We start from the raw sequence: 72089 nt of genomic DNA on the forward strand, positions 1-72089 counted from the left end.
TTAACAATGTTGTGACTGTAGATGATTGCTAGTTTTAGAATCGATAAAAAGAATAAAAAAGAAATTAATGTATAAAACAAAAATTCCAGAGAAAGAACGCTGGCGGTGGTGATTCTGGAACCTACGATCCCCCGCTTAGAAGCCGAGTGTCTTACCCACTGCGCTAAACGTCCACTTTTTTCCGTAACGAATGCAAGTATGAGTAATGTCATAGGAAAGTTAGTTACATTTATACGCACTTCAAAAACAAATGCGCACATGCTAATCAGTCCAATGAAAGTTTAAAAATCTGGCAAGCTGACACAAGCGTCCAGAAGCGAAATCCACAGAGGAACGGGATCGAAGGTTCCAACCACACTACGCACTTTGAGCAGCCTCTTGTCGATAGACGGACTGGTCGAGCGAGGTGGCTCGGCATGTCTGTCGATCATGCGACTTTTTCATAACGAATAGAGCTCTAATAACACAAACAAATCATATGGTGTATTACTGATTGTATTTTTAACCCACGCTTGCAGAATATATCTGAGCAATAAGAACGTGTTGTACCTGGGGTACAAAAACAAATGTGAAAAGAGAACAGTTTCTATGAACGTTTTGTTGAAAGATTTGATGATGGCGGATAAAAGCCATTTCTAGGAACAGATGTAGAGCCGTCTTGAAACATTGTAGAAATCAGGAACATTAAAATTTTGCGAAAATTTATTGTCCCACAAACACCACATCCCCGATGCGTTTCGGTGGTGGAGGCACCCGCCTTCTGTTGCGGCGTTCCTTCACCGACCGAAATGCAACCGACCTCTGTGAGTTCATGCAACACAGACATACAAGCAATCATGGGTCTCATCACGGTAAGGATGATAAGGAGGGATGAGGGGCTATATGGGTCTCATCACGGTTGATAATGGTTTGACGCGGATTAATGAGGTGCTAAAGACCGATAAGAGCTTATAATAGTTCGAGGAATTCTGATAAGGATATAAGCTCATATTAGGCTTGATAAGGGTCGTATCAAGTTCGATAAGGTGGATAAGGAGAGATAAGGGTTCATAAGAATGGTACCAATTGTGATAAAGTGAAAGCTTACCGATAAAGTTTGATAAGGGTCGGACCGAGTCTAAGGAGGTTGATAACAACCGATAACGGTTGATAAGGGTCGTATCTAGACCGATAAGGTTGATAACGACCGATAACGGTCGAGTAGGTTTTATTCTGGTCGGATAAAGTTTGATAAGATTGATAATGAGACCGGGATGCGTCTAGATGAGCAAGTAGCACAATGCTCACGCATACTTAGACAACGCCCAGAGGAGTTTCCGCATGAATTTATTATAGCTGTCGCCTTGCGGCCTACGCTAACTATTCAACTGTTCCACCGCGCTATTGCACATTCCTACCTACTTCTCGGTCCCACTACTAATTTATGAATACACGCACATATTTATGATGCGTAGTATTGCCGCGAACGCCAACCTACGCCCCGAGAGCATTCATTCCAACGTCCTCCCCCACAACTGCCTAAGGCAGCCAAAGGAAGCCAAAACGAAATTGCGTCAGACTTTCTATAGCAGAGGTTTAGTGCTCAGAAATATTATTTTGGGGTCTCCATTTATAGATCGGCTAGAAAGCTATTGCGGCTTGTTAGAAGTACGTGTCCCTTCTAAACAAACCCGTTTTAAATGTTAAAGAAAATAATTTCCAGGTGTACTGTAAAACACAGCAAAATGGTTTCAATTGTTTGGCGAGTATTGTCCACATGATTACACTTTCCCGTTGCAAGGTTTGTGTAGAAACACATGGCGCTGTGTAAATTTAGACCTTCAAGAGAACCGAAATTCGCCTAATGCGCCAGGGTCGGTATTTCGTGGCTCACTGCAGGTCCTACAACTATTACGCCATGCTTGGTGAATCAGACAATTTTCAAACACTGGGATCAACTCACACACTTACGCGAGGATAGTTTTCACGTATGAGATGAAACATGTGAGACAAGCCGCTATTGCAGTGCACGATAATAAGTTTGCCTATACATAAACTCACACAAAGAACAAGACCAAGCAGGGCAATCAAGGGACCCGATTTTTGTTAGTCACTACCATGTGAAGCCAACAGGTAATGAAGGCAAAGAAAGCATAGGGGCTATTACTTTTAGTTTTATTTCAAGTGAAGAAATGATGAGCTAATTGAAAATGAAAGTGGATGAAAAAAAAAAACTTGTCTCAGATGGGAGCCGAACCCGCAACCTCCGCTTACGCGTGAGTTGCACTGCCAGTCTATGGTGGCGGCTGCTTGCATGTCCCCGTTCTTAAATATTTATGTATCTGTGCGACATCTAACCCCAAGAGTGTCAGCCAGTGCCACTCATGGCCTCGGCGCCGGACGTAAAAAATTCTTTTGCGCGATCTCACGACGTTGCCCGTTAGCTTTAGAAGCACTCAGGCAGCTGACCAATAAACCCTCGTATGCCACCTAAAGTTAACAAGCCTACCGGAATCGATACCCTCGCTATGTAATGAACTAGGAGAAAAGGAACAGAAGGGTCCGATAATGAAGATAATGAAGATAATGAAGCGAAGGCAATGATAGGGGAAATTATTTGCGGTTTTAATTTATGTGTAGAAATGATAAGCCAAATGTAAATGAAAGTGGAGTGTGCCACCGGCTGCAGCCGAAGCCAAGTTTTATGAGTATACCTAATTTAAAGCGTTATTATGCATTGTTTGTTTCTGTAATAGTAATGTTTTGTTGTTGCTTTAGTTTTGTTATGGTCATAATGATTTTTTCCCGTGCACGTTTTCTTTCTTGCTCTTTTTCTTCTATGTCGTTATGATACTGTCACGCGTGTCATGTCTCGCAAGGCCCGTTTCTTTCTTTTTTTTTATCTTTTATTTTTCTTGGTTTCGTCACTCAGGAACATGAGCTTCGTGATTATGAGAGCCATTGAATAGGCAGCTTTAGGCGCTGTCGGTATTTTCAGACTCTGACTGAACATAAAAAAGAAGATTCTTGCAATAAGCCGCCTCCTTGGACAGCGAAGACGACACGAGAGCTACTTTTCGCGCAGCGCCTTAAAAGCTGGTTAGGAAATTGCTAGATCATTATGCAAATTTTCCTGATAGAATGAAACACTTTCAGTTGCAAGTGAACCGCTTGTCGTGTATTATTTACATTTTCTACCGTCATGTCCCTATCTGTGTGCCTCAAAAGCCCAGTGTGCGCTGAAGATGTCCTTAAGCTCCTCGATAAACGAGTCGTAATGATGTGGCAGCATTACGCATAATGCTTTCCATCCTTTCAAGTGATCCGTTTTACGGATACTAGAGGTGTCATCATTACATGCAAACGCTATACATGTAATTCAATGCAAGATATATACATAATTTTCAGTTCAACCGTATCTATGGCTTTAAGATGCTCACATTGTTTCTCGCTTCGTTTTTCTAGTGGCATTGTACCCGGCTGTCTCCAATTTATTTGTTTCATTTTCTTCACAAGCCTTCTGCCACCATACGGCACTTGTGTAGATTTAAGAAAAGCACAAATGCATTATAACGCGTATCCGCCTACTAACAAGTTAACTATACAATTTAGGATTGCGACCTCTTTATTTAGTTCTTAATAAAGACGTTTCATCCCACATTAAGTAGCCAAACTTCCCATTTTATCGCAGTTGACAAACTACTACTACTTACAGCGCAGAAGTGACCGAGTGTCCGTGTCTGTCCTTTAACAGACACAGTTGTTCGCAGGCGCGGACACGCTTTCGTGCGACGTCTGAAGAAACAAACACACGCGAACAAACACATTCCTGCTAAGGTCTTGTAAAAGATCACAGTATCAATAATTAAAATATACATACACACATACGTTCCTGCTAAGGTCTTGGAAGAGATCACAGTATCAATAATTAAAAAATACATACATACATACATACATACATACATACATACATACATACATACATACATACATACATACATACATACATACATACATACATACATTTGTTTTCTAAAAGATCACAGTATCAATAATTACAAAAATACATACACACATAATTTGATACTAGTGTGTCTACAGCAGCTGTACATAAGCTCCAATCCGTTCAGACAGGCTGTGACGCAGTTCTGAGAATAAGAGGTGGCGCACAGAGAAACCGAAGCTAGAAGATTCGTATATGAAGCCAAAAGGGCGAGCCAAAAGGCCTGACCCAACGCACAGCCTGGAACGGAAATGAGATCCGAGAAGAAAGCGATGCCGACCCGGCAAGCTCGTACAAAGCAGGTAACGACAAACAGAGTTGGAGTATGTTCCGTTACAATAATCGGATTGGAAGGCTGCCGCCCCAATGGACCCGCGTGAGTTGAGGAATGCCTAGCGGCGGCCGCGTTGGATTCAGCGTTTCCTCCTTTGCGTATAGTTCCCTTCTCAAAGATTCGCTGCCGAAAGCAGAATGTAGGTCGACGGGAAAACGTGGCCGTGATCACTGGGCGCGCTCTAAGGCTGTTGCGAATGTTTTCAGTTGTTTGATCCAGGGGATATTTGCGTGCAGCAACGGGACGACTGTTGAGGAGCTTTAGGCGCAAAACGAACGGGCCTGTTAGCGACGTAAGACTACAGCAAAAATAGGCTTGTCAAAGAATTAGACACCTGCGTGTACTTATCATTATACAATTGTTGTTCATGCCCTCAAGACGTGTATTTCCTTCTTAAACATTTCACGTATAAGTTAAAGAAAGAGAGCAGCTTCTTGTACTTATGCGCTGCGGAACGAAAGCGAGAGAATAAGTATTCACAACCACCTGAACATTGGCACATGTCATAATGAACTTCGAAATGACACGATGAAAGAATTACTCGCAGTAAAGATACATCTTTAAATGGCCCAAGCAGTTCAAACGGCAGTGAGCACCTTTTGTACTGCTTCCGTAGCGGGACGGTTTGATTACAGGGCAATCTTAATGAAAACAAGGAGCTCGCGGGAATTGGCCTTCACTAAAGCATATTACTGTGTGCGGAAGTCTCCGTGTATTGCTTTCTTTTTGTCAAAAATGTTTAGCCTAACTGCAACTGACCTCTGAGTCGGTGACGCTACGATTCCTTAATGATAGTAACAGATAAGCACCTGGTTGAGTCAGATGAGACTGAATAGCAGCAAATGGTTTAAAAAACGCGCACCAACTTGAGCACTGCTGTTTAGCCGTAGTCACATGAACCTTCGATGTGCATTGGCAAATGTCATTGGCAGTTGAATTTCATGGGCAATAGTACTATCAATTCCTTATCGGAATTTCGATACTTGAGTACATGTATAGTAAACAAAGAGAGCAATAGCGTCTATTTTCAGGATTCACCCGCATCAGCTTAACTCAACCTCCCGGTGATAAATCAGCTGCTTATCAAAAGATCACCCCCAGTGCACTCATGGAGTTTGGGTCACTGTCATGTTCTCCGTGGATATCACCATCGGTGTAGCGAATATCTGCACGCCATTTTTTTTTTGGGGGGGGGGGGTCGTATCTGTAAAAGTAATGAAAATGTGCTTAGGTTTAAAATAGTCCTTGCACTCATCATATGATGTTGTCCACTGAAAATTTAATTTCAACAGATTATCTGCCTCTCCAGCACCAATTAACAGCGCACATAAATAAAACAAATAAAGGATTTCGAATTTTTAGTTTTGTGGAGCTCCAAATGGATGCTCCACGCTAACTTTTCTCTAAGAAGCGTCGAAAATGGGACCAAAACCAATCTGTTGACGAGCAGTACAGTTTGAAGACACTGCACAATTTCTTCAATTTGAGAACGTAAATTATCACAGCCAATATTAACTAAATATGGTAACCTTGAACATGAACGCGAATGGCGCCGACAGCGATCTACGAGATGCCCATTGTCCAACTTATTTTTTGAGGAATTCTAAGTAGCATTGCCGAAATAGAAGAGTAAATTATCAATAATGTATTCCAAAATAAATGTAATCAATTACGGGGTTTTACGTGCCAGAACCACGATCTGATTATGAGGCACGCAGGAGCTCTGGAATAACTGGCGTTCTTTAACGTACGCATAAATATAAGTACTGGGTGTTCTTACATTTCGCCCCCATCGAAATGCGGCCGTCATGGCCGGGATTCGATACCAAAATATATGGATGTGCGACAAGCATCTAAAATAATTGTTATCATCAACGCTTTCTCTTGAGGGTGTTACCAAGGCATATTTAATTTCATATGCATGCATATGAAGGGAATTTACAAGACGTTGAACGTGAAAGACACACATTGGCTTGACAGAGCTGGTTTTATTGAGACGCGGCTGACAAGCTCAATGCCATGATTACTAGGATAAAGTCAGCCGCCACCGCAAAAATCGGGCGCAATTAAGTTTAAGCCAGGAGACCCGACAAAAACATGCAATCACGAAACCATCACATACCTATATAAACGAGAAACAACCGTACTTTTGAGAGCAATTGAGCATGCGGTTTTGTATGCAAAGTATTACCTTGTTGCCATGTTCATCTAGAAGGACAGAGTTATGATGTTATAAATAGGGGGTGTTTCTACTAACACTAAAAATATTCTAAAATAGCCGTCTTGAAATAAAGGGATGGTTGCTTCAGGGACATGCCGTCAACAGTGGTGGCGACCATGGAGTGACGGCTGATGTGTGTTGATCTATTGCTAATTAACAATTAACGCGTCTAACACACGCATACACGCAAACACCCCCCCCACACACACGCACACACACATACACACGCACGCACGCACAGACGCACGCACGCACGCACACACATACATGGAAACAGGGAAACCTCTTGAAGTAGCTTGTTTAATCAGGAGTGAATACGGATTGACAGACATAGCTGATGGTCTTGTTTACTACCGTGGTGTCGTAAAGACTCAATGAACTATGTAGATCATGTTTCATAATCACAACAAATACTTGTTTATGCCTACAAGAAATATAGCATTAAAGGGCTATTGTTCTGCACGTCAATACTGTGTCAAATATATTTAAAAAAGAGGTGGGCAAGAGATTTAATCTGATTATGTGATACTGTTATTTAAAAGAACTGAGCTTGATATCAAAATTGGACCAGACATTGCAGCAGCCAAGAGCGTGGTCTAGTGATGCTGAAAACAAGACTCCTAAATATGCAATCAGATCAACACCTACGTTCAGCGCAAATAAAATGGTCGAGCGAAGATTGCAGAAAAAGAATGAAAAAATGACGCTGTGGTTAAGGTAGGCCACATCTCCTTTTTTTTTTTTTCATTTGAGTGCTAATTATATAGGGGCTCTAGGGATGCAGATTAAAATATGGTGGATCATTCTCAATCAAACGTTTGTAGAGTTTGTGGTGTCAAGTCCGAAAGGGTAATCCAAACTAGACACCTAGCATTAACGATGTTTTGGTCCGTCCGTCCGTCCGTTACTTTTTGCATGTTGAGCTAGCGCGCGCGCCTGTCTGCGTGTTGTGTGCATGTTTGCGTGCATGTGTAGTATGTCAAATGTGCTTTGTAATCTCGAAGGATTCGTCTCCTTGATATTCTAGAAAAACTGCTTCCAGTCTTCAGCGAGCGCCTAACCTGACATATCAATTTCCAGTGAGAATAAAAGACAAAGATGGCACTTTCTGAGTTTTTTACGTAACTTCCAAAAGCTTAATGTAAATAAAGAAAAGCAGCTGATTGCATATGCCGATACAACCGCGGTTCATAAGTATTTAACACTGACTAACCTATCGTGGTGGTTTATTAAATTGTGGCAATTACTGCACGGAATTATAGCTGCTCAGTCGCGATTTCATGAAGGCAAAGGGCATTAACAAAGCTAGTTACCTTTACGCAGAAATTCCTTCAGTTGATCACTCGTACTTCGACTTAATTAGTAACAACGTGGCTAACACGTCCACAGCACTCCACGGGAAATAATTTTAGCTGGCTCTTTTTTATTCACTCGGCCCCAATGAAGGAAGCACTCCTACAAACACTTTCGCTAGCCACACAAAATACTGAAATGCTGTACCCCTTGATTTTCATGGTTACAAACCAAAAGAATGCTGCAGTGTTAAGGAAAACGGTGTCCAAGGCTATAGCACCAATGTGTACATGTAAAATACGGACGCGCCTTGCGAATGACTGCGTTCGAGAGACTCACAGCAAAGAGAACGCCAGTGGAAAGCAAAGCCGGAGCTCATGGAGTCTCAAGTCTCACCTCAAACATCGCCGATGCCCGATTTTCGAACCTTTAAGGCCTCCCGGTGGAGGCAACACACCGCTTCGGCCTCTGCTTTACATAGACGGCACCTCTAGACTCAGCCGCCTGGAGGAAATCGGCAGTCGCCTGTGCCTGTCCTCCTCTTGAATCTTTGCTTTCTTTCACTGTTTTTTTTCTTTCTTGTCTTCTCACTTCTTTTCTCTTCCGAATTTCCGGGCGGCATGGGTTAACCTGATGTAGATATCCAACTTGGGTATTTTATATTAGGTCATAGCGGTGATGCATGGCTAGCGTCTGCAGGCATTCTTTCAAGCTTGTAGCGTCGCCTTGTTGGGCTTAGTGGCGGGGGGCACCAATGCCGCTGTACTCCCCAAGGATTCGATGGAAAGCCCCCCCCCCCCCCCCCCCTTCCAGACCGCCCTCTGAAAAGAGGGCGCAATGAAGTAACATTGCAACATTCCAGTTCTTTTTGAAGAAAAATGACGAGACCTTCCCAAAGCACCCAATCCTTCGCAGTGAAGACAACACAACTGTCAAAAAACTCTCACCTTTGCTATTATTCAAGTGCCTAGCAAATACGATTGGGCCTAACTAGAAAGCCTCAAAGGTGGGAAGCGGGGACCTCCTCTTCCAACTGAGAAAGAAAGATCAACTTGAAAAGCTCGCTGAACTCACCAGTATCGGTGACATTAACGTGACAATCTCTGCACATTACTCGTTCAAAAGAAGCATGGGGGTAATATCAGAAGAAGATTTCCTGAGCCTTAGTGATGAAGGGCTCCTTGAAGGATTCCAAGAGCATAACGTAACAAGGCACAAAGGACAGGATTCCGGCGAAATGACCAACAGATCCCCAAGAAACACGTGATACTCACTTTTGGTACGAGTACTGTGTCCAGTTCACTTGACGCAGGATATCTGAAAATCAACGTGAGGCCATACATGCTGAACCCGAGGCGGTGCTTCAAGTGCCAGAGGTTCGGACATGCATGACAATCTTGTAGAGGCAAATAAACATTAGCGAAGTGTAGTGCCAACGACCATCCTTCTGACAATTGCAATGCTCCTGCACCATGTGTCAATTGCAAGGGAGACCATCCAGCCTACTCATGGAGCTGTCCTTGCTTGAAGAGAGAAAAAGAAACAATTGCAGTCACTGTAAAAAAAGAATCTCATTCTATGAAGCAAGGAACAGGTTCGGGCTTTTACCTCAAATTAGCTATGCCAGTGCCACGCGTCAGGTGTCAGCGCCACACTGATTTCAATGGTGTACAGGGCCTACGAAAGTCCTGTAGAAACTCCCTTTCCCTTTCCCCAGTGTAGGGTAGCCAAGCGGGCTGAGTCCTGGTTAACCTCCCTACCTTTCATGTATCATTTTCTCTCTCTCTCTCTCCGCACACGTACTCAGTGCTTACTCTCTGCCTTTCTTCCTCTTTCTATTCCCCTTTCCCCAACCCCATGTGTAGGGTAGCAAACCGGATGCTGTTCTGGTTGACCTCCCTGCCTTTGCTATCCTTGTTCTCTCTCTCTCTCTCTCCATCTACCCCCTTGGTGGCAGCAACCAGTGCTGCCCCATCATAATCGAGACGGGTCTCAGACCACAGTGTAACAAGATCCGAAGCTGAACCGTACTCCAAGGCCCGAGGCGCGCGTCTCGGCCTCTCGATCATCCGGTGGCTCGGATAAACCGATTGAGTTCGACTCGAAATCCCCGGCGTCATCGACGCCAAAAGATCCGCGCTCCTTGGAGCGCGCCAAGAACAAACTTCTTGTAACTGTGCCTAAAAAGGGACCGGTAACCTGAAAGATCACCGCCCCTCGTGAGAACAGTACATTTTTTTAATACATGTCACCTACAACTTCTAAGGTGGTACCCATAAGTTTACAGTTTTAATTCCTTTACAAGGGCTTTCATCATCCATTGCAATTGCAGAAGCCTGACCCATAATCTAAGTGACATTAAAGACATAATAAGTAAATTCTCGCCAACAGCTTTATATCTCCACGAGACAAATTTAGGTCCTCAGCGCAAAAACAACTTAAAGTAAAGTCTTTCGATGCGACCGAGGGCCAACAGGCAGACTCTCTGGAGGTGTCACGATTATAGTGGACAGTGGTGTTCCAATTGAGGAAGTGAAGCTTAAAACCAAATATAAAGCTCTCGCAGTCACTGTGCTCTGTTTCAAAACAGTCAGGTTTTTTAACAAAATATGAACAACACGAGAACTAGCGGAAGCACGGAAAAAGACCATAATGGTACCATTCCTGAAACCCGGAAAGCCACCAACCTCCCCAGGTAGCTATACACCCATTGCTCTCACAAGCTGTCTCACCAAATATTTCGAAAGAATTCTGAATTTTATGTTAATGTTTATACGCTAATCGCATCAACTTATCGATGTCCACCAGCGGGGTATTAAAGAAAGTATGCTCAACAGCTGAACATCTCGTTCACCTTAAAAGCACAGTCCGAGAAGCTTTCTTACAAAAACAACATTGTCTGGCAGTTTTCTTTAATGTGGAGAAGGCCAACGACACTACATGGAGGTTTGGGATTCTTCGCGACCTTGCAGACTTAGGCATCCACGGCAGGATGCTGAAATGCCTGAAAGACTTCCCCTCCGATCGTTCATTTAAGGTACTCCTTGGTTCAACTTTTTCGGGGAACTTCGCTCAGGACTAATGAGTGCCGAAGGGCTGTATTTTAAGAGCTATACTTTTCAAACTAAAGATTAACTCAAGCAAACAAATAATCCCATAGCCTATTATGTATTCGGCCTATGTGCATGACCTCCAAAGTGCATGCTTGTCCTCGAGCTTGCCAACATGTGAGATACAGATAGAACTTACAGGGAACAAACACTTGATCTGGGCAGAAAGAAAGTGTTCCCCACAAAAAATAGCTCCTGTTCTCACGAAAAAGAGGCCTACAGGTTGATCCGTCCCTGCACCTAAATGAAATAATACTACCAGTAAACAAAGAACACAATTTTTTAGGCATTACATTTAATAACAATTCCCATTTCTACCACATATAAACAGTCTGAATGTCAGAGCTTCCTGAGCTCTGAACATCCATGAAGTACTCTAAAAGAAGAGCTGGTGGTCTGATAGAACATGCCTTCTACATATTTATCGTTATCTGCTACGTCTGTATTACGGGAGCATAGACTATGGTTCAGCAAGACCCTCATATTTAAACGCATTAGATCCAGTTCATAATCTCGATTTGCGCTTTTCGTGTGGAGCATACAGAATGTCACATGTAGCAAGTATGTGTGTAGAAATAAATGAGCCCTCACTAGACCATAGAAAAATAGCACTCACATGCGCACATGTTCTTAGAATCAGAGCGCTAGCACAACATTTGTGTTATCAGAGTGTCACAACTTGTCCTTCTCGAATGCTGTTCAACAACAGACCACAAGCAACAAAGTGATTGCCGTTGCGCTTTGTAGAGATATGCACCGAACTGCATTTATTGGACACATTACCTCACACTGCACGAAACCATGTCACGCGGCCCTGATGGCACAGTTTTCCGTCAGTGCTAGATCTGACTCTTACATAATTCTACAAAAGACAACCTCCAAGAGAACATATCATACAAGAATATCACGCACTTAAAGAAAGGTGCGGAGCTAGACGCAATTTTCCACAGATGGTTCCAAAGCCGCAGCTTACGTCGGAAGTGCAACAGTGGAGGGGAACTGGACAACAAATGGCAAGACTTCCTCGGTGTGCATAAATATTTACTGCTGAGTGTTACACTGTGTAGTTAGCTGTAAATAAATAATGCGCCAGAACATAGAGAACATCCTGATCTACACTGATTCCCTAAGTGTAATCAGAGCACTACACTCCAGAAATGCAACGATGTCGTTACTTGGGGAAGTAATACATAATGTAACGAGGATTGCAACAAAAGGACATAACATAAAACTCTGTAGGGTTCCGAGTCACGTAGGAATTGCTGGCAATAAGAGAGCAGATGAATGCTCTGCACAAACTCGCAACAATGATATAGAGAAAGTAAGCATTCCCCATAAAGGCTGCGTGAAGTTGGTACACAAGAATCTCAGGGATAAATAGCAATCTACATGGAGTAATAAACTAATTAACAAGCTACAAATGCTGAAATCCATCTTAGGAGAAGGGCAGTCATGTACACATCAGGAACGATTTTTTGAAGTTACATTATGTCGTTTGCGCATTGGGCACACCAACCTCACATACAACTTCATTCTGATAAAAAAACAAGAACAAGCCTAGTTGGGGAAAATGTGGACATAAACCGACAATAAATCACATCTTATTTTCATGCACATAACTCGAAACATTGAGGAAAAACCAGTTTACCCCCTTTTACAACGGACATTTTTCATCCAGCATTGATTTTAGGAGAAAATGCACTTGTTCATATCACACATATTTTTACCTTTCTAAAGACAGCCGGCGTTCTTGAAAAACTAAATGTTGGCCGCATGCTTCATTACCATTAGGAGCGCTGTCTTTGTGTCGCTCTCATGTGTCCTTATCTATATATTGCGCTGTGTCCTTTTTCCAATGAATCACCAACAAGCCAAGCTTCAACGCTAGGTTGCTTTATTACCTACTACGCAAAACCTCATCCACCTTCTCATGTCTGAGACGAAGGCTCAGACATCTATTTTCATAGATTACTCAGTACCCTTACCTAGAGAAAGACCTGCTGAGGGGACCCAACCCCGTTAAAGAAACTACACCTTGTGTTTGGCGCATGATATCTTTAATTGCTTATGCACCGCTAAACCCAACAAAACACAACACATTTCACAAAGCTTTCCGTGTTCAGTTTCCATTACAATAGCGATTTCAGATTTTCTAAAGTTACGTAATTCTGATGTGTTAAAGCCATTTAGGAAGGTAGATAAGTAATACTACAACCCAATTAGGATACAAAGTGGGCTTTACAAAAGGACAAGAAATTTTGAAGCATAAGATAATTTTCATTACACAGAAGAACTTCAAGAAGGATTCAGTTTCCGCCATAGTGTTATTTTTTAATCTGTCTCATTGACCTGATGGTCGCGCGATCTTGGGCGAAGGCTAACCATTAGGCCTGCTCTTCAGTGTTTATTTTTATCCTGAGCACATTTCAGGCATATCGTAAATGAAGAAGCGTATTTGTGTTTTATTCACAGCTTTAGTTAAATGTCAGTATTTGTTCTGGCAAGGTGCCTGGTGCAGACGATGCCCTCTCGGTGAGCGCATATTTCCCCCTCATCTTTTAAGAGGTTCAATACTTACAAGCATTTGTCTCGCAAACCATATTTATTTCAAGGAAATTTTCCACGTCTCAATAATTTCTCTCGTCGTATTCGAGTGCTGATTGCCGTGTTATAGTTTGTTAACGAAGCTTTCCCTCAAGTCTAAATATTTTAAGGCAGTTTTCCTAGTCTCTAAAGCCGCTCGAGTTCGCTCTTCTCCCCGGGCAGCCATTTTTCCAAGAAAGTATGCCTTCCAACCACTATCCGGACAACATCAGTCCGTTTCCACGTAAATATGAGGCTCGGAGCAGGAGCCATGGCGCTTGAAAGTAAACTGGGGCCTGACGAGCCAACCGACTGAGCTATCTTTCCGGGCAACATCCAACGGTCACGAGTTCAAATCGCCTGTTATGTTGCTTTTTCTTTCCCCTTTTTCTTTCTTTTTTTCTCTTTCTTTCTTTTTGATGTCTTTTCCTTTATTTTACCACTGTACGGGAACCCTCCTAAAAAAAAAAAAACCATATATATCTCTTCAATTATGGATGGCCGCACATGTGCAGGTCATAAATACCAGGTTCTCTAGCCGAGTGCCATCCGTGCGGTATAACTGAGCTCAGATTGGTCCACCTTGACTGATCAAATAGGGCACCACTGTAGGTTAAATGAGGCGTACAACTCCTGCGGGAGCCGCCGTGGGTACTCAGCGGCTATGGTGTTAGACTGCTGAGCACGAGGTCGCGGGATCGGATCCCGGCCACGGCGGCCGCATTTCGATGGGGGCGAAATGCGAAAACACCCGTGTACTTAGATTTAGGCGCACGTTAAAGAACCCCAGGTGGTCGAAATTTCCGGAGTCCTCCACTACGGCGTGCCTCATAATCAGAAAGTGGTTTTGTCACGTAAAACCCCTTAATTTAATTTTTAATTTAACTCCTGCGGGGACGGTAGAGTATCCGCCTCACGTGCAAGAGGCCCGTGTTTCTCCACCGGAATAACAATTCTCCACCGGAAAATAACAAAAAAACCGTGTGTTGAGAAAATTGCACAAGCAGGCCTGGAGTGCGGCCTGATCCCGGTGACCAGAACCGGTAACGCACTCTCTCACCAGAGCAGGATTGGCCACCCTGGTGCAGTACTTGGCCACAACCTCCTATATGAACCCAACAATCAAACCCCGGCCCTCAGTCCCCAGCAGCTGCGAAGCAACTGACCACGGCGGCGGTCAGACCTGCGACGCTGCAGAGGGTGCTAAGAATCCCTGGCTCCGGACAGGCTGCCATTGGAATATGAACCTGGCGACGTTTAACGCTAGAACGTTATCTAGTGAGGCGAGTCTAGCAGTGCTGTTGGAGGAATTAGAGGGCAGTAAATGGGATATAATAGGGCTCAGTGAAGTTAGGAGGCCAAAAGAAGCATATACAGTGCTAAAAAGCGGGCACGTCCTGTGCTACCGGGGCTTAGCTGAGAGACGAGAACTAGGAGTCGGATTCCTGATTAATAAGAACATAGCTGGTAACATACAGGAATTCTATAGCATTAACGAGAGAGTGGCATGTCTTGTGAAACTTAATCAGAGGTACAAAGTGAAGGTTGTACAGGTCTACGCCCCTACATCTAGTCATGATGACCAGGAAGTAGAAAGCTTCTATGAAGACGTGGAATCGGCGATGGGTAAAGTCAAAACAAAATACAGTATACTTATGGGCGATTTCAATGCCAGGGTAGGCAAGAAGCAGGCCGGAGACAAGTCAGGGGGTAATATGGCATAGGCTCTAGGAATAGCAGAGGAGAGTTATTAGTAGAGTTTGCAGAACAGAATCATATGCGGATAATGAATACCTTTTTCCGCAAGCGGGTTAGCCGAAAGTCGACGTGGAGAAGCCCGAATGGTGAGACTAGAAATGAAATCGACTTCATACTCTGCGCGAACCCTGGCATCATACAAGATGTAGACGTGCTCGGCAAGGTGCGCTGCAGTGACCATAGGATGGTAAGAACTCGAATTAGCCTTGACTTGAGGAGGGAACGGAAGAAACTGGTACATAAGAAGCCAATCAATGAGTTAGCGGTAAGAGGGAAACTAGAGGAATTCCGGATCAAGCTAGAGAACAGGTATTCGGCTTTAACCCAGGAAGAGGACCATAGTGTTGAAGCAATGAACGACAATCTTATGGACATCATTAAGGAGTGCGCAATAGAAGTCGGTGGTAACGCCGTTAAACAGGAAACCAGTAAGCTATCACAGGAGACGAAAAGTCTGATCAAGAAACGCCAATGTATGAAAGCCTCTAACGCTACAGATAGAATAGAGCTAGCAGAACTTCCTAAGTTAATCAACAAGCGTAAGACAGCGGACATAAGGAACTATAATATGGATAGAATTGAACAGGCTCTCAGGAACGGAGGAAGCCTAAAAGCAATGAAGAAGAAACTAGGAATAGGCAAGAATCAGATGTGTGCGTTAAGAGACAAAGCCGGCAATATCGTTACTAATATGGATGAGATAGTTCAAGTGGCTGAAGAGTTTTATAGAGATTTATACAGTACCAGTAACACCCACGACGATAAGGTGAGAGAGAACAGGCTAGAGGAACTTGAAATCCCACAAGTAACACCGGAAGAGGTAAAGAACGCCTTGGGAGCTATGCAAAGGGGGAAGGCAGCTGGGGAGGATCTGGTAACAGCAGATTTGTTGAAGGATGGTGGGAACACTGTCCTAGAAAGACTGGCCGCCCTATATACACAATGCCTCATGACCTCAAACGTACCGGAATCTTGGAAGAACGCTAACATAATGCTAATCCATAAGAAAGGGGACACCAAAGACTTGAAAAATTATAGACCGATCAGCTTACTGTCCGTTGCCTACAAAGTATTTACTAAGGTAATCGCAAATAGAATCAGGAATACCTTAGACTTCTTTCAACCAAAGGACCAGGCAGGATTCCGTAAAGGCTACTCAACAATAGACCATATTCATACTATCAATCAGGTGATAGAGAAATGTGCGGAATATAACCAACCCTTATATATAGCCTTCATTGATTACGAAAAAGCATTTGATTCAGTCGAAACCTCAGCAGTCATGAAGGCACTACGGAATCAGGGTGTAGATGAGCCATATGTGATGATACTGGAAGATATCTATAGCGGTTCCACAGCCACCGTAATCCTCCACAATGAAAGCAACAAAATCCCAATAAAGAAAGGCGTCAGACAGGGAGATACGATATCTCCAATGCTATTCACACCATGTTTACAGGAGGTATTCAGAGACCTGGAGTGGGAAGAATTGGGGATAAAAGTTGATGGAGAATACCTTAGCAACTTGCGTTTCGCTGATGATATTGCCTTGCTTAGTAACTCAGGAGACCAATTGCAATGCATGCTCACTGACCTGGAGAGGCAAAGCAGAAGGGTGGGTCTGAAAATAAATCTACAGAAAACTAAAGTAATGTTTAACAGTCTCGGAAGAGAACAGCAGTTTACGATAGGTAGCGAGGCACTGGAAGTGGTAAGGGAATACATCTACTTAGGGCAGGTAGTGACGACGGATCCGGATCATGAGACTGAAATAACCAGAAGAATAAGAATGGGCTGGGGTACGTTTGGCAGGCATTCTCAAATCATGAACAGCAAGTTGCCACTATCCCTCAAGAGGAAAGTGTATAACAGCTGTGTCTTACCAGTACTCACCTACGGGGCAGAAACCTGGAGGCTTACGAAAAGGGTTCTGCTGAAATTGAGGACGACGCAACGAGCTATGGAAAGAAGAATGATAGGTGTAACGTTAACGGATAAGAAAAGAGCAGATTGGGTGAGGGAACAAACGCGGGTAAATGACATCTTAGTTGAAATCAAGAAAAAGAAATGGGCATGGGCCGGACATGTAATGAGGAGGGAAGATAACCGATGGTCATTGAGGGTTACGGACTGGATTCCAAGGGAAGGGAAGCGTAGTAGGGGGAGGCAGAAAGTTAGGTGGGCGGATGAGATTAAGAAGTTTGCAGGGACAACATGGCCACAATTAGTACATGACCGGGGTAGCTGGAGAAGTATGGGAGAGGCCTTTGCCCTGCAGTGGGCGTAACTAGGCTGATGATGATGATGATGATGATGATGATGATGATGATGATGATGATGATTTGTTCTTTTAACATTTTTCAGGCAGGAGTAATTTTATAAAAGAATTTTCTTTCTTTTTGAGATTGGGAAGACGATGACGAGAAGTTCATTGGTCGGCTTACCCTCGGGAAAATCTAATGAATAATTTCAGCTACAAAAGAAGGCATTTTATATTTCGAGACGGCTATCTTTTTATTTTCTTTAAATTCGGGAGTGCCTGTAAGGAAATTTAAAGCGATATATTTCTTTCTCTATTACGCGGAGGTTCGTATCCATCGGTTTAACTGATCAGCAGCTGAGAAGATGCGGAAGAGAGCAACGGGTTGTGGAGAGGGCGAAGGCGCCGCGAGAAGTGAAGTGCAAGTGCATCGCCGAGTTCAGATGGGTATTGCGTATCACGTGACGCAACGGAGAGTACATGCGCGGAGCCATGGCGAGCGACAGCGGCCTCGGCCTGGTGTTGCGCAAGGATGTGCGTCGCTGACGTTCACGTCGCTATAATCTTCGTGTGGTTCCTCCGCGCACAGCGCGATGAAACCCCACCAGCTGGATATGAATTTTCCTATTTGACTCTGCGTTTTCGCGGCGCAGTGCGTTTAAGCACTTATGGTCACAAAGGCTAGCCCTGGGATTGGACAATTTTGTTCTGAATATTTCTGGGCAATCTCTTTTTCTCCTCCCAACTACAGCATGGTCGTGCAGTATTCGCAGAGCACCTGGTCCAGAGCCTCATATTTCTTGGTTTAAACCCACATAAATTTGTGAACTTCTTGACTACTTTATTTTAGTTTGTTTCTACGAGAGTAGAGCTGCCGATATATCCAGATGCGTATCTTTAAGCTGTATAGCGCTGTAAAACACACAGGAGATGTGACTTTGAACACTGCTCCTATCTGACGTTGACTGAAGGCCGTTCAACGAACCTAAGAAACACAGACGCTATGAAATACGCAGTTATGCAGGGCTGCACTGAACAGCGTACCTATATATTTTAGCTTTCTTAAACTCCGCTAAAAGCCCTCGCCGGGACGGAGCAGCTGCTCGCAATTAAAGTAAAACTAGATCCACTTGCAGCCAACAATATGCTCCCCTTCCCGACATTCACTTCAAGCATCTGGGCTTCATTTATATTTACACTAATACTCCCTCAACAGTAACGCATGGGCATTCTGCCGCCGCCAAAATGTGACCGCGTAATTATAAGCCCAGTACCATAAACACTAAGACACAGCTGCAGGTTTTGTCACTATCCATGAGCAACCTATAACAGTGCAATCGAATGTGGGAATGCACTGCGACAAGAGATGTCGCGCTCAATATTCTGGCCCACAGCAAAGCCCAGTAAAGTGCATTCTCCGCCACGGCTGTCGGACGCTACCGAGGTCAGGACGACGCCCACTAAGCCATCACGTTTCAGGGGCAAAAGAAAATGTCAGTAAGGGTAGAAAAAAAAGCAAAAAATATTCACGTGACAACGCAGGTCCTACAAGATACATAGAAACGAGAACGTGCGTGACAGTGGTCGCAGAAGACCGCCGTGCCAGGAGGCCGGCCGGAGACGCGGTCCAATAAAGTGTCCGTCCGGGCTGTGTCAATAAAGGAGGCACGTAGGTCGTGTTTCGTTATGAAAGTCTGTGTCGTCAAAGACCGTAGCACATGTCTACGCCCACTCGGGTTGTGGTGGGTGGTTTCTCTTGCGCCCTTGTTATTTTATAAGTCTCTGGTCAGACAACTGCCGAATAGCGAGGCCATGAATAAGAATGGCTGATTTCTTCACACTGCTGAATGTCTGACTAGGGGAAGACAGCAATTCTTGCGCGGCCAACTCCTTATATTAAGCGGTGACTGTCGATATTGGCTTGCCTGTGCTATACAGAAATATTTAGGTCATAAAAAACACGTAGACCCTTGTGAACTGCACTTTACGAATGCCTACGAAAACATTGAGCTGGGCTTTGCGTATTCTCGGTGTAATTAATCGCAGTGCATACCACCACAATTAACATCACAGTGATATTGGTTCTCTGCGACAGCGCTGCGAAGGACTACTGCAGTGGAACGGTAACAAAAAAATAGTGTTTGTAAAAAAAAGCAAGACAATACAAAGAAAGAAAATTGGGCTTAATACGAAAAAACACAATGCAAATATAAAATAACACTTTGTAAGAAGGATAGTTTAGGTTCCACAAAGCTCAAGGTAACTTCACGAGAAAAAGGAGGAGAGAAAGACTTGAACAATGGGGAAGTGTTACTGAGATAAAACAATGCAAAGATCGGAACGAAATAATGACAGCGAATTGTGATAAATTATCAAGATCTATAAGTAAACTGTTTTAAAACTTTGTATATTATGGATAGTTCATTATTATTTTTTGTATGCACAGATGAATGTATGCTATGGCAAGCAGCAGTGCGGAATTAAAGGTCTGTGCTCTCCGATAACATTACACACGATTTGAAGCATGGTACAACTGAGGAATTGGGGACAGCAGATGATACCGTGAAAGATTTTGAACACAAACAGAAGGCCAGCGCCATTACGTCGGCAATAAAGTGATGTTAGTGACGATAATATAAGAGGGCTTGGACAGGATTCATTATAAGTGTTAGTAAAGCTATGATGTTTTATGCTAAAAAACATTTTCTTGACCCTTTCTCTGGTGTCACTGTTTTATTTAGAGGTTCCATTATAGACCATGGACGCGTAATCAAGTTGAGAAAAACAGATTGCTGTGTGCAACTTAAGAGTATTGAAGATTTGAATTCTATTTATAGTCTTCAAACAGAACCGATACAGCGCAGACCTGGCATTGCGAGACGCTTTGTAGGAGCTAGAAAGTTTCAGGCTGAACCAAAGAGTACAACAAGATTATTGATGTGTAGGATCTTTACAAAGCGAAATAAGATCTACAGAATAAGAAAACAGAATATTTACTGGTTTGAAAGTAACAGCCATAACTTTTTTCTTAACAGCATTCAAGATGAGGTGTTCCTCTTCGCAACATTCAGAAAAACAAACGGGTCAAACTGCAGGACACCACAGTCAACATTCTGAATTTACTTAAAGTTGTTGGTGTTAGTGGGATACAGAAGGAAAGATAAATGCGGAATAGTGGAAGAAACGTTATTAACAAAACTTTAAAAAGACGAATGGTCCTAATACTGACACTTGTAGGACGGTGCAAGTTGCCTTGTGCAACGGTTACGGTTTGGTCATGACGTTAACATAACATGATATATCAAGATAGTTCTTCAAGGAACTTACAACTAAAGAGCCAATACCGAAGTGGAGATGCCTAACCAGAAGCAGTAAGTGGGTGAACTCGTTAAAAACTTTTGCTGAGGTAACAGTACATGCTGTGAATTTTCCCACTCTGAAGTACCGGACGGAGACCTGCATCATTAAAGTTGCAAGGTTTGCCGCAGTTTAGCGAGAGAGAAAACTCAAAAAATTCAAGTGAGGAAAAGGGAAGAGAAATAGGCGACCATTCGAGAAAGCTCTTTTACAGTTTATAAATATGGATCTCAATACCGGGGCAAGTACACCGCCGAAATATTTTAAAATGGCGGAAGAGATCCCATCTGGGCCGCAGTATATGGACTGTTTTAAACGTTTAAGGTATTCGCTATTGAGCTTTTCCTCTATAACAACACAGCAGTAGAGGCAACAATATAATTAACTGCAATTGCTTGGACTTCCACTCCGCTAGAGTCTAGCAGACGAACGTCCACTCCGCTTGTGCTGGAGCGCTTGCGGATATGCTTCGAAAAGTCCACCGGCTGGTCAGAGGCGCTCTTTTCCAGATATAGAGTATGTGAATCGTAATCTCGCTTTTAGAGTAATTTTCAGAGAACCCGAGAAAAGCCAAATTGTTTGCTCCACTCATTAGGCACAGAACTTCTAGGGACCGGTACGCATTATCTTTATACCCTAAACTAGTTATACGCTCTAATGACAACAAATTATACAGGGTGTTTAGGTCGATACTGGGGAATAAATCTGCGCGTACTGCTCCAAACAAGTTCCGTGAACTGGTCTCCTTGGCCAGCAATATCATCTTGAGATCAGTGATCATTCGATGGTGGACAGAAAATCGTATAAGCCAACGTTGTCGTCATGCCACTGGGAGAGCTCTGCCTCAGAGTTGACACAGATGCAGTTACATTATGTGAAGGATGAAACTTGTCGACGCGCAGAAAAATGTTAGAACGTGAGACGTCGAAAACTGACACATTTGACACGCAGATTTCTATGACGCTATTACACCAGTTGGCGACCAAGTTATGCTCTTGGAGGAATTTAAAGACAAGAAAGTTCAACTGCAGGCTGCACTTGCTCTCTCTGTAGTGACTGTAATGTGAAGACCACATCGTATTTTCGCCGTCAAAAGGTGCATTAAAATTGCCAATAACAACTACACTATGCTTACTATGGGGAAATATTACAATTTCAATACAAGGAATGATTTCATAAAGCATGATAGGGAAAAGGTGAGGCGGTACATAGAAAGATCTAATTGCCAATTTTTCTCAGAGTGCTAGGCTGGATTCTTGCCAAATGCTCTTCTGTCTAGTTTCAATGTGACTCCTTCGAACACACTTCTATAAACTTTAGAGCAACCACTACACCATCAGGTTTTTAGGTCAAATGCTGCAACACCTTTTTAGGTGTTTAGGTCAAATGCAGCCGGCGATTTGTGTTGTGGGAAAAAATTCTGAGGAGTGACTTTCACAACACAGCGAAATTTCGGAATTAAAAATAAGAGGGAGAGAACAGCAAAGAATATTGGTCTAAAAGTCAGGCGTTGTGGGTACGAATCCCACGCACGTTTGTGTAAAAATTCTATAAACTACACACTATTTTCAACTTCGGGCGTTAAATCAGAAGCATGCAGCATGCCATCGTGTAGTACCCCGAGATGTGGCTTTAACTGGCAGCCAATTAGCAATAATTACGGGCCATTGTGGCGCTGGAGGGCCTCATTCTCAATGGCTATATAAAATAAGAATACTACTCATCATTCGTTTGTAGTCACTGGGCTAGAAAGGGGAGAAATGTGTTAGGGCTGTAAATGCTTTGTGAGGCGAACGGCGGTAGTTCGAAGGCTCAATTTTGAAATAATTGTCCTTTGGTGATTGTGTCGAGTCACTGTAAAGCCTAAAGCGTCAAAGCTCCAATTGATGCCAGGCTTTTGCTTTACTTTTCCGCGTCAGAGACCATTACAGTGAAGGAAGCGAAAGCGGTCACATAAACCACGAGTTGTTCAGGTGTGCGTTGATCAACTCTAGTTGGCGGTGACATAGAAGTTGATGACGTTGCGAAGAGGACAAGCGGCTTCTCCGGCATGGAAACCACACGCCGCTTCAGCTTGTCGCCCAGGCAATGAAATCCTGCTCGAAGGGAGGCACTACATAACCAAAGGAGTTCCACACCCCGGGAACTGTCCTTACGAAGGCGTTCGTTCTCCTCTGACAGTTGGGAAACTTTGTCGTTCAAGAATGGAATTCCTTCAAGCGGTTCGAGGCGTCGACGTTGTTGACGGCCACGTCGCCGATGACATAGCCAACACCAATTATTATTATTATTATTATTATTATTATTATTATTATTATTATTATTATTATTATTATTATTAAAAACGGCGCTCGAGGCTTCGCTCGTCAGAGGGCAAAGTGACAGTGGCACCAACACGATATCAAAGCGCTGTTTCTTCATTGTGCAGATACTTGGATGCGTCGTCGAGCCTGTTTCATTGGACTATACACCATGTGACGTCACCTTGGCAAGTTTTCCGGCTGATTCATAGTTCTACGAGCAACACGCAAACGCCTTCATCATTGCATCACCCGGCTGCCCCATCGCCCCAGTGTGAGATAGTTGTGGCGTGCTCGGCAAATCAACCACCGGCCTGCGTATTTCATGGAACTCTGGTACTTTTGCTCACACCACCGATATCTGCAGCACGTCGACATCACCATTCACGGGTTTAAAAGCGCCGCTCAAGGCTTTGCTCGTCAGTGGGCAAAGCGACAGCGGCACCGACACGATGTTAAAGCGCTGTTTCTTCTTTGTGCAGGTATGTTCTTTCGAAAATTCTCAATGCTTAAATTTCGACAATCGATCACTGCTGCGGTTTACTTGCCGATAAGACACGGCTGACTTATATTTGAATGCCTTGTACTGCATCAGTTGTCTTTTGTTGAGTGGAGACGTGGAGCTAAATTCTGGTCCCCCCAAACTTGGTCGTTCACAAAAGCTTGGCACTTCATCAAAAAGTAATGATTCCAATATGAGTCTTTTTGATCGCTCTACACGCTCCGCAGTGGCCACTCAACATCCGGGTACTGCGGCAGGGTCGACCGAGAAATGCTGGTATTGTCACTATGCTTATAGAGGTTCTTGAACGACAAACATAGATGGCTGAGGACCTTTACAACATTAAGTCATTCCAAGCTTCCATGAACTCGCGTTTTGACGCTCTAGAAGTCTGTGGAGCAGTACTTGAATCGCCTACAACAAGACAGAAGGTTAATTCCAATCTTTCCCATCTTCTCTTCGAGACTAAAACACTAGCTGCAACTGTGGCTCAGTTAGTTGTCAAGAATGATGACTTTGATAGCAAAGTCGTCATTATAGACATGATCGCAACAGCATTATTATACACGGCTTGGGAAAAAAAAAAAAACAGGTGAAAATACGAATATTTTGCTAGACAGGATTGCCTAGATATTTCCTGGTACGCTGCAAATTACGCACGTTGCCATATGATCGTCGGAAAGCTTGGAAAGCATCCACGCCCAGATATTCTCAAGTTTCTGGATTTTCGGGAGAAGTCTGCGATGATGAAAAGCGTCTCGAAGCTAAAAGGCTCGCAATATTACATCCCTCAAGATTTTTGAGCCAGCGCTCGTGCAATCAGGAAAAAAAAAATGGGATGCCCCCGCACCTTCTCGAACCGAATACTTTGCAGTCATGCTATGCGATGATCATGCTTTTATCGGCAAATTGCGCTACAACTGGGATGGTGCGTTCAATGCCTTTATCAGAGACGCAAAAGCTTTCGTCAACAGAACATCTCGGTCACCACCACCACCTGATTCAACCCTTACAGCTAAGCCTGAGTTATCGCGTTCCACTTCATGAGACTGACTGCCTCATAATTCCAATTGTAGCCTTTCAATCTTAAACCTCAACGCCAGGGGCACAAGTTTGGACACTTTTTGTCTTTAATTTCCGCACATTCGCCTCATGTGGTTAGTATCACAGAGACTTGGTTGCGGGATGATATATTTGACTCAGAGTTCACTCCTCCTTTCTATGTTGCGGTTCGTGCAGATCAGCGTCACTCTAAAAGTCGGCAGCGTTGCGTTTCGTTTACGGTCGGACCTCAAGTTTTCAAGATTGCCACCATCAGGTGATATCTGGTGCAAACTTTATCTAGACAAAGCACATGTCGTGATAGGCATCGTCTACCGTCCACCAAGTGCTTCCGTAGACCACGTTGAAACTCTCAGTAAATATATTAACGAGCACCAACTGAATACGGGTAAACTAATTTGCACGGGTCATTTTAATGCCCGGCATTCATTGGCCGAGTTAAACACTTGCTAAAGAGACTCATATATATAGAGAACTAATTGCCGTTTCCCTTTTATTCGACTTTATCCAGATTACCAATAAACCTAAACGATTTGGCACTATGCACGATTTGGCTTTCGTTAGTTCTAAGATTGTTACAAAGGGCTACAGATGTGACGTTATTGAGGGAATTTCTGACCACCAGACTTTTCTTATCTCATTACATTTCTCTATTACTAAACAGAATTTTTGTTTTCCCTGCCTTTCCTCATTTCAAGCGTGCTGATGATGTTTCAATGACAGGTAACTGCACGTAGTAGTAGTAATGTCGCAAGTTAAAGAAAGCGGTGACCAAAGCCTGACGCAGGCTATTCGCTGCTTTGTGTACAGAGCGATTTGGGTGATTCGCTAGTCGTAGCGCAAAACTTCGGCTGCATCTTTAGACGCGCATCACAAAGAGCCAGCCACTCCTTCATTTAACCTTGACCGCAGACGCTTTTTCATGAGAATTTTCTCCAGTGCCAGAAATAGCTCCGAATGAAAGGAGAGGAGAAAACAGCGAGCCACGTCCGACTCACCGCTCACCGGCGTTGAAGGCCTTAAACATTGTGTCGACAGCAATGCAGGAATTTGTTCGGACAGAAACGACGACGCGAGGTGCGGCAAAGTAAAACAGGCAAAAGAAGGAAATTGTAGAAGCGCCTGTCGGGGTGTAACGGCATTCACAGTCAAACAAGAGCCGTCCTACTGGGACGGCTGTCCTATACGATTTATCACTGCCGCTTCCGCAAAGCGGCACATGGAGATGTGTGTTCAGTGCGCTGTGACAGCCTGCGTACTTATTGTACAGTCATGCTTTCTCAGCTCCCTTTTTTTTCGCCGTGATGTGTTTGACCTAGACTCCTCTTTCCATAGCAGCTCTTCACGTCATTGTAGGGCTTAAAGGTTTCGTACAATTTCGCAGCACCGAAAGTTTTTTTTTTTTTTTTGTATGTCGATCTTCATCTATCCTTCTCTCTAGTGCTCGGCACATTTAGTATGCGTGCCGAATAGGTACTTGTTTCTATCTGCTACTTTCGGCGTGAATCACAACCAACGAGTCCACGATGAAACGGATAAGTTTCCCAGGACATTCTGTTGTACTTTATGGACCTCCTCACTATACGTTCTTTCTGGAATCGAAAAAGTAGACAACCGTGTTCAACACAGCCCATTGAAGCATGTTGCGAAGAATGAAGAAGCACCAAACAGTAATAAAGCTCGGCGGCATTTCACGGGAGCCAATCGTGGGTTTGAAGCAGTCGTGCCGATTCTCGACGTACCCAGAAGCCTTGTCGCAGTGGCACTGTCAGTCAGCTACCAAAGTGTTGGCTGCTTTCTCGCTTGGTGCAGAAACGGGGAAAAAGGCAATGTTACTGAAATATAATCGGTGTTGCTTTCGGTCCCACTTCTTGTTCGAGATAACGTGCGATCTAGGGCGAACGCACATGTTCTGTATGTCGTGTCATCTTTGTAAGACGTTACACGGGGCATGGAATTAGTGCAAAGATTCTTACATGATGTTTTGAGGAACATGGTGCAACGTTATTATTGCCTTGGCGAGCTAGTTTTGCTGCCACTTTTGTGTACAGACAGAACTGCTCCTTTTCGTGGAAGGTCAGTCGTGTTATTTGAAACTACAATGTGGAAAGTGAGGGAAAACACGGGAAAGGTGGGAGATGGAAATTCAAGAATATGAGCAAAACGAGAACAAGGTGAAAGCAGGAGCCAACGTTTAGACAAGTAGACTTGTCTTCTGCTTGTCGCCTTGAAAAAGACAAATCCACTTGTCAAAACGTTCGCTCCTGCTTTCACCTTGTTCTCGTTTTGCTCATAGTGTAGAAAGTGGTAGCATAACAACTACATTAAAGAGTATCACATTCGGGATGCCATTGCGATGCAGCTTTTGATTTTACGGTCTTCGTGTGTCCCCGTCAATCTATGGCCTGGTATTTTGAACGCCTTCCTTTTCGCATTTCATCATGTTACTTCTTTTGTAACGTGCAATCTTCTACCACGATAGAAGTGTGGAAATTCAGAGAAAAGTTGCCAATGAGCCTGCTTCTTCTATTACACCTAAACTAGTATTAGGTTAAATGATACCTTACACAACAATCATACGGCTTTTCAGGGCAACTGATAAATTTAGATGCACTGGCTTATGGATCTCTCGAAGTTTTTTATATCAGGTTTGATCAAAGAAATGCAGTGACTTGTTCGTGAAGAATATTGCGGCTGATTTCTTACGCCGTGTACGCGGCTGTAATGCAGTCGACGTGACAGCTCAATTTTTGTGTTTTCATTGTGAATTTCACCTTTCTTCAGCGAGCAGTTTCGGCTTCTCTTTCCACAGAACTCAATACGTATATAAACCAATCCAGCCATTGCCAAAAAGTGGGCATGCAGGGCTGCTGCAACATCTTATGATAAAATTGAACCATTTTCCGTATAAAAGTTGCATTTACACAAATTTATATTTATAGGTAATGTCTTTTAAACAAGAGGGCATACAAAAACTGAATCAATATAGGCAGAACTGTGAGGCAAAGAAACTGATCGCCATGCCAATATGCATAAACGGATATATATATATATATATATATATTATATAGATATATATTATAATACCGAGACCGATCAAATTTTCCAGCGCTGTTTATTCCAAAAAAGGCGACGCCCAAGCTCACGCGCGATGAAGTAGAAGAACAGGGAAGATGATGATGGCTATGTACAAATGAAATCGACGAAGTACGTTAACAGTGCTTACAATACATATATATATATATATATATATATATATATATATATATATATACATTCTTGTAATATATCTCTTTTCACTTGGCTCATGGTTGCTGTTGAGACAAATTTTGCCCGAATATGAGAAAAGAGTCATGATGGTATTATGCCAAGTCCAAAAGTAAAAGCAAGAAAAGCATTGCAAATAACACTTTTTTGCAGATTTGTAGCTCTCCATGCAGAATATTGAATGGCTATGTCTCGAAACAGAAGTGAACAGTCACAGCGGGGATGATTTTAATATTGAAATTTATGACAAGGCACTTACTTATGGTGTCATTATCTCCTAAATTCCCACTACTTTAAATCAGCATCGCCCAATAATAAAGGTGCAACTAAAACAAGACATCCACTCGCCAACCCGATCTCACATCCCTATTTTCAAAGTTGTGCAATCAAAATTTCATTGGAGATTCTCTGTCTAGAAGTGAGCTTCGCACGGACAAGGGATATTCGTTATGTATCTTCGACGAAATGTTCTTTGAACGTCCCAGGCCAAGGCCGCCTTCGCCATACGGTCATTCTATTAATTTCTATTTCTAATACTTGTCTTGCTGTGGACCTACAACAACATCAGTGACTGAGCAGGCCGCTGTGCGGTCAAGATTGCAATCGTGTGACTTCTCATTTCTGTGTGCAGCTCACCAGCTGCGTTATTGTAGAGCACAGATGAGTGTGCGCCATCGGCTAGTTTCCAGCCATTTGCATAACACCGACGGGCTCAACCCCATAATATGTCCCGCTTTAATTCCGTCATCTGCTTGCTACTTTCTCTCTCTCTCTCTCTCTCATTTTCCTTTTACCCTCATTCGGCATATTTGGCTACACTGGCAAGACACGCTCCTCGGAAACACTTCTACAAACAAAGCTTCCAGAGTGTCGCCATTGAAAAGCATGGAGGAAGGACGAATAATTCGGCAGAGACGCTTAAGACTGCTTACGTGTGGGAATGCGAATGCATTATAGTTGCTTTGGTGAAATGTTCTTTCTTTTTTTTTTGCGCGTTCCGTGTCCGCGCAAGCTCTCGCCTACGTTTAAACTGCGTCTCGGTAAGGCCAAACGAAAACGCACCAAGCGTCCGAAAGCTCTCGCTTGCCCGCGAGTAGTTCATACATCGAATGACCGCTCAGAGGCCTTCAATTGGACAATAATGCTTTTTATATTATACGCTCATTCCATACACTCATGACGTGGTGCCATCTCCTACTCATTGGCAGCGCCCTCACGTGTCCGACGGCGCACGCACTAGACCGCACGTTTAGTCAGCCAGATGGCTGCGACGTGACGTGAGCAGTGACGCAGGCACTAGACACGCATTCAGTCAACCAGAACCGTGGAGCCGTCGTGTTCTCGGGGTAGTGCGCTCGACTCGCACACCGGAGGGTCGGGTTTGATTCCTGCCCAGACCGAACTCTACCTAACATTCTTTTGAAAGGCATTAATTGCATCGTTTGCGGTACCTCGCTCACAAAATTGACGTCAGTTCGAGTATCTTTTGATGTGGTTTTACTCTTTGCCGTCGGCCATATTTGGTGACATCATTCGGTCACGCCGCCGACAACGGCGCCGGATTTTCGCGTAATAGGTCATATAATGCTATCGCATTAAAGCACTGGGAGAGAAGGTGACGTCAAGCTGCTAACCTAGGTTAGGCAACCTCCTCTAACAATGCCCGCTCTTCTCTGCCGGAGCCTATCCGCGTGTTGACCTCGAAGGAGGCCCTTCAAGGTTGTCGAAGCTTCCAGTGCTATTCACACGCTTCCGTATAATAATTTCGCATTTAATTTTATGTACTTGTCCTTTGCGACAGTAAATTACAGTAAACTATGTCATCGTAGCGTCACAAATGTGTCAGTTTGCGCTATTTCTCAAGGCAAGTTCAAGCAAATATGCAAAAACAATGTGAGGACAACTACAATCCCTACATCAGATTAAATATATGAGAAGCAAGAAAAGACTCCCGGGTTCTGTAGTTCATAGATGCAAGTTCAAAATAGTTTGATATTTTGCGCTAATAACGTGCTTTGTATGCGGCATAATTCATTTTACGTAAATGTACAAAACTTATCGCACATGCTAGTTTTAGTACTGGCACATCAATACCGCTACACAGGAGTGTTGTGCAAGTGCTTTTTACCGATAACCTTCATCAAAATTTTTTTTTGTTCTTGCATAGTTTCTGCTTCCTTCAGTTGCAGCTATAAGCATTTGGAGGACGCTTAAGCTCCGCCTCCAAGAGTGGAACGCGATAGCATTAAAAGACCCTTGGCTGCTTTTCACGTTTGCCGGCAAGTGCAGCTCATTTAGCCGTAACGTTTACCGGGAAACCCTGCCGGCGAACGCTGTGCACGAAGCAAGCTTTCTGGTAGAAACGCGGCCTCTTGCGTGGATCGATCTCCTCTTATTGTTTCGCACTTTTATTATTTCAGTCTGAGAAGAGCTAACATAAAAGATATGCGCTGTCGGTGTTTATTTTTCATTACAGGGCTGCCGTTCTAAAAATTCCGAGGAATAACATTCTAAAGAAAGAAAGACAAGGTGTGAGCCACTTTGGTGGTTTAAGAGTGGTTGGGTATGCAGGGTTTGGAATTTGGTTCGAAATTCTTCTGACGCCGGACGCGCGATGCCGGACGCCGTCGCTGAATTTTCTGCGACACGGAGCCCTTAAAGCTATCACATTAAAGGTTGGAGGATAATTAAGCTTCGCCTTTAACAGCGGAACGCGATAGCATTCAAAGGTCCCTGACTGGTAGTCACGCTTCCTGGAAACCACCGATTTCTTCCGGATGCGCAGAGGCGAGAGCGATGGTGTTGATTCGAGGAACCGAGTGGGCTGCGTCGCTCTATGAATGATATAGACAGGCTGGAAAAGGGCTTTTTGTTTGAGTTACCGCGTAACAGAATTATGTTTTGTGATATATCCAAATTAAATTTTGGCGCTATCATGTATGTAGGTTGGGTTTAGGTCATACTTCACGATATTTTTATGCATTTTACATTGAGGAATTCTATTAGTTCAGTAACGCCTCTACGCCACGCGGAGAGCCCGTGTTGTTGCAGTTCGGGATGTTCTTTCCCGAAACGACGTCCGATGCCGACAACAGATTTTTTTTTTTTTTTTTGCGTAATGGGGCGATTAACGCTCTCGCGTTAATACTGACGTGCATTTTCCTTCGGATTTTTTGCCTTCCCGGGCCAACCTTTCATCTGCTCTCCTAGGTCACCCATCTTCTCCCCGGGGCATTCTTTAAAACGGTTTTGCAAATTTTTTGACCTTGTTTAGGCCGCTAATGTAGCCGCCATTCAATTACGACGCGCTACAACAGTAAATGCGGAAGAACAATTGCTCATTGAACCCTACAGCCTATGGAGCAGGACCCCTTTTCTGTCTTCACGGGTGCCCGGTGAACTCAGTCCCCACTGACGACATCTGAGCAACCTTAAGAACACTGTAAGGAGAAGTAACTATAGCTATAGACATCCGCTACATCAATGGAGATCCGGATTATATATCGATATGTGCTCGCTCATCAGACGTCCACCGGCCTTATAAGCATCTGCAAGGTACCCTAGAGATTTCGCCATGGCCACTATAGTTGGACTTATGAAACACGTGCTCCTTCTTATATGGCAACGCACCTATTCATCACTTATTCTGGAAAAGGGTCCTCTTGTGGCATGGCAAATCGATTAACGTTCTCTAGCGGTTTATCCCGTGCATTAGAAGCGTCGGGGTTTTGAAGACTGAAGCGATGGCCATATGCCTAGGAAAGAAAGAAAGAGAAACTTTACTCACGCTATGGACCCAAGTCCGAGTTGGCAGATAGACAGCGCCGTCCGAGATTAGGCACGTAGAAAAAGCCCAAAAATATCCAGGACGCTCACATGAAATCCACCCTAGTTCTCACCGACAACCTGATATATCGCGAGAGAACGTGCATTGCCGGCCGCGAAAACTAGACCATCTCATGCATCTTTCTCACACAGTACGCTGTGAACTCATATGGTTGTACCATTGTCATGCGTGTGCTATCTCTCCTGAGAAAATATACACATACATATCTGTCTTGTACCTTTGCAAGCCACTTCCAATTTTGTGGTCTCATAAATCCTCTCTTCGCATTCTCCCTTAGGCTTGTGCAACGTTCTTGAAAAAAAAAAAAAAACTTGTGCGGCACTTGAAATATGAGAGTTGAAAACAGCACGAGGAAGTAGCACCTGTAAGCCTTGAAAAATGTGTCTCTGACCGTTCAGCACACTGACCTCTGATATTTCCCAACACTCTTTACAGAATGGCACCACCTAATGGATCAATGTTGACCTTCTACTGTTTGCTCCAAGATTTCGCTTTGTCTTCATTTCTGTGGCGCAGTGCTGCAACATAGACCTATATTTCGATGTCAGTCTGCGCTTTCGGATTGCAAGCTAAGGGGGGTTCTTCATAATACGTACAAAAGCACCGCATCGTGTTATCATACCGGTGTAGCTGCAGATCATAAACGTCGTTCGAACAAACTACAAAATTCTAAAAACAACTCATTTACCTCGTTTATATTAAGATCGGTGAATGTATTCCATCAACCGTACAAAATGTGGGTTGTAATCAATGTGATCTGGTTGTAATCTTCAATGAGCTTGGTAATGGTAAAATTATATGAAACATGCATATGCCAAAAGATTAAACGTTCCTCATATTCAAGCTTACAGTTACGCTTGTTATAGCCAGCGGCATACATAGGAGGGACCAAACAAGAAAACCGGGCTGGCTCGCACGAAACTCACTGTAATTGTATTGTTGTGTTCTTTTGCTCTAGCTAGGTGTAGGTGGACGTTCTGCAAGTCACTACCCAAGACGACGTCACCGTGAAATATCCTATGAATCTCTGGTGAAATGTTTTACAACTGCTTTCACGCCACCCTTGTGAATTTGTGGCAATTGATGGTCACAGCCACTAAATTGCCTTGAGCGCTTGATTACTGCTTACAAAAACAACAATATAAACTCTAAAAATGTTTCAAACAACGTTTAGCAAGGAGACATTTAGTAGTGCACGCATTTTCGAATGGTTTTGGGTGATGCACAAGGATAGAAATGAATGTACAAAAGAAAATACATACTCATGTTGGACGATATTGAACAAGTCGTACCTACGAGACTGTCGAAAAGGTTTTTCAATATTCCAACAAGAGAGTTTGGCTACCTAATTGACAAGATTTGAGAAGCTGCTGGCATGTGCCGGAGCTCTTGTGAGTGGATTTCTTAATGTGGAATTAGGTTAGAGACGCATTTCATGTTTGCTCATCCCATGCTCGCAAAAGAATAAGAATTCATTCCAGCAGAACCCATCTCACGATGGACGTCGACGTTAACGCCATTAGCTGTGATGCAATGTAACGAGACATTGTAGTGCCATCCCCGAAGCGGCACGCTGGTGATATGGAAAAGTTGGTTATGCATTGCGAAATAGTTTTTGCTTTAGAAAACGTGGACAAAGAAAGGGAGGTACAGGACGCACGAAGCGATAATTACACCTCATTTATTTCGAAACAGAGCATGCGCTAATACACAACACACAGTAACACATGCGCAGTTTCAGTGCGCGTTGTTCTCTATATATAGGTACGCAATTTCTTTCTTGCAAAGCGAGAGGGAAGGCATGTTTGCACAATCGCCACCTAACTACATTATCGCCCTGGCTTTGATGATTTCCCTAGCGCCTTTGTCCTCGCTCTTTTCTTTCCATTCCCTTTCCGTTTCCTTTCCAGAACATGTGCTTGTTTCCGTAGCCGAAGGGTTGCTGAAACGTTACAGGAACAGCCGTGCTCGTGTTGCTAATGATAGGCAATCATTGAAGAGAAAAACTCAGAAGGTGGTTGTTTTGCCCTATTGTCATCGGCTGTCACACAATTCTAGGGCGGGCGGGCAACAAGCCGGAGTAAAAGTGCTGTTTTAGGCGCCCATAAAGCTTCCACGCCTGTGCAAGATGACAGATTCCTGAAAAGAGAAGCCATCAGGAAGCACCACAAAAGATAAAGATAAGTACGCCCAATAGAAACAGGCTGTGATATACGCGATCACACTCCCTTGTGGGAGAAGTTACGTTGATCAAGCACTGCGGTGCCTTAATGAACGTCTGAAACAGCACAACTATAACGTTCAAAGGAAAAAAAGAACAATGGTCATCTTGCCATTCACTGCAGGGATTCAGTCGCATGTTCAGTACTAGGCCGGAGCGACGACAAATGCACCAGGGAAATCATCGAAGCCATGACCATAAGACAGTTAGGTGACGATTGCATAAACATGCCTTCCCTCTCGCTTTCTAACAAGGACATCTCTTATCGGGAGACTAGTGCATACTGAAATTACGCTTAACATACCATGCCTTGCATATTAGCGCATGCTCTGTTTCGAAACAAATGAGTTGTAAGTAACACATGGTGTGTCCTGTACCCCTCTTTCTTCGTCCGCGTCTTCCAGCGCCAAAAGCATTTCGCCGAAACGTGTCCTTTATGATGCGTGTATGTAGCATGACTCCTGCGTCACCCTTCTTCACTTGATGATCTGTGCCATCTGTCGGCACCACCAGGAACTCCTTGGGTGGCGTGTGTATGAATATACAGGGTGTCCCAGCTAACTTGGACCAAGATTTTAAAAATACCCACGAGCTCTAGAGAAATCGTACCGACTGCATGGTAAGAGTAGTCGTATGTACTTACGGCCAGTATTTCTTTCATGGCGAAGTATTAATTAATTACTTTTAATTAGTGAAAATTTTAAATTATTGCTTGAATGGCAAACATCAATCACAAAGTTGTAAGGCACCTCAAATAACCTCCGAATCAAGCGTTTGTTTAGTGCTCGGATTTGCCTCGTTGGTTTTTCCGAGGAAAAACAAAAGCGCGCGAAGCATAAAAAATACGAAATATATTGGCGCTCGCGCGCCGCTACTCGAGCGCCGCTACTCGAGCGCTCCCAAACGAAAAGCCATGGATACACGGCTTTACTAGCGGCAGCAGCTTGATAAAGGGCTTCACACTATGTGATGGTCGCGACATCAAGAGAAGACGCCACTGACGCATTGATAAGTGTAGCTGAGCATTGTACGATGCGGCGATAAGAGAATGCAGCCGTATATCCTTCAATGGTTGCTTGTAGGCGCTTGAGTAGCGGCGTGCGAGTGCGCATCTCGTAGTTCGCGTATTTCGCGGGCTTTTCTTTTTTCTTGGAAAAAAGAACTAGGACCACTTCAGCACTAAATAAATGCTTCATTCGGAGGGTATTTAAGGTGCCCTACAACATTGTAATTGATATGTTTGCGATTCAACCAATAATTAAAATGTTCTTTATTTAAACGTAATTAATTAATACTACGGGATGAAAAAAATACTGGCCGTAAGTACATACCACTACGGCTACTATGCAGTCGGTACGATTTCTCTAAAGTTCTTGGGTAATTTTAAAATCTTGGTCCAACTTAGCTGGGACACCCTGTATATTCAGAAGAGGGTGGAGGAGAATGAAAATGAAGGAAAGGTAGGGCGATAAAGCAGACGCACGTCTGGTTTGCTACCCTACAAATGGGGAAGTGGTTTAAGAGAAGAAAAGAAAGGAGAGGGAGGGAAGAAGGTACTATCAGTGTGAGTACGTTTGGATGTCCATAACATTACGCCTATAATCGGTCGCTGAGGCCAGTCACTTTCATGAAACGTAGCAGTTCCCGCATCGCTTTGTAAGCCTGTGACGCGTGGGGCCATGGTCCGAGAATCTTAGTCTCAGAAAATAGTCTATTAAGTAATCGGTTTAACACCCTCTGAAGAACCTTGCGTTCGTTGTCATAGAGGTTGCAAAAACACAACACGTGCTCGATCGTCGCTTCACAGTTGCACGAGTCACAGATTGGTGTGTCGGGCATTCCAATAAAGAATGAGTAGGCTTTCGTAAAAGTCATCCCTAACCAGAGGTGGCAGAGTAAAGTTGCATCACAGCGGGAGAAGTTCGACAGAATCTGCAGCTTCAGTATAGGATCCAGTCGGTGGAGACGGCAGTTGGAGAAAATCGGGGTGTCAAACAAAGTTTCAGTCTTGGTTTGAGCAAGTAAACGAAGACCCCTCGCAGCATCTGTCCTTGATAAGGTTATAGGAAGTGTCAGGGTTTCTTTATGGACTGCCCGGGCGACATCATAAGCAATGTCATTTCCGACGATGTTCCCCGGAAGCCATTGGAAGATGACGTCATGTCCGTTTATGAGGGCTTGATGGAGGACCGCTCTGGTCTCAAACACTAGTTGTTCTGGGTCTTGCGTCGTAAGGCTGACTGCAGACTCTGAAGGGCTGCCTTGGAGTCACAAAAAACGGCGCACTTTCGAGGTTTGGCGTGGGCGATGTAAGTAACAGCGGCACGTACAGCGGCGAGTTCTGTCGCCGTGGAGGTCGTTATATGGGACACTTTGAAAGTAATTGTAACTTTAAGGCCGGGATGATAACAGCGCCTGTGGAGCTGGTGGCTGAGATAGATCCATTGGTGGGAATGTGCGTTCTTTGTTCATATGCCTCGTTGAGTAATGACAGTGTGAACTGACGTAGAGCCACTGTTGAATGACGGGTCTTCTTCGTTATTGCCGGAATCGTGAGGCGTACTTGTGTTTGTCGTAGGGAACCACAGGGGTAGCAGTGGTCTTGGTGCTGGTGCAAAGCCCGACTGAAGGTAGTCTTGATGCGTCACAATAAGTTTGTCAAATGTGGCTTGAGGTCTTTGTGCTGACAAAAGAGCAATATATTAATGGGTGCGCAACACAGATGTCGAAAGTGTGCTCTAAGGCTGTGAATGGTTAGGTATGTTGGAGCCAAGTAGTCTTTAGCAATCATTGTTGTTGCTTGAGTCGAAGCGCATCGTGGTAGTCCAATACATGTCCGTAGAGCATGGTCTTGGAAACTTTCGAGGGTACAAATGCTTGTTTTGCATGTGTTCACCAAAACCCGCAAGCTGTACCGTAAAAAGCGCAGAAACAATGCTCTGTACAGCTGCAACATGGACTGTACCAATGTGCCCCAGGTATTTCCGCACAGGAACCTCCTTACATGTACAATCGAAATTAGTCTCCACTTCAGGTAGATGCAGTGGGGGCTCCATGAAAGGTCCCTGTCAATAATCACACCTAAACAGCCGTGAGACACTTGATATTTGATAGAGTGGCAATTGAGAGAAACAGGGTACGCTGACATGGGTTATGCGTAAACGCGATTAACGTATATTTTTCGATGGACACTCTAAGGCCTTGTTTGCGGAGATACGAATAGGTTAGGATAGCTGCCCGATAAATTCTTGCGCGCACTTGAAGACGAGTCACCATAGAAGACCAAACAGAAATGTCATCAGCGTGCATTGAAAGGTGAATTGTCTCAGGTAATATTTCAGCAAGGCCAACCACAGTTAGGTTAAAGAGAATAGGGCTCAAGCCCCGCCCTGTGGGACGCCACCATGTGTAAAATAGTTGGCAGTCGAGCCATCCTCTGCGAGCACAAAGAAGGACCTGCTGGTCAAATAGCCACGGATCTACAGAAAAATTCGGCCACCGATTGCAACAGCCTCTAATGACTCGAGGATCGCTTCATGTGTAACATTGTGGCATGCCTGTTTCACATAAAGAAAGAGCGCCACTGATATGCGCTTGAATCATTTTTGTTGTTGTATGAATGTTGTGAGGTCAATAACATTGTCTGTTGATGAGTTGCCTCGCCGAAAATCTGTCGTGGAGTCAGGGTACACATTGTGGCGTTCAAGATACCATTTTAGGCGTGTAAGAACAATCTTTTCCATTATTTCCCTATGCAGCTTACCATAGCAATAGGGCGATATGACGTCAGGGCGCAAGACGATTTTCTTTGAGTGGTGGTATGAGCCTACTAATCTTCTATTGCTGAGGAATGATGCCTTCATGCCATGAGCGCTTGTAGTAATTCAACAGCTCTTGCCTGGCCTCTTGTCCAAGATGGGCAAGAGCTGCATAGGTGTTGCCGTTGGGCCCTCGTGAAGAGGAACGTCGAGAAGCAGCCAAAGAGGCGTCCAGTTCTTCCGTAGTAAATGGAATTTCCATTTCTAGGATGCGAGACACAGGGACAACATTCGTGTCTTCGGCGTTCGGGGTGACGTACACGCCAGCGATCCGCGCACAAAATTCATTCGCCCCCTGAAGTTGCGTCTGGCACTGATGTAGGGCTAAGGCCGCGAAAGAATGTCGCTGTTGCGGAGACGAGCGCAGGCCACGAACAGTCCTCCAAATGTACGAAAGTGGTTTGCGAGGGTCTAATGATTCACAAAAGGACTTCCAGCCTTAAAAAATGTAATTATGAGGGTTAACGTACCAAAACCACTTTCTGAATTTAACGGACGCCGTAGTGGAGGACTCGGGAAATTTAGACTACCTGTGGTTCTATAACGTGCACGTAAACCTAAGTACATGGGTGTTTTCACATTTCGTCCCCTTCGAAATGCGGCTGCCGCGGCCGGGATTTGATCCCGCGATCTCGTGCTCAACAACCCAACACTGAGTCACTGAACAACCAAGGCGGGTGTCTTCCAGCGTTGTTTCTACAATTTGTCCAGACGGCGCAGGCTTTTCTTCTGTGTTCTCCGTGCCATTCTCAGGTCACAAACTGCCTTCGTGCAACTGTATCTCCTTTCAGCTCCTCGTCGAAGCGCGGTTAGCTTCTCCAGTTCTACGTCAAATTGGGAACGCTTTGCTGTCAAAGTTAGGAGGCATGAAGCTTCCCTCATTGCCTCTGTGATGGTATCCTCCAGGCCGCGGCCAAAGTCTTCTCGGCATGCATTTTCGATGTGCATCTTAAATTTAGTCGAGTCACTTCGTACTGCATTCAACGAGTTAGAACTGTTTAGCCCACTGATTCGCAAATATGTAGGGATATGGTCTCTGCCATGTGTTTCTATGTCTGAAAACCACTGAACTTGTGAACTGAAACGTCGTGATACCAAAGTCAAATCCAGGCAACTGCTGTACTTAAGACCTCGTAGGTATGTAGTACTGCCATCATTCATGACACAAAGGTCGCGATCAGAGGCGAACGAGACCAGATTCCTGCCTCTGGAATTGATTGTCTAGCTACCCCATAGTAAGTTATGGGCGTTGACATCTCCCGCTAGAATCCAAGAACCACTAGTCTGCAACATTATGTCTCGAAGTCTGTCGCGTTAAAATAGACCTGACGCGGATATGTACACACCAATGAGTCTCAATGACACTTGCTTCTTTTTTATAGGTAGGCAGACATATTGATTGTTATCATTTAGTTGTACTACATGGTGGGCATATGTAAAATCCATGCGGATGTACACGACAACTTTGCTTCGCTCTTCGCACGTCGACGAAAGAAATGGTTCGTACCCTTACAATTTGAGGGGAGTAAGTACGTCGGGTTCGCAAATAACGATTATGGGAATTCAATTTGTGAAAACATATTGACGGAAGGATCACATGCAGTACCTCAGTCCTCTGGCGTTCCATTGTAATATCGAAGCTTTTCTGACCTCAGTGCGAAATGACTTTATTGGATGAGCCATACTATCTTCTCAAAGCTTGCAGTACTGGACTTAGAGCATCCAATACCTGAAGGGAACTCTGAGCTGACGGCGTTTTTAGGTGACTGAGGAGCTCGCGAATGGAATTCCTCAGTGATCGAAGCATTACGACCACTTGTTTGTCCTCTTCCAGTAGTTTATCAGCGGGAAGTTCAGAATTCAAGGTTGCCGGTGTGCACTGTGAATTTGCAGGTGGCTGTGGATTTGACAACCTTGGCCAAGTTGCATCAGCAGCAGCCTCGCCTTTTTCATCATTCTGGTTCCTATCTGCCGCGACCAGTCCGGGCGTGCGATGGTCAGTGCAGTGCATGTGACGGACGCGGTACAGGTACCGATTTTCTTTAAGGAACGCCGGTGACGATGGCGCCATTTTCTGATGTCTTTGTCAGGCTCCCGATGAGAGGAATGGTCTCTCACCATTTGTTTGAATGGTCTCTCGCCAGCCAACTCCATTTTAATGTCTGGGCAATCCTTTGACGAAGCTTGATGCGACTCATGACAATTCGAACATTTGAGAACATTTGCTCTGCAATCATCCGCGGAGTGAGTCTCAGCAGAGCGATAACACACATATATTCGGAGAATATCATCTGAATCTACGGGCTAATAATCTTTAAGTTTTACAAAATGTTTAGATATTGCCTGTTGCAGCTAGCATAATTCTAGTCCTTGAGCTGGGTTATTGAGAGAGCCTGAAATTACTTGCAAAAGAAATCGACGCGCATATTGAACTAATTGACAAAAATTCGCTAACTTCTTCATTCATAAATTTGTGGCGAATATTGCAATTTATTAATGGTAGCCGGCCATGTTGCTAGTTATCTTGCGGTGATTTTCTGTAATCTTAAAATTTCTCATTAGGTAAATATCTGAAATATTTTATTTTTCTAAGATCCCGCTTTAAACTAATACATTAGAGAGTTTTAAAATTTTTCGGCTCCGAACGTTTGGGGCCTCAAAGAAATAGCGCCCAAGCCGCTGCGCATGCGCTAGATGCAAACTACGTTTGGGTTTTGTGTCGGGCACGCTATCTTACTAATTTAGTTAGAGGCCCAAAAGCTGCCCCAAAATATTTGCGTCAACAAGATGGCGGCACCCATCGAAGCGACAGCTGTAACCTGGCACCAAACTGGGTTTCATTCGTGCTAACGCGTGAAGTTCGAAACCTAGAAGTCACTACGGTTATCGCTTACTCTCAACGAGCGTGTGTTATGAAGACTTATTCCTGACACGCCGTTGATTCCGAATGCGATTGTCGATTTCATGGCTCGTAGGCCTAACACGACTCAGCATAGCTCGTGAAGGCACGTAAAGTTGGTTGCTCAAGACTAAGCGCAACAAATTGCTTGCTGCTAATAGAATTACCTCTAAATTGTAATTCAACGTGTAGCACTTTTCTTATCATGAAATGGTATATTTTATGTAGTTATTTCTAATAGCTTTTATTTGACGCCGTTGTGGCGCTGGAAGCACAAGACGCTATCCGCAAACTCAACGCCCTATTTTAGAACTCTTCACTGCTGCGTGTCCCAACGCTAACGCCCGCAAAGCTCTTTGGGGCGCCAAACTTTTGGGAGTCCTATTCTAAAACTATCTATCATTCTAGACCACACCCCTCCCTGAGACCAGCCCAAAACCGTATAACGGCTAATTTCTTGCAATTTCTCCCGCAGTTAGTGAGCACATTTCTTTGAGGAAAACGCCGGCGGCAAGCATAAATAATATCGAATCCTTCGCTGTGGCAAAAGGCTGCTTTCGCAGTAAATAATAAGTTCATATCCGAAGAAATTGCTGATGTCTCCAGCCTTTGCTTTCTCCCTCTTTCTGTTTCCTGTCTCTCGATCTATATATATATATATATATATATATATATATATATATATATATATATATATTGTACTGTAAAATAAGGAGCAGTGGGGCTGTGGCTAGGAGAGAGACAGCGACGACGAGAAAGAACAACCTTGTTTCGGTGCTCGGTCGGCTACACTACCTCTCGCTGCTTCAGCGTTCTAGTCGCGAACGTTTTCTGCTCAAAGTGCTTCGCGACATTTGGTGGAAGGTGCGGGACTTATTGCAAACCTGGAACTCCGAAGCCGGCCGATCCCTCTCACATCTCCCATGCCTGAGGAGACTAGTACTACCGCGCCACCCATGGCACCGCCTCCAGTCGTCTGTCCTGGTGCGCCACGCCAACGGGATCCTCCCATATTCAATGGCACTGACGATCAAGACGTAGAGGACTGGCTCTCATCATAAAACCGAGTGAGTGCACACAACAAATGGTCTGAAGCTGACAAGCTTGGCTACGTACCATTCTATCTTTCCGGGGTCGCTCATCTTTGGTTCCGCAACCATGAGGCTGACTTTTCCACCTGGTCAGCATTCCGAACGGCACTTCAGGAAGTATTCGGTCGCCCTGCTGTGCGCAAACTTCGGGCTGAACAACAGCTTCGCTGTCGTGCCCAACAAAAGGGCGAAACCTTTACGAGCTACATTGAAGATGTAGTTGACATCTGCCGGCGTATAGACCCAGATATGACCGAAGATGCCAAGGTCAAGAACATCTTGAAAGGCATAGAAGATGACGCCTTCCAAATGCTCTTGGCAAGGAATCCTCAGACGGTCAACGACATCATAACGCTTTGCCAGAGCTATGAGGAGCTGCGCAAACAACGGCTTTCTACGCGCCAAGCACTCGCTCCGGACGTCGCGCTTTCAGCTCTGAGAGATGGTGTCACCTCTACTCCTTGCAGTCCAGAAATTTTTGACAGAATCAAGCAATTTGTACGAGAAGAAGTGGCGCGCCAACTCTCTCTTCTGCCAGTCGCTCCAGCCTCAGAGCCGCGCTTGTCTCCAGATCTCCGTCACATTATACAAGAACAAGTCGCTAACGCTGTACCACTTGCTCATCAACCGCCTCCTACGCCTGTGCCACTTACGTACGCTGCCGTTGTCGCTAATCCAAGGCCTCCTTCTGCAGGTAGTCAATCCAGACTTACCAGCGCCTTTCCCTCACCTCCGCAAGCAGCTGCAACATATTCTCCTGCCCCCCCAAGCAGCTCCTGGTCGCCACAGCAGCCCGTGAGCCCACCTCGCCAATATTTCCAACAGTCTCCGCCCGCTGTTCTCAATCCATGGCGCACACATGACAATCGGCCTATCTGTTATTCGTGCGGCCTACCTGGGCATGTAGCACGGCTTTGCCGTCGGCGTGGATGGTATCCTTCGGATTCTCCGAGGGCACAAAGTAACGGTTTCGACTCTCCGTCCCGTTCTGCTACTGCCGCTCAGCCCTTCGAAGCCTCGTCTCCTCTTTCCCGACCCTCCAATACCCGTTGGTCTCCGTCTCCCCGTCGGCGTTCTCTGTCGCCGCTTATCCGTCGTCCTGAAGCTCTCCGAGAGGAAAACTAAGGACCGCAGTTCCGGAGGCAAGAACTGCGATCTTAGCGAACTCCTCAAGACCTCATTTATTTCCTGCGAATGTCCTTGAAGTTTCTGCAGAAGACATTGCCGTCCATGCGCTTGTAGACACGGGAGCAGCAATATCAGTGATTTCGGACCAGCTTCGTCTTACCCTTAGAAAAGTAGCGACGACTTATTCAGCCATTTCATTACGTACAGCAAGCGCTGCGCCGATCGAACCCTTAGGGAAGTGTACCGTGCGTGTTGTTATAAGCGGCGCTTTATACCATATTGAGTTCGTTGTTCTGCCTCGCTGCTCCCATGCCATGATTTTAGGATGGGACTTTCTGTCCTCTCATCATGCCGTTATAGATTGCGCCCGTGCTGAACTCGCGCTGTCGCCATTCGGCACCAACGTTTTTGAAGATACTGATGACACTTCCGGTCGTGTGTTCGTCACCGCCGACACCGAGATTCCTCCATACCCTGCCGCACTTGTACCCGTTTCCTGCGTTGGGTTTTCCGACTCCACAGTTTTTTTCACGCCGTCTAAGCTTGTTACTCGCCGCCATCCTTTCTTGCTTCCTTTTGCCCTTCTTGCCATTCGACAAGGTTCGAGCGCACTTTATGTATCAAACCTGTTTCCTTGCCCTGCTAGGCTGCTCCACAATGAGTGTCTTGGTTATGCCGACGGAATCGAAGCAAGTTTCCTTTACGATGTGCCTGACGACCCGGCTTCTCCTCCGGTTGACACTCTGGGCCTTCAAGTTTCTCCTCCCACGCCGCCGTGTGACCCAACATTTTACCAGAGTATTGGTCCCAACCTCACTCCAGCGCAGCACGCCCAGATCGTCCATCTTCTAGACCGCTTTCGCACGTCATTCGACCTACAACAATCTCGCTTAGGCCGCACTTCTACTGTTGTCCATCACATCGACACCGGCAACCATGCGCCTTTACGCCACAGGCCGTATCGTGTATCCGCCACGGAGCGTAGCGTGATCGCTGAGCAAGTTGCAGACATGCTCGAACGCGGTGTCATACAACCTTCGCACAGTCCCTGGGCTTCTCCTGTAGTGCTGGTAAAAAAGAAAAATGGCACAATTCGCTTTTGCGTGGACTACCGGCGACTTAATAAGATCACACGCAAGGACGTTTATCCGCTACCCCGTATTGACGACGCGCTAGACTGCCTCCAAGGCGCTGAATTCTACTCATCCTTAGACTTACGATCCGGGTACTGGCAAGTGCCAGTGGCTGAGTCAGACCGTCCGAAAACGGCCTTCATCACACCTGACGGTTTATTTGAATTCACCGTGATGCCATTTGGCCTGTGTAATGCGCCTGCCACATTTGAAAGAATGATGGACAACATCTTGCGCGGCCTCAAATGGCAGATATGCCTATGCTATCTGGACGACATCGTTATCTTTTCACCGGACTTTCCTTCCCACTTACTTCGACTTGAACGCGTCCTAAAGTGCATCGCCGATGCTGGCCTCCAGCTTAACTTGAAGAAGTGTCACTTCGCTGCCCGCCAGCTGGTCATCCTCGGCCTTGTCGTGTCGAAAGAAGGTGTACTCCCTGATCCGGCGAAACTACAAGCTGTTGCCCAGTTTCCCCGACCAACGACTTTGAAACAACTGCGCAGCTTCATTGGATTAGCGTTATACTTTCGACGTTTCATCCGCAATTTTGCCTCTATAATAGCACCTTTAACGCAGCTTCTTCATGGTGGCCACAACCTTTCAACCTGGTCACCGGATTGCGATGCCGCCTTCACGAAGCTGCGTCGTCTCTTGACGTCACCACCCATCCTGCGCCATTTCGACCCAAGTGCTCCAACTGAAATACACACGGATGCCAGTGGCGTTGGCCTTGGGGCCGTTCTCGCTCAGAGAAAGGCTGGCTTCGATGAGTACGTCGTTGCCTTCGCCAGTCGTGCACTCACTAAACCTGAATCGAACTATTCTGTCACAGAAAAGGAATGCCTGGCTATAATTTGGGCCATAACCAAATTCCGTCCGTATCTTTATGGCCGCCCGTTTGACGTCATAACTGATCACCATTCGCTGTGCTGGCTGTCGTCCTTAAAAGAACCGTCCGGTCGTCTTGCTCGATGGGCCCTTCGACTGCAGGAGTACGACATTCGCGTGCTGTATCGTTCTGGCCGAAAACATTCGGATGCGGATGCCTTGTCTCGTTCGCCGCTTACAGACGAGGCTAGCTTCCCGCAGGCTTCATTGTCCGAGTCTTCCCTTGCTGCCACGGACATTCTTCTGGAGCAGAAGAAAGACCCATGGATTGTGTCCATGCTACGTTTTTTGTCCAGCCCATCGACACCCACTACCAATCGCGCATTACGTCGCCAAGCACATCACTTCGCCATTCGCGACGGGCTCTTGTACCGTCGCAACTACCTCCCGGACGGCCGCAAATGGTTGCTTGTCATCCCGCGACACCTGCGTTCGGATATTTGCGCAGCGTTCCACGACGATCCCCAGTGCGCGCATGCAGGGGTACTGAAGACATACGCGCGTCTACGCCTTCGTTACTACTGGCGGGGGATGTATCGATTCATCCATCATTATGTCCGCTCCTGTCTGGTTTGCCAACGCCGTAAAGATCCCCCTCGTCGTTCAACCGCGCCATTGCAGCCTTTGCCTTGCCCAGCACGTGCTTTTGATCGAGTAGGCATCGACATTTATGGACCTCTGCCAACCACATCAGATGGCAATCGCTGGGTAATCGTGGCCATCGACCATCTTACGCGCTATGCGGAAACTTCCCCTTTGTCCAGCGCTTCTGCACGTGACGTCGCCTGGTTCCTCCTGCGCCACATCATCCTTCGCCACGGAGCTCCCAGAGAACTACTCAGTGACAGAGGCCGCGTCTTCCTCTCCGACGTCATCGAGGCTCTCCTCAAAGAATGCCGCATCATTCATCGCACCACTACTGCGTATCATCCGCAGACTAATGGCATGACCGAGCGCTTTAATCGCACTCTTGGTGACATGCTGGCCATGTACGTTGCATCCGACCAAACCAAATGGGACCATGTTCTACCTTTCCTGACCTACGCTTACAACACCGCCACGCAGACTACCACGGGATTTTCGCCCTTCTTTCTCCTGTACGGACGCGAACCTTTTTCCACAATGGATACTATCCTACCGTACCGCCCTGACTCCACGGAAACGACTACCCTATCCGAAGCTGCTGCACACGCAGAAGAGTGTCGCAAGCTATCCCGTATATTTACGTCAGAACACCAGCAACGCCAGAAGCACCATCGAGAAAGTTCCAATGCTCCTGTATCGTATGCTCCTGGCTCGCTAGTGTGGCTTTGGGTTCCAGCCTCTACCACCGGACTGTCACCGAAACTCGCGTCGAAGTACCAAGGCCCATACCGCGTGATCAACCAAACGTCTCCAGTCAACTATATTGTGGAACCCCTCGAGCTACCTTTGGATCATCGCCGTCGTGGACGCGAAATTGTGCATGCCCAGCGTCTCAAGCCCTACTATGATCCGCCTGTGCTGTCCTACCCGTAGGTCGCCGGGACGGCTTCCTTTTCCGCGGGGGAGATAACTGTACTGTAAAATAAGGAGCAGTGGGGCTGTGGCTAGGAGAGAGACAGCGACGACGAGAAAGAACAACCTTGTTTCGGTGCTCGGTCGGCTACACTACCTCTCGCTGCTTCAGCGTTCTAGTCGCGAACGTTTTCTGCTCAAAGTGCTTCGCGACAATATATATATATATATATATATATATATATATATATATATATATATATTATCTCTGTGTGTGTGTGTGTGTGTGTGTGTGTTATAGGTTTTTTCAGGCTCCCCTCACTTTTCTCCATGCACTATACACATGCGGGCATAAATCTCTTTGTTTCATAATAGATCTTACTCTCTGTTTCTGTCTTAGTATGCGTTTATGAAGTTTAACAAACCGCGTCTATCACGATACAAATGCAGTTAGAATATTACGAAACCATTTCAATGCGGAAGGCAAGAAAGACGTATGTCAGATCTGCCTGTGGCAGTCCACCTGTACCTATATATTTTTCGTCACACGCAGTAATCACACATCACCATAGAGGTTTCTACGGGCCATGTTGGTTTTTTCGTGGTTACTTGAGGTCATATGGACAAATGTATATGGTTCATATAGCGCATATCAATGTTTGTCAACAGAACTGGAAAAATTACGGGCTTCATCGATTTCAATAGATGCCATCGAAAATCATTACGCCATCGAGGCTTTTGGCTTACGCCGGTGTTTATCGATACTCGACGAAGACGGCAACTCTTTCATGTGCAATGAGTTAGTGAGATGACAACATCGCCGCACACAGTATTGATTTGAACGAAACAACGAAACGTAAGTCGAAATGTAGAATCAATATTTTTCTTTGGGGGGGGGGGGGAGGGGGTGAAAGTTCTCTACGACAATTGGGGTAGGCACCCTTTATCTGCTTCCATCTTGACTTCTTTCCTTTTGAGTCGCCGACGTCCCGAACGGTGTAATCTTTTTTAGACTGCATAGTGCAACACGAGGACAAATTTTTTCCTGTGTCCCCTGTCTCGCTTCGCGCTGTACCACACAGTCTAAAATGGAAAACCCATTAGCCCAAACCATTGCCCTTCTATAGGTGTACTATTAATACGGGGCGCTTCTTCATGCCACGAGTGTTTCTGTTGAATAGGTGCAGGCCACAGAGCTCCAGGCTCGATTATGCTCTCAACTTCGAAGCGTCTTGCTTCGTAATAATGCCAGCGTGGTAGATTGTGGTACGCCTGCAGGCATTGAAAGCTCGGCTATTAGGAATGAGGTTTGACATAAGGGTTTCATTCAAGGTAAATACTTACAAACAGGTAGTACAGGTACGACCACTTTGTACTAACTGAATTCGAGACAGACATTCTTCTCCGCAAAAGCAGAGATTTTGTGCTATGAGGCTTACCATTATTTGGCCACCATCTCATTTTTTTGTTTTGCTCGGCCACATAGTATCAGCATCAGCATACTGCAAGTACTATATAAGCTTCTGTATATGTCGATGCGCGGATGTATAGCGAACGCTGCTATGGTAGCATTTAACCGATTGAAAATGGTTAAAGTCGATCGCTATCTAGCTCGACCCTTCTCGGAGCGAGTGAGCGCAACCACAATTTCGATTAAGTTAATTGTGTGTTTGTGCCTTTTATTTAGGTTTTATGGTATTATCCGTCAGAAGTCTTTGGACATCTTACCGGTAACTTTGCATTTTGCGAGTTTTCTAAAAACAAACAAATGTTTTTACATCCCGCAATGAACAATGCTAATTTCAGTGACAATGTTATCAGCTTGGAAACTTCACTAAAATTCCCGCTTAGCCATTTCGTTCGGTTCCAGCTAATGATCGATGACAGCACCGTTTAACTGTTGCCACCTCACCAGAGCAAGCCCAAGTAATGCGAGCCCAATGAAGCTCTCATTGCTAGTAGTCCTTTCCTGACCTAGACATGATGTATTTGGTGTGATTTTTAACGTTGAAAATATTACCTTTCTTCCCTCCTACAATAGCAGTTTCTTAATTAATGCTTTTGTTTTCTACAGCATTCTTCCAGCCTTATTCTCTGAGGACCGTCTTTGGGTGGGGGATTTGGAACACTCAAGGTCTGCAATACCGTCAGAATGTATGTCGTTGAAAATGTGCAACGTTTACATCTGCTTACGAATTGTTGGCTTCAAGCAGTGTCGCACAACGCCCATAATGTGATCAAGCTATAGACATTACTTGTTAAGAGAGCCATTTGAAGAGAGCCATTTGAAAGGCGGAGAAGAAGGAAGGAAAGGAAAGCAGAATTGCAGCGCCGTGGTTTTAAAGCGCACCCGTGGTAGAGAAACGGAAGGCGATATAAGCGTGCGTGGCCATGATACGCACACGACAAACTGCCTTAAAATATTTAGACTTGAGGGAAAGCTTCATTAACAAACGATAGCACACCAATCAGCACTCGAATATAATTATAACCTTAATAATAACTGTAAATATTCATCTCATCTATGGGATCTAATGCGCGCGCTGTTGCTTTGTCTCTGCGTGTAGTAGTTAAGATAGCCAGTTTAAAGGCGGAGAAGAAGGAAGGAAAGGAAAGCAAAATTGCAGCGCCGTGGTTTTAAAGCGCACCCGTGGTAGAGAAACGGAAGGCGATATGAGCATGCGTGGCCATGATACGCACACAACAAACTGCCCTAAAATATTTAGACTTGAGGGAAAGCTTCGTTAACAAACTATAACACGGCAATCAGCACTCGAATACGATGAGAGAAATTATTGAGACGTGGAAAACTCCCTTGAAATAAATATGGTTTGTGAGACAAATGCTTCTAAGTATTGAACCTCTTAAAAGATGAGGGGAAATTTGCGCTCACCGAGAGGGCATCGTCCGTACGAGACCACCACCAGGCACCTTACTGAGACGTGGAGGGCTTTGCGGCCGGAACAAAGCCTCCCGTCCCCGCCGGCCAAGAGGGGAAAACGCGCTTTCCGATCGCTCAAGGTTGCGCGGACATAGTTAACTCTAGCGCCTAGGAGAAGCTTAACCAGGTGCGATGGCGGCACGCTTAGCGTGGGAAGCTAGCAGCCAGAATAACTATCTCAAGGACTGCTGCTGACGAGGGCGAAATACCTTCGTGTAACTATAATAACCCTAATAGGACTACTTTCGAAAGAAAAAAAAAAGGAAACGGCCCAGAGGGCTATACTACGAGAGCTATGACTGATAGTTTTCTATATATGTATATATATATATATATATATATATTCATCTCATCTATGGGATCGCATGCGCGCGCTGTTGCTTTGTCTCTGCGTGTAGTAGTTAAGAGAGCCAGTTTAAGGGCGGAGAAGAAGGAAGGAAAGGAAAGTCTCTGAAGCAAAATTGCAGCGCCGTGGTTTTAAAGCGCAACCGTGGTAGAGAAATGGAAGGCGATATAAGCGTGCGCGGCCATGATACTCACACGACAAACTGCCTTAAAATATTTAGACTTGAGGGAAAATGCCCAGTAAATGTGGACTTTTTACTCGCAACGCCTTCCCCAGAAATTACTGCGCGATCAAAGTGCGTGGAGCACCAACACATTCAGTCGATGATTTTTGACACAGACGCCTGGAAATTTCTTTAGTCATGTGATTCTCTATAAGTGGTCAAACCGGCTTCATCTACGCCATCAAAATGCATGCTTCAGTTACTAAATATAATATTGTGAAACTTAAGTTACTATGAGATGTCGTTGCTCATCTCAGTGTATTTCCCAATGAGAAGCTCTGGCATCAATTTAGACTTGCAAAATATAACCACGTGCATTGCTTGACTTCAGCATTTCTGTCTATCGTAATATATTGTGATGTTGTGAGCCCCAGAAATTCTGCACATTACACTGTGAGTCAGAGGCTATGACTCCCAGTTTTTAGGCCAAGGTTTGCTTTTCCTGCTGTCCTAGGTTTTGCATGGCTGCTACTGTTTGCTATTTCGTCGGGTGGCATATCGGCGGACTTATTCGTGTTGTGGATATGTACAGGGTGTTTCACGTAACTTGAGTCAGACATTAAACATATGAAAATGCCATGTAGCTCGACCGAATCAAGGTAATGTTGTTTGCCGTTGCTTAGAGATACTCAGATTATTTTTTTTTTGCATTCCACTTAAATACATAATTAGCTAAATGATTATTCAACTTCTCAATTATTATATTTAGATGAAAAGTGTCAGTGAGAAAATTGTAGGGCAATATGAAAAATTCCCGACACAGCTTTCTGGTGTTCAATACGCGCTACATAAAAGCATTTTTCGAGTGTGAAAGAAGCCCGCGAATACACGCAAGTCTGCCGCGCAACTGGGCGCTCGAGGCACTTTGCCTGTATTCGTGGGCTCCTTTCGCGCTCGGAAAATAACGTTTCTGTAACACGAAATGAGCAACAGAAAGCTGCATCGGGAGTTTTTCATGTTGATCTACATTTTTCTCATTGGCACCTTTCATCTAATTATATTAATTGAGAAGTTGTTTAATGATACGAATTATATAATTAGTCTTAATTAATGAACTTCTCATTTATTATATTAAGATTAAAAGTGCCAATGAGAAAATTGTAGGGCAGCATAAAAAAGTCTCGATACAGCTTTCTGTTGCTCAATACGTGCTACATAAAAGTGTTTTTCCCAGCGTGAGAGAAGCCCGCAAATACACGCAAAACTGCCGCGCGACTGGCCCCTCAAGGCATTGTGTGTACGCGCGCTTGTTTCATGCTCGGGAAATGACTTTTATGTAGCACGTATTGAGCAACAGAAAGCTGCATCCGGAGTTTTACGTGTTGCTCTTCAATTTTCTCGTTGACACCTTTCATCTAAATATAAAAATTCAGAAGTTGTTTAACCAGGCGGTATCTAAAGAAATATCTCAGTATCTCCAAGCGATGGCAAGCAACATTACCTTGGTGCGCTCCAGCTACGTAGCAATTGCATACTCCTAAAGTTTGGCTCAAGTTAAGTGAAACACCCGGTATACGAAAGTGATATGTGTGCCGAAGCGGCAGCAAACGGACCTACTATATATCTACTCTATGCTGACCGACAAAATATTGCCAACAAGTGCACCTCTTGTCTACGTAACAGACACACACACATACTTTAGAAATATGTACTTAAAGGCTGAACTAATGATGTAAACTCGTATGCACCACGAAGGAAAGCACTTACTTGACTTTATCTTAATTAGCCACGCTGTATGTGCACATGCAACAAGTTTATGAGAGCAAATCTTTTACATAATGTCGTTGCCTTTTATAAAGCTAGAAAAGCGGCTTATGCCGCTAATGTTGCATATCTTATTGACCTTTTCCTCCTGGATCCCCGTGATTGCTAAATGAATAGGAAAAATAATTGTTCGAGTAATAGCCGTTCAAGAAGCTCCAATTACCGCAGTATTCTCCGTTAATCACGCCTGCATCTATTCACCTATTTTCTAATTACAGAGAGAAAACACTGCGCTTCTACGCTTTTGGTTCTACTCCCGTTGTGAGATAATTGTAATCCGACACGTATGCTACATAGCCATTTCTTTTTTTATTCCAAGGCAACGCAAAAGTGGACTGTTCGATAGTGCCCGTAAATGATGGTAGTTATTCGTGACTGCTTTGTGAGCGTCTCTTTCTCCTTTCTTTTTTTTTTCTTCTTTTTGCATAGGCACACCAATCGTAAGTACATTTGGTATGCATCGTTACACGCGCTATCTGCGTACCACTGTGGTCCCCGATTTATTCTTTCTCTGTCTGCCACTTTCTGTCGTTGTAGGCATGTCAGGTTTTCTTCTATGTGTCAGGATCGTTTCACTCCTTACAGTTACGCTGGTGTTCATTGCCGGAAGATGCCTGCTAAGCTTTTGCGCTCTAGTTACAACTGGGTCCGTTGGTAGCCATGTTTAGATGAGAAAAAATCGGGGCAAATATGTGTGCAATGGATATCGACTCTGATCAAGAGCTTATCGCGCGCTACCTTGGGCGAAGGTAATGCGCCAGAACATCACTGGGGACGATGTTTGTTCCTCCCGCTTCAACGTGACCTTTCAGGGCTGCCTTAATTTGCATCGTCATCTGTTTATTGAGGCGTATCACCGGATGAATTCAGTGGGTACAGGGGCGTAGCCAGGGGAGAGGGGGCTTCAGGGCTTCAGCCCCCCCTCTCCCCGAAATTTGTTTGTGCTTTCATGCACCACCGACCAAACTCAGGCTAGATTTCGTGGAAACGCCCATGCACCCGGATTCACATAACACTAGGGGCCCCATTCAGGTACAAAGATTTAAGGGCGTTTTGAGGGCGAGTGGAGGCCGCTGAATGTATGCAGCACGTGGGTTTCCATTTACAAACTTTATCGGTACAATGTTCTAATGAACTTTTAATTCCAAAGCTGCATTGGCATTTCTGAAGTCGTGAATTATGCATTCAATTCCGGAACTTTTTGGATTTATTGTTCTTATAAACATATGACGTCAAAGGTGCATTGACTTTTCTAAATTCGTTCATCGGACTATACAACGAGACACGCCAAATGAACATACTATCAGACAAGTTGACACAGCAAGCAGCAAGGTCCGACAAGACGAAACGCTGGGGTGGTTCATTTGTACCGTCATGTTACAGAAAAGAATATCAACCTTTTTTTCGTCCATGTCAAGACACTAAAGCCGGCAAACGTAACTGTGTTCTTATTTTTTCTACTGACCTTTATTCGCAAGGGCACATTCAGCCTCTTCAATAGATCTGTGACTGATCTGTGATTGCGTAACGTGTTTATTTGCCTGGTTTGACGCATTATATACAGTGACTTTTGCTTAGATACATAGATTTATTGGAGACTCATACGTATATTTAAATATCATGTTGCGAGGTTTTGTGTATACATGCAGTGAACTTTGTTTCCAATGACACTTTTTTGCCCATTATCTAGCGGTGTCTTCGCATTTGTATATTCCATTGGATCTTGGCATTCCGAATGTATACGTTGCAGAACTCCTGCTTTTTATATGTGTTCTCTGTTGGGATTATAATTTCGGTGCAATTACTCACAAGACACAACCGGTGACAGCTGCGCCTGCGCAATACATTGGAACAAAGGACGGAGTCATTTAAATTTTTTCCTAGCCGTTGCATATGCACAAAAACGTAAACAAGGTTATTGAATGACTAAGTTTCATTAAAATATATTTTCTCAACTTGGTCACTACATGGCTATTACGTTTTTCATATCAGCGGCATGCTCTGCTTTGCTGGTTTCGAACTGATATAGCTGTAACGTTCGTGTGATATTTTCTTTACTTATTAAATAGACAAAAAACATGGAAGCTTTGATAGCAGTTACTTCTCGCCCAATTTTTGGGATGTAGGAATATATTTCTTTTTGAAAAAAAATACACATTTTAGTTGTCTTGAAAGTGCGTAGCGGTCAAGAATTAGTTTGCAGAATCTTTCGAAAAGGCAATGCAGTTATTATTGATGTATTTGATTCCTCGACCAATTCTACAATGAGACAGCCGAGCTGCAATCATTTCTTGTATGCAAATGTCAAAACAACAGTTGTACAGTCACAAGAAGCGCCATGACAGCTTTGTTGTGCATACCGTCTATATCTAGAATTACGCTCTGTGGCGGCAGGGCCCAAGGTCGCTTTGATGATGTCCATCGTTTGTAGACCAACGGTACTGGGGGAGCTGTTCGTCGTGCGGTGGACATAAAAATAGGCTGCTACTGCTGATGATGATGACTGTTGCTCAGAACACGTTATCCTGAAAGTCAATGCCACTCCATCGTAGTAGCTGGCCAGATGACGATTATCAGGGCTGCATGCGCAAAGACTCTGAGCAGATGTCTTGAGGTTTCCCTTGGTTGTAGTACTATTAAAGGTGTTTGTTGAGCTTCTGGATATGTCCAGCTCACTCGAAGTAGACCTTAAAGATATATGTAGGCATGGCCTGGGCACCTACTGTGGTGCCCGGGCCACGCGGAGGTACAGGGGAACGAAAAGTTTAACGCGTTAGCTCGAGGGTTCACTAACCGAGCGACGGCGTCCTCTTCTAACCCCAATCACCCGCACTATCCCTCACAACATTCCACCAATTTAAATGCCAAGGACATCTTTGCTCATCAGCGCGGAGTCCGCAGAAAATACCCGCCGCCTCACCCACAACTTAACGGGGAAGAGGCCGCCAATTGGCGTAAAATACAGACCAGGGTATTCCCCCATTTAAAATTGCTAAACGCCATGTATCCCACTCGTTATAGGGCCAACTGTCCTTGGTGCGGTGGCATACCTACCCTAATACATAAACCTGGGAGTGCACTAAGCACCCTCATAGGCCAAATACCAGTAGCACAATGGAGCAGTGGGAGGCACAGCTCGCCCGCTCCGACAGGCAGGACAAAAGTCTTTAATTGGCCAGGTCAGGCAGGCGGCAGAGGCCAGTGGGGCCCTGGACTGAGAGGCTCCGACCACCCCTCCTTCAAATCTTTTCCATTGCAATAAAGTTTCTATCTATCTATGTGTAGGCTCCTTACCACGAACAAGCGGAGCCTTCTTACAGCGGAGGTAGCCGCAAGAATAGATCCAGCACTTGAGCAACGTGCCGCGTATATGGAAGAAGTTAGTACGGTGCAGCGTCGATGCAACGAGAACTCTACAGATGAAGAGCCTGTCTCGCTTCCGTTGCAAGATGCGAAGATTAAGTGACAGCGTCGGCAAGAAGAAACTCATCAGTATAATCATACGCACCCATCCTACCACAAACGCCTCACTCAGCAGTAATAGGAGGCGAACCGATTTTGTTTCCTGTGCCCTGTCCCTATTTTTATTCATTTTAGTTATCTAACTCTCTTCCTCGCCCAAGAAATTGCTCATGTGGCGAATGGGCTTGTGCCCTGTTTTAGTAACGGTGCAAAATGCCTCCATAATGACGTAAGCGACTTGCTTGCCATCATTCGGACGTTCTAAGATTAAACTAACGAAATTATTCTTAGAACGCGTGAATCATGGCAAACATGTCTAAGATAAAAACAAAGGATAGAGGCGTGCACTGGAGGACAATGGGTGCTGCCATCTGCTTCTTAAAGATGGCTGGTCACAAGCCCCAAAAACGGGTTGTGCAGATAGAATGCTAGGACCAGGCAAAGCTTCGAGGAACGTCTTAGCGTGCCTTCGAAACCCCTCATTTGTTGCCTTTTCTCTTGTTCCACAGTCTTGTCTAGCTCGTTCTGCATCGCGAAAACCTCAAACTTTGGCGACGAAATTTTATGTTCAGCGCACTAGATTAGCGAGAAAGATCGTGGGGGTGCTGGAAGTATAGTGCCTGCGCCAACCGAATAATTGGCTTACCTAGAGCGCCAGAAATACCACCAATCTGCAATTTGGACAAAGCAGCAGACCCAAATGGCAACAGCCTCTACGAAGTCTGCTCCTCTGGCCTTTGTCTAAACGCAGGTTTGCTAGCCCTCTTTAAACTCTTTTTAACTTTCTCTCGCTAACACACACATACATTTTTGATATCTTGAAATGGTACTGCTATGTTGCTGCACTGCGACAATTTGATGTTCACACAGATTTTTTCTAGCGACATCATTCAAGGCTACCTTTACAATTCCGACGCCATCTATCAAATAAACTGATTTTCATTTTCACTAGTAATCGTGCGCTATCTTCTAGAAAAGGTTGCCGGAAAACAAGGTATGTCTCCATTTTGTCAACACCCTTATCTCTCATGCACGGTCTATTTATTAAGGAGTGAAGAAACAAACAATATAGACAGTTTAGGTGCGGCATATACTGTGGTATCTTCTATGGCATCTTCATGTAACTCTGGGCACAGTCATCCCAGAGTACCACATGCGCTCTTCTGCAGCACATGCAGGTGATAGGCTTCACTGCTCGGCTATAGACACGCTGCGCCTTTCCTGGTTTGCTCGATTCATTTAAACCGCCATCTAATTATATCTTTTTAAGCATGAGTTCGTCTCCGTACGTGTACGGTAGCAAATGGTACAAAGTCTATCTAACCTCACTGCATTTTCTTACTATTCTCTCTCTGTTCTCATACGACAGTTTCATTAACTACCAACTGTTTCACACAAAGAAAAGACGGAGAACTTGCGAACTTGCGAAAGTTTTGAAAAGAACTTGCAGCGGTTCCGCAAGTTCTCCGTTTAACGTAGAAATGTTGAAAAGCAAGTGAAACGGCGCTTACAGGAAAGAATATTTTCCGAGTTTTCATAATCTTTATTTATGAGCCTCCCTTGTCTCTTTCATAGATAGTTTAATATTCCCGGTCTAAACCTAGGTCAACAACTTATTTTTTTCCCTTTTCTTTGTATTTCTGCAAATCTGCACATCTTATTTCGTTTCGTGCCAGCGGGGACCCGAAAAAAAGATATGTTTATTCCTAATATTTCAGACTGACGGTTTGCAGACCCAGGCACCATACGATAGATGAGATATTTCGGCGCCATTCCTACATGTTATTTGCTCTTTTATTCTCTCCATGAACTGCAGTGACTTCTTTCATTTTGTTATCATTCGTACGAATGGATCTTCTATATCACTGCACCGTTTTGAGCGTTCATGCATGCTTGGCCGAAACCACAGCAAAAGAGTTATCCTGAAGCCCAGCTCTTTCCCGCTCAATATGTCGATGCCGAGAGGCCGCCGCAAATGCTGCCGGAAATAATACTAGACACGAAAGAGGCAGCCCTGTAATGTAATGTTCGATAATTTTATTCAAGTGCAATATTATCTACAAATAAGGTGGTCCTTTATTTTCTTTCTCTTTCATTGCAGACAGTCTCGAACGGCCGCTAAACGAAAAGAAAGAGATACAGGTCATATCTGCGATATATCTTCGATAGATTGCACCTCACACAACGAAAGACGACCATAGTACAAGCTGCGTTGATAGAAAGCCTCTGCCCGACGATTAAATTCGCATGCGAGAAATAGCTTTGAGGTCCTAACCTGTCTGTTTTCTTTATTGCGGTACGGTGCTCTAACTTAAGCGGAGTTGGTTTGACTTCCTGAAGAAAAACATAAGAAAAAATTGTGGCAGGAACCATGGAAGATGGTGGTCAATGTAAGCAATAGCTCTTTTGTGTTCCCATACTGCGTATCATCAAGCCAACCGTTAATCACCAAACCTTATAGGTACATGAAAAGACACAGGAGGTGGCAATCTAGCTGCCAACAACAATTCCGAACGATACCATGACATATCGTAGCTTATTCTAATCCCAGTATTCCAGTTGAAACTCCCTAGAAAACCCGAGTGCCTGTGCTGCAAATTCGTTGCAATTGCTAGGACGTGGAGGTGTCAGTCATGCTTGAGGTGCTATCGCTTCAATAGATTTATTTAACCCTGCAAAGCCTTTCTGTTACCTTAGAATATCCATTCTGGGGGTTGTCCACGAATGGGCATATACCAATATCACATAGGCAGTGCCGAAGTTGTCTGTTCGGGCACATAACCAGCAGCGTATACGCAGTGATCCATGTTGCCTGTAAGGCCACACAGCATCCAACAGCAAATTGTTTATTGGGACACATATTCAGCGACCTATGTCGTCTACTTTCAAGACAGCAACCAGCAGATACCAAGTGGCCACTAGTTGACTCTCCTCCTACAAAGGAGCAGAAATATACCGAACGCAAATTGGCAGAATATTCACAGAAATTGCTTTAAGACAACGTAATAAAGCTACATCGTGTGAAGATGACGTAGGTGGCTACATGCTGCGAGTGTCGATTCGAGCCGTGGCGCTAGTGAAATGTGCGCAGACACTGCTTCTATCATACTGAAGCACGTCCTTCTGGTGAGTGACACTACTGCTACCGACGGTCACATTGGACAGTTAGCAAGAAGCACAAGGACATTGAACGTGACAACTAGTTAGCGAGCTGCGAGGAAGGGTAGCTTTCAGGGCTGGCACTATCGTTTAATATTCACTACTCCTTCCGTTTCCTATATTATCACGATAGCAATTATATGAACAATCAAGACGCATACCAGCCGTCGCCGTGATGTTCCGCATTAAGTCCAAGCACGACAACATCGCCGCCGCGCGCCTTATGCTGTATGTGCGAGTGAGACTTGTGAGGGTCACCTGCATTCACGGATGCTGCGTACGGCGAGGCTGCGCGGGCACCGTATCTTCAAAGTGATCAGGCATACGGACAAAGTGCGCAGTCGCACGAGCCTCATCCTCAAAACGATCGACAATGTGGACAAAGTGCGGCGAGGGCTGGTAGCTTCGTATGCGCTGTGCTTTCGAGGCTTAGTCCCCGTTGAAGCGAGAGGCAGCACGAAGTTCAGTTCGCTCGCTGCTGCTTCCACGCTTCGTTACTCGAACGTTTTGACAGCGAGTTTCTGGGGTGATCGAGTGAGATGTGTGTATGTTTATCTGTGCGCGCATGACACCGTCGCTGTTAACTTAGTAAGCGAATGTTTACAAGTTCCTACGGTCGCTAAAACTACTGTTCTTACTTGGTATAGCGGCCTACTGATTTGTATCGCAATCGAGACTTCGCTTTTCGGGCGAAACCGTAACTTGTTTTTATGGTTAACCCAAATATCAAGGTACCCTGTTAATTGTGTAAAATATACATAAGTGGGGCGGAATCCCCATCTCGCACTGTAAATAACATTCGAGCTTTTGCTAGTATGTCATGCGTAGTGCATGCGTAATACGTAGTACGTAGTACATGCGTAAACTGGAAGGCAGATGATTGTATATATTCAGACGATTTGTATATGGACGGGTGAAGCAGCAATGCGATGTCAGCATTAGTGATTTCTCTTACGCTGACACAAGCTAGTGCCATGCAAGACATTTTTGCTATCAACTTGACCTCTTCTTTCGTCTCGTTAACAACTCAGCCTTATTTTTCCTTCCTCAATGGGATAATCGATCATATAAAATTTTCCTGCAAGTCAAGAATGTCTAATTAATGGGATGCGTTAGATGTACATAAATGTAATTACCATTCGTGTTTCCGACTAAAACATTTTTGTTACGATGTAAATCGATCACATTACCTTATGCTTTACAAATTTCTTTGCAACTACTTTGTGCGCATTGCATGCACCATAACAACTTTTCCCTCGCTATTAACCTGCCCGCTGCCAGACAGGGACAGGTTGTATGAGATATTCTTTATGAGAGAGTATAGAATGCTGAAGGCTTCGCGTGCCAATATCTAAGGAACTCTCAGGGACTCTCACACCGGCGTACTTTACGAATTACCCAGAATTAAATGCGCGGTTATTCTTCTTTCAAACAGTGGCCGCAGCTTTTCCTAATGACCTCGGTGTATAAATGCTTTCAACGATGGTGGTTGTATTTTTAAAGAAAAACAGTAGCCCTATAGAAATGCGGACGCCGCTATCCATTTCGACCGCCGCGAAGGGTGAAGAGGCTGAGAGCGACGTAATCATTAGAATTATCGCTCATTCGCGCGAACTAGGGGTGTATTAGTCGTAGATGATGTGGAGTGCGGGCGATTTACTATATACTTTGATGACAGTTTGGTGACAAAGCGCTTGTCCCGTCGTATAGAGCCACCGTGTGCGAATGTTACCAGTGAGCCATAGGCTGATTTCAAATTGCAGTAAAACACGAATCGCGATCGCAAGACAACTACTATTAACGTCAACACTCTCTAATAGAAACGTGTCTTTTGACGTTAACGTAAGCCCTCGTGTGTGCTTGCATTTAATCTTGAGGCTTCGCAAGCCTGCTATCAATGCAGCTCATTTGTTCAGATATCTACACTAGGAAAACCTGTCCTGCGAACTATCTTTCGTGGAATAGTTTGCTTTTTATTTCATGCGAAGGTTACATCAAAGTTTTCCGCATATCTCACTATAAAGATATGGCATAAACAAATGCTGGTTTCACAGCGGGTTAAAAAAAACTGTCGCTCACAAACATGTGTGAGCTCCTGTTCACATGTGACATGTGCGCGCTGCTGTTCGAGGCTATCTATGTGCTGAATTGCTATCTTACAATTCTTTTTCTTCATGTCAGCAATATAGCAGCCGCTTACTACAAATAAATGACTACGCCAACGTTCTGGCTGCCGCTGTAAAAACGGCACGACTAAAGTTAAGGTCAGCAGTTGGCTAACTTCACGCTAAAGTTCATGTGTCAAAATAGGTTAATTTTGTCCGCTTAGTCCATGTCCTTACATTGTGGCCTTTACATTGCATGTCATGCACAGTTCCAAGCAGAGCGATAGTGATTCTGTTTGCGTTGTCGTGTACCTATTGTATCTATGTATCGTTGTGTACCTATTGTATTCCTTGTCTCACGTACGTTGCATTCAAAATCGAGAGCCTGAGGGAAACGAGCGATATCCAGTGGCCTCATTGAAATGCAAAAAAAAAAAATGAAGCGAAGGTCTGGTATGTATTCTTCAGTCTTACCTTGAAATTAGCTAGCTAGCTTTTTTTATTATTGTTTACCTCCGCCTTTGTTTGCCAGCTCTTCCGTTTTTTTTTTCATCTTGGTCTCAGCGTGGTTCACAATTTCTAATGCAAATAATTCCATTAAAAAATTAGGTCCCTCACCAGCATTTGTTACCAACCAACATTCATAAGCTAGTAATTTCTAAGCTCTTTAATAGAACGTACGTGCTGTTGTCAACAGACACGGGTTGACTGCATGTTGACCACTAGTTGTGTATCCCCATGAACTCTGGATGGGACCGCGGACTATAATTCCGCGTCCCGTTCGCGGCTGCGAATTGAATCTGGATGAAGCAGGAAAACTCCTTTGGTGTCTAATGGTGCTTGAAAGAGCTGTTCCCTATCAACATGCATTTGACTACGTATAAAAGCTCGCGTTTTGTGTGCTTTCCTTCTTGCCTATGCTTGTCTCGCGCAACCAAAAGAATGGTACAGTACGAATCTGCACAAATGTTTGTGCTTCTACTACTACTAGCTCCCACGCCCTCTTTCCCTAAAAACGGTAGTAGCAGAGTGCTAACATTTGTTGGAGGGCGTGTTGTTTATATTATATCGTACAGGACTCCACGATGTGTGGTTTCGCTGAAATGGCTTTTGCATTGACCGAATTGTGCTACATCTGTTGCTCCATCTGAGGGCCTCAAAAAAAGCGCATATTGGCATACTGACAAAGCATTATGGGCCAAATCTGTAACTTTCGCCCGACAAAATTCTGATTTGGGAAAATCTCGTTACTTTTATACCAAATGCGGGCAAAAGTCGAGGCGCAGACTAGAAATCTTTTACCTTCTAACCTGTGAAACGCCTTTTGACACGGAGAATTCGGATTTCGTTCGTCATGTTGAGGCACATAATCGCTCACATATTTATTCGCATGGGAAGGGGCTGGCTTATATAGGGAGCGTGAGCTTGCACACCTGATCGAATAACCAAACTTCTACGAGGTGGTTCTCTTCCGAGTATTTGCAGTAGAGCTTAATCCGAACCCACCGACGTGTGAGCGTCACTTGGTAGTCCGTCACGTTGAACTCATTTATGTAGAAAACTTGTTCCCGCTAGTTATGTCATAGAAAGGATTGACAAAGTGATGATATGAAAATTCTGCAGCCACACTTTACTTTTTTTTTCCTGACTTGCTCCAACTGCTGAGGAAAAAAAGCGATATGTTGTGACGTGACCCTATTGCCAATTTCACACCAACTGCGGCGCCAGCTTCTCCAGCTTCTCCAGCAATGGAACTAGACGCAAATTGCTGCCCAAATATCGAATCATATGGGGAAAGAAAGCAATCTTCATATAATCTCGCGTTGAGCCGTCTGCAGAGGAGCTGTCTTTGCAGAAAGTTGCGCCACCATCTGTTTAATGTCCTTTCCACCTCACTTTTGTTTTGTTTTTCTCATTCCCATCGCCACCCGTTTGCACGAAGCGCGGCGGCAAGTGTAATGCTCAGTAACCAGGCCTGTAGCGCAGTTTCCGCGTAGTCTGCCGTGGCAGTGCTGATCCGGACGCACCCCAGAAACAGGCTCTTCCGAAGACTCCCGAGTATCCAATTTCCCGCACAAGGCACGTGCCCTGGTTATTTAATTTCTTTTTCTTGTCATTCGATCGGCGTTTCACAATTGTATATGCGCCGAACGCCTCCGCGCTTTATGTCTCTCCGATTACGATTGCTCCTTGTCCCTCTATTCCCGTCCTTTTGCAATCAAGTTCGCTGCCGAATTCGGACCAGAGCGAGCCGTAGGGGATGTAGGAGAGTATAGAGAGATGAGTGTGTGGGGTCGACCTCCCACTTGGGGAATACTTTCGTAGCTATACAAAATAATAGCCATGTTTTTTGAGTCCACGTGGACGACTCCTAAACTATGGACTGCTGCGACAGTGTTTGCATTCACCTTTGCGGATATTTGACACTTGTAATTTAGATAAAACCAATCACATCATAACAGTGAATTGCAGTTTTTTTCTTATTTTGCTGATCCACGTGTTCTCTGTGTTGTTCCTATGAAAGAATGAACGCAAAAGCTGGCGTCTTTTTCCTCCTGTCAACATCCGCACAAGTACCCGTACTGTTCTCGACGCGGTCGTCGTTCTAAGGCTACTGGGACAAGCGAAGCTAAGGAAATTATGTAAAGCTTAAGTTTATGAATGATCAGTTTGAGTCAGCCGCTTGCTTGCACACAAGGCTCCCTGCACGCTTTGAAATAGCAACGCGCTCCTATCATACGAAAGCAAGGCAGCACAATTACTCACATGTGCTCGAGCGGCACGAAGGCCTAAAAGCAGGAAAACGTGACTGCGTAAAAGTAAAATGTCTGATCCCAGCGCACTCGGGGAGTTAACGCTGCTCTGGGGCACTGTGAACACTGCAACCCATTTTCAAAATGAAATTATTATAACGAGAGGCGTTCTTGCTGGCACATACTACCACTTAGATTAAGGTAGGATGAAATTGATTTCTAAATCGGATCAAAAAGAAGAATAAAATGGCGAACATCAGTGCAGCATTAATATTTAAAAAAACAAAAAGAAAGCGTAAGCAGCGTGGTTGATGAGTTAACTATTGAGAAGAAGGTAGTTTCCCACGCGCACTGGTCTACCACTCAAGTGCGCGTCTGAAAGCCTTCAAGTGAGGCAAGCTCGCCGTCTACAGCTGTTATCTCGCTAGCACGGAGGCACTGGTGACTTTTCCCGCCACCTGATATTCCAGAGTAGGCTCCTTGTGGGCTCTGCGTGCATCTTGATTGTGCCGCTGAACCAGCTGCAGCTTCCCCAAGACGTAAGTAGTGGCTGGGACGAACGACTTTAAGTCGACGTCTGGGTGTTTTTTGGCACTTGGTGTAGTTTATGTTTTTTTCACGCACTTTTAGTTTCTTCTCCTGCTCCTCGATGTTTGCGTCGGACCTAGCAGCCAGTACTTCACTACTGCAGCTTTGAGGTTCTTTCCTTGAGAGTCATGTGAAATGCTTCAGACTTTAACTTACACCTGGAAAAAGCAATTTATCTCAATTTATATGGAAAGGACCGGCTTGGTTCTCTTATACTATCTTGCTCAGTTTATTGCTTGCTTTGGGCGGCAGGCGCGCTTAAGAACTGATCAAGTAGGATGCCCGAATGAGGGAAGTGGAATAACTCTTCGAAATAAGGAAGCCTTGCATAAAACAGGAGAAAACAGTACCTGATACCAGACGTCTGACGTCTTGTATTCAAGAAAACCCAAGGTGATTGGTACCGTTCCCAGGGGTGGCTGTCAGGTTTTTACAGGAATAAGCGCCCACCAGCGCGTGGCTTGAGACGGTGCTTATAAACCACTCCACGAAGCGTTCGCTCCATGGATATATGTGTTATAAAAAGAAGCATAAGCAATCAACAAAGTGCAACCTACAACCACTTAGGAGCAGATGTGGTGCGTTTGTCATGCATGAGACGTTATGGCTATGCAAAGTTTATTTGAGGCAGGCAATTATCCATGCTGCATTTTTTTTTGTCGCTGTTTCGACGATTCATAAATGTCTACGATGCATTTTAACTGGTAGTTGGAAAAACAGCTCATTTATGCCATACTGAATGCGCTTAAGTTTTGCAAGTTACACATGATTGCATTCCTTTCAGTCACTGTTTTTCCCGTATTAATGCCTAAGGGCACGAATCGACCTATCTCTTTCGGGCTTAATTGAAGATAATTTCGCTTGAAGTGGTCTTGTGAAATGCATTTCCTTTAAGATAACCTGAGTGGTTGTGGACAAATTGCAAGCATTACAGCTTAGCGTAATGGTTTGGTGTATGTGGAACGGTCGTATGATAATATCGTAAACGCAAAGCGTGAGCGAGCATATCGGTGCAGGGAGCGAGCGACGTCCAACAGGGCTCTCCGATTGGTCGCAAAAACTTGCGGTGCACGAACACAATGAAACTTACGCACACACATTATACAGCGCTGATTCCAAAGCTCTTCTAATCCTCTCTTCCAACATCGCGACCTTTCACGGCGTATCCCAGTCCTCCCCTGCTTAGTTGTGCACAGTGAAGCAGGATGGCCTCTGGTCATCGGTAGCTCTCGCTTCATCGCTAGCTTCCGATGGCAGGGAATGCGAACAGCAGCTCGAGAGGGGGCGCATACCAAAGATCCTGGGAAAACGCAGAGTTTGCGCTGACAAACGTAGGTCACAGATAGGTCAAACATGAAACGACAAGCGATTGTGAAATTGGGTTTTCGAGAGACGTGAGTAAGAAAATTCAGCACATTGTGTGGAGGCAAATAAAATATCTATTTCATTTGCACCCATAAATGCACCCCTTCTCAGAAATGACATAAATGTCACATGCCTATGGGCAACCAAATCTAAATTATTTGACAAACCTCCATTTATTACACATATATATAACTTTATATGTACGACCTGCTTGAATACACCATAATCGAAACATATTTTCTACACGTTCTTTTTAAGCTGATTCTATCACTTTCTTATCCTCAGTCTAGCTGCTGGCCCGATCTTAGCAATGCGGGTGGTTCGATGCCGTGTGACCCAATGACATACGGTCGCATGAATAAACAATGAAATTTTTCAGGCGAGATATGCCTGCATGCTGCAAAGCACAAGCTAATTATATTTTCTTCTAAACACTAGGAACGCGACTTGCATTAGCATTGTCTTCCATCGTTGGTTTTTCATCGTTGCAGCATTAAAAAAATGAGGTACGTTGAGTAAGTGTTATTGACAGTTTTTCTGGCAACATTGCTGCACTCAAAAATACTTGCTTCCCGTGCTTCTACACTCAAATCTCTTGGAATAGCAAATGCAGGAGGCAAGCAAGCTGTTTATTACGTAAACAAGTCAAGTACTCTGCGCTGCGCATGCGCTATAGAGGATTCTATTTTAGCGGCTCACTGATGTTTCAATAAAAGAGACACTAAGGAGAAACACTAAACATCTTTACATCGATAAATTATTATTTGTAAGCTGTCTATTCGTTGATTTACCGGGAGCAGGTCACTCATTAGAGAGGAAATAAAGACGAAACATCCACTGTCTGATTCTCGTACCTCCAACGTCCGTATGACGTCAGAGATTTCAGCGCATACACTCTTGTATTGTGGCCGTAGTGGCGCAGTAAACGTTCTCGAAACTTGCAAAGCTCGGTCTTTGACTCTTTTAAAATACAATGTAGTCCAATCTTTATTGATCACAATTTAATTAACTGCAAGTTCACGACGTCACCGCTGCCTGGTGGAGGAACCTGGCGGCGCCACCAACCGTTTTTTTTTTCCGCACATATTCTGGCTTGACCCGGCTCCCGATGGCTTTCATTGTGGCTTCATTCTCTTTTTGGCACTATAGAAGCGCAGTTTACGAAACCTACGTGCGCAGCTCGCCTCAGCTTTCTCCTCAGTGTATATCAACTTTCGCAACATGCTAGATTTAGCGTATACATATAACTCTAGTTATACTAATTTAACCTTCTTATTACACATAGGACTCTAATATGTGGCTATATCCCTGTACATTATATTAGGCATGCAGCTATTTAGCTATACACCTATGTAAAAATAACCTAACTTGTACAAGAGTATTGTTTTAGAAAACACGATGGCATCGCTTATTATGCGGAAAGCATTATATTTCGTTATCTTTGTATTGTGCTCTTTTATAATCGGGAATTATTGCCCCACGTGAGGCAGCGAACTCTCGAATTGTCATAAGGACTGACTTCAACTATCACCGGCCTTCGTTCCTACAACAATTTAACGTTGTGAAGGAGCCGGCGACATACGATGCTTGTTGACATTTCCAATACAAAAATAAATACAAAAATAAATAAATAAACAAATAAATAAATAAATAAATGTTTTGTAATTACATAAAAGTAATCATTTATGATGGCGTCAAAATTGGAATATAATTACGAATAAACGCTGAGAAAAGCTTCCAAGAACTCCCTCGTTCGCACCGAAATTAGAAAAAAAAAAAGCCACGCAGACACTCTTTTCTGTTGAAATTGTTTTATATTGTACTACTTGTAGCATTATACTTAAGATGAAACCACGTGATATGGCACACCGCACTAAAATTCCTGTGAAAGTCTCACAATTTGAATGTTACTATAAAGCGTTTATTGCGATAGCAATAGGTGGTTTCTAAAACCTGACGTCTACGACATGTTTCTGGCTCCCAGAATTGCTTTCACAGCATTCAACCAGCAAAGACAAAGCCTTCAAGTTCCGAGTAGTCAAAAGAGATCCGAGATCAAAAAGAGAACGAGAAGGTGGCATCCCGTCACATTTTGTACAATGGGCTGATAGTTGGCCGTCTGTACCAATACTGCCGACTTTTTTTTTCTTTTTTTGTGCTCAAGCAGTCGCACATTGATGCGCCTGCTGGTCTGACGAAAGTAGTGTCTTCAACAAGAGAGTGGAGTTGAGCTGCCCTATGAGAATGCGCAAACCAGACGGTACCGTCAAGCCCAAAGATGCGTACGTCCCCTGCAAAAAGGGAGTTGTTTACAGAATGCCGCTCTCCTGTGATGGTCAGACCGGCAGGGGCTTGACATCACTTTGGCCAGACCGGCAGGGGCTTGAATGTGTGTCTGCAAGAGCGCAACAAAAAAGTCAGCAATATTGCTACAGACGGCCAACTGGCAGCCCATTGTAAAAAAAAAAAAAAGATGCGACAGGCTTCCACCTTGCCTTGCTGTTTTTGATCAGACTGTTGTCGTGTATCGCCATGGCAATAGCTTAACTAGGGAAATCGTAGAACCTACCGAGATCACACAGGAAGGAGATAATTGCGTCAGATGGCCGTCTCTGGCTTTATCAAAGCAAGAGCTTGAATTATTGACATAGTCTGCACATGGTAGTGTACCTTCGTCTTCTCTGCAGATTTGAATGGGTGTATAGATATGCTCAGGATCTGCAATGAAATCTTAGTTGAAAGTTAGCGCTTGCCTTGTCTCGACTTGTCCCTCGTCCTTACTTTGCTATGTTACTTGCATTACGATATCATGAGAAGCCAACAAACAGTGACACCAAGGACAACATACGGGAATTGTTTCCCTTGGTGTCAGTGTTTGTTTCCCCTATGTTGTCCTTGGCGTCAGTGTTTGTTGGCTTCTGATGACATGACTAAACAAAGTCGAGCCCATCGGTTAACTCCCTTTCTTCTTGAATTACGATATTCATGCTATATGCGTATCCATGACATATATGCATGTTGTACCGCTACACTACTCAGTCACTAAAGTTGATCATACCAGGTCTCACGTTCATGACTGTATTATTCCTCAAAAATGATAAAATGGTAGCCCACAAACAAATGGCATAAGGCATAACATGCGCAATGCATGTATTTTATCTTAAGTCTTCTCTGACTACTAAATATTAAGTGTACAAAACAATACCAGTGGTTAAACCTGATAGACGTAATTTATCTGGCGCGGCACTTTACGGGCAGCATAGTGGTGTATGTGCAATTTCAGTACAGACCCGCGTGGCATGTTGTAATTTTTAAGGGTGCCAGATATTTTGGTGCACCCGCGTATGTCACGTCCGCGTTAGTCCGACCCGTAAATACTTGGAACACTACCCGGAAAGTTCGAGCGCAACGCTAAAACCTTGCTTTTACAGCCAGTGCTCTGCTCTTCGGAAAAAACTACCAAATTTTTTTGTAAATTCTAAAAACATTGCACAAAGAACAAATATATAAGATAAATTTCCTCTGCTCGCATGGACCTAGTAGAAGAAGAAAAGCAAATTACGAGTGTTGCGCGCATCTTGTTTTCTAAGGCTTCACGCTTCATATGCGTGCACTTGCACTTCTTTTGCATCTATTAACGCAGCGAGCGACATAAGGGACTCAAAACGTACTATAAATCAGCGTGTATTTTCATAGAATTAAGGGAATAAAATAAAAAGGAGGTGACCAAGAAGCGAAATTTCGCGTTCAATGCTTCTACACCACTAAACTGATGACGGTGTAAGAGATAAAGAAAAGAAAACAAAAGTTGACGCATCAGTCACAACGACGAAAACCCACGAAGGTATATATTATGGTGCAATTCTGACGCCACATCACACGTGCCCTTCGACACCCAGCTGCGTCCGCAGTGTAGCACACAAAGCCGCGAATTCATTAACCGCTCCTGCATCACCCGACTGCTCCTTCGCACATGCCAAAGCTGCCTCCATCGCGCTGAATGCCCTGAATGCTCGGCCGCTGCACTATATGAGAAACCTCTGCGGAGCGTTTAGAGGTTGCGGCTGCAGAAACGCGGCCAGCGCGCGAGCAGTTTGCGTGAGAACGGATTCGTGGCCGAAGGAGCGAAGTGATTGTCGAGAGGCGAAGGGTCCATTGTCGCTGGAACTGTTTTGGTGGCCTGCGGCGATTTGCACCCTCATGAATATGCTGGGAGGCGAGCCCCCGCTATGTCGCACTGCCGTATGTTTCTCTGTCTCTCTTCTAAGAGTGACCCTGAGAGTATGGCCCAGAGAGTCGCAGAGTTAACTTTCCACTATGCGTGAATATCGCAGTCACATGCTTCACTTACATCTTAAGAGGTGTGCATTATTAGTTTCTAGCTTTCCGAAAGCAGTTCACGCCCTTCTGCAAGGTCGCTCGCTTCTTTTTAATCGTACACATTTTTATGTGGCACGCGGTTTCACCGCACTGGCGTTTTAAGTCTGTTTGTATCGTCGTGGGAACATTTATGGGGTCTCTAGCCAAATCAATGCAATCGTTGCCCCTAGTTAGTGCCTCGACCAAAACAACTAAAGGAAATGAGACATTAACGATATGTGCGATTCATTGTTAAGTTCGTTAGTGAGCGTATATTTCACCATCTCAGCTGCGTCTAAGAAAGATTTGCATGGTTTCCGACGATCCATTGCTGTTCGAGCGTTTATTAACATATCAAGTGATCCCTTCTAAAAGTGGAAATGTCGAATAAATTCTCACCGAAAACATACGATTTGGGCCGCCGAGATAGCTCTCGTGAATGCCACGTTAATAAAACTGCCAACATTGTCTCATCAATTGCAAGAATTTCGAAACTTAGATTGCGCTTGTGAACCAAGTAAATTTACAATTCATGATTAGTAAAGATTATTTATATTTGTTACGCACACACACACGCACATACACGAGCGCGCACACACACACACTGCGCTGAAAACTTCCCCGATTCAGCTGGCGAAACACTGGCGCGTTGCACTGTTTTGAAAGCGCCTTTCCAGGCTCAATGTGAACCACTGGTCAAGAAAGAAGAATAATAACAAGAAATTAATTCTTTGCAGTTGTGCTCGCTGCAGCCGTTGCTCTCACACAACAGGCGAAACTGCTTTCAATTAGATTTTTTGTGTTTTTATTCTGTATTTTGTTTGCTTCTTTCCCATGCAAATGAAGAGACTGCTAAGAGGCAATTATCACAAGTGCTCATGAATACTCTGTTACTATAAATAAATGGAGTGTAATTCACCGTTGAGGATTATTAAGTTGTAACATGAGAGACTACGTGTCCTAGATAAATATGGAGCTGGTCGTTTCCCCTGACTAGTTCGGATATAAATCTTTTCAAATTTTCCAGTGGAGGCTCATCAGGCAATTTTCCATACTGACAGATGTAAGATGGCTCCTCGTGTTCAGTGAGTGGCTCGTCACATTTTATTTTTTGGTAAGAGTGAAATTCCGGCAATTCAAAATCTTGTAATTCGACATCACATCTTTCAATAAAACAATGCTAAAGTAGGAACAAAGTGATCGGGCCATTTGGGCTGATGGAGAGGTCCCGGCAGAGTCGCATGTATATGAATATAGAAAGACTCCGCAATTTTGAAAACCTAGACCGGCGCAACGGTTATTTAGAAGTAAATCTTTTGCTTTCGGTCAAACATGAGTCAAGAGGCAAAGTCCAGTGTGCTCGTAGTCACCTCAACAACGCTACGGTGGAAATTGCACCTTTCAACTTTGCGTGGTACGTTATGCCTACATCACCTGCACCGCCTTTTTACGGGACTGGGCAAATGTGCCGCGCAAGCAAGCGTTTTAGCGTACTGTCGTCAGATGCCACACTTCGGCTCATAAGGAAATTAATAAGGCTGTAAACAAGGAGGGCTCTAATTCCTTGCGCGTAGCAAATAAATGACAAGTGCTGGAGGCTGTGGCATTTTCTGATTGTTTCTGTACCTCTATCGAGGTCTGACACAGCCCAACACTTAAGCAAGCTAGCGCACCGTATGACATTGGAGAAGAGGAACACACCTGAATTCACCCAACATTGATTGCATTCCCTCGATCCATCTATGCAACTGCGGCTGTTACCAGAGCTTCCGCGTAATGAGGAAACATTGCTGTACCGCTTAAGCTTGGGAGTCGCATTCACCAATGCATATACGTTTTTAATTGGAATGACTGATAGCGCCGTGTGCAATGCCTGCGGTGTCGATGAAACTATAGAACATCTACTGGTCTATTGCCCATTTTTTGAAAAGAAAAGACATGACCTCTGCACAGCTCTCATTCAGTTGGATAGAAAACTGTTCACCTTGAAGAAGAACTTGGGACCATGGTCTCGCATATCGCTCCTACAACAGGCCACAGGAGCTCTGCTGCGATATTTGAAAGCTACCGGATTGAGTCAGCGTCTGTGATCCGGACTGAGTGACCGAATGTTATCTCCAGTGGACTTCCTCTTCTTCTTTTAATCTTTCCGTCCCCTTTTCCCTTTCCCCACTGTAAGGTAGCCAACCGGGCTCAGTCCTGGTTAACCTCCCTACCTTTCATTTATCATTTGCTCTCGCTCTCTCTGATAGGCACGTAGTCCATGAGGCACATCCGCGCGATCCTCCTTCTTGCATTCCCAGATTGAATTAGCGGGACTGATTCAATGATCTATGATTTCGAGAAACACTTCTAGAAAGGCTCGGTAAGACACTAAGCCTGATGATATGGTAGAGTCGCCTACCAATAACTCTGACAATTTCGACGAAATATCGGCCACCATACAGAGCATCGGTCGAGCATTCGGACT

This window comes from Dermacentor andersoni, chromosome 5, assembly GCF_023375885.2.
Source record: "Dermacentor andersoni chromosome 5, qqDerAnde1_hic_scaffold, whole genome shotgun sequence".
NCBI lineage: Eukaryota > Metazoa > Arthropoda > Arachnida > Ixodida > Ixodidae > Dermacentor > Dermacentor andersoni.